Source organism: Numenius arquata, chromosome 10, assembly GCF_964106895.1.
Source record: "Numenius arquata chromosome 10, bNumArq3.hap1.1, whole genome shotgun sequence".
Lineage (NCBI taxonomy): Eukaryota > Metazoa > Chordata > Aves > Charadriiformes > Scolopacidae > Numenius > Numenius arquata.
The window spans coordinates 5,490,314-5,562,402 of NC_133585.1; the positions used below are offsets into that span (position 1 = coordinate 5,490,314).

Here is a 72,089-nt window from a genome sequence, read left to right on the forward strand (position 1 = left end):
GTGTGTGTATATATATATATATATAAAAATATACATGCTCTGGTGGCTTTCTAAAAAAAAAAAAAAAAGGTTGTTTCCTCTTGTTTGTTTTGCCAATTCTCACCCTTCCAGTTCCAAAGAGTGACATGACCTGGCTACTGTTTCTGTTACAATCATGTGCCTTTCTGATACCTGGGTCAAATTACTCCTTTTGAAGTGGGTTGGTTTCCTGTGCATCAAACTAAAAAAAAAAAAATATTCTTAATGCATTACAAAAAAAAAAGATTAAGGCACTGTTTTATACTTACCTTTTCCCTTGGCCTAGAAGTGAACCGCTTGCCATGAAGTTCTGTTGCTAACCAGTGAGGCAAGAAGATGAGGTTTATTTCCACTATTAAAATGAAGTGTGGGGTTCTGCCTAATGGGGCAGTTTGTAGTAACCAGTGCATCTCACTGGAAAAGATGGGTTTGTTGGCTTTTTGGTATCACGGAGCTGCTGATACTGTAAGAGCCTCTGCAGCAATGTGCTGTGAGAGGGAGGTACCAGATCTGAAAATGACTCTTCATCAGCTACATCAGGTAAGGACAGTCCATGTCTGGATCTGACCACAGCAGGTGATTTGTTTGCTGTTACCATAAGCCGTAAGAATTAGTGTAGCAAGAAACGAAGCTTTTGAGGGGAGGGAAGGAATAAATAATGAGGACACACCGCTGCACTTTGCTGCTTTGAGTGAAGGACTATTGCCAGTAAACGAACCCTGATGTTCAGTGAGCCCCTCCCAGCATTCACTCCTGGTACCTTCATTATTTTTTAATGTTTAAATCCATCTCCTCAAAGATGTGCTGGGGTAAAGCATGAAGTAATTGTGTAAGTGACAACCTGTAAAGGCTTAAACACAGGAACCTGTGATGTCTAATGGAGCATCAGCAGCATCTGTCCTGGGATCCTCCCGTGGCAGCTGGTAAAAACAGTAGCTCTGCTGCTGCTCAGTTTGTGAGATGCTTGGTGGAGTGAAGGTTTTAAGGCCATTTTATAATGCTGTCACAACCGTGACTATTTAAACAATATTTTGCTTCCCGTTCAAGGTGAGGTTGCTCGTTACTGTCAGTCTGTGTGTGTGCTGCTGGCCCAGGCACTAGGGACACTGGTCCTGTGTTGCTACAAATAAAACTCACACACCTTTGTTGCCCTCCCAAATATTAGCTCCAAGGCCCGGAGTAGGTTTTTCAGGTTTTTCTTATGCTTCTACCAGCTTCGGGTCCATGACATCACTCCAAATCATCACAAAGAAGAAAAATAAGTAGTACATTTATTGAATCCACTTACTACTACTTCTAGCTTTTATTCAGACACTTGTGCTCAGCTTCGAGAGCCAAGAATTTATCATTCAATGTGAATGATGCTGTACATGAATCCAGTGCAGGAAGTCGGGCTCTTCTCTCTAACAGGAGTGAGAGAGGGGTTTCTAGTCCTTCTGTCCTTTTTTTTTTGGCTGCACAAAATAACCCTTTCCAAGGGCACATGAAATAAAATACTATATTGCATACTATATACATTTACATACAACGGTAAATGCACCATTCATTCAGAAATACACAATACCTAAGGCTCAATGGAAAAGCTTGGTTGAAGCAACTTCTCTCCGGGTAGGAGAAAAGGAGCTCGTGACAGTTGTGGAAGTTTCCATACTCTGATCATATGGATCCTGCCCCACTGTTCTCTGGAGCTACAGCACCCTCCAGGGACCATCTGTGCCCGGGAGGGAGGGACGATGGCCCACACAACTCCAGAAGCCCATGGCTCGGTGACAGAAAACATGTAAAACCACGATGGGGAATTTCTTCCAAGAATAATTATCCAGCAACCGCAGGAGGAGGCAAAGCACCTTCGAGTACTCCCTTGCCTGTGTGCAGAAGTCGTAAACTGAACCGCCCCCCTCTTGGACATGGGAAACCACTTCTGACTCCAAGCCTTCCCTTTGTATCTGAATGATACTTACTTTTAACTGGTTTTTTTTGCTTTTCTCCTTGGATTGTTGGACTGGAGGGGATTAAAACAGGTGCTAGCTCTCAGCACAGGTGGGAGGGGCTCTAGAGCTGTTGGAAAGAGAAAAATGTCGCTTTTTTTTTTTTTTTTAAGATGGTCAGAGATGGGGAAGGGAATTGTCTGCTTTCAGCTGTATCAGCCTTACATTGCAATACCTGAGCTTTGCCTCCCCCCGCTGCCATGCCGCACTAACACCTGCCTCCAAAGTGCTCTAAGGGAACCTACTGCTCCTTGGTCATCTTTTGAGATGTCTACAGTCCCTGCAGAGAAGTAACTTGCTGCGTTGCCACGTATGGCAACCTTTTCCCTAAGATAACTAATCAGTTCTGCGTGTCAGTAGCTGCAGCTTTGCCTTTATCTCCCACTGACCAAAGTCACCGGACTCTGTATCAATCACAGCAACAACGCTGCGGATAAGGAGACACAATCTTAACATCTGTTACACCTGTCCCCAAGAAGGTGCAGTCCCCAAGAGCCACACACAGTGGCACTGTATGTAATGACTGTGGCCACCATACACTGCCTGGGGAGGAAGAAGGTGCTCTTGTACCTTGCTGTTGCCAAATAGACTCCTGGATAAAAGGTGGGGTTCACTGGGCTAGATTCCCCTTTAATTAAGCTGCTGCTCTTTCCTCAGCAGGGGCTCAATACTCACTGCTTGTCTTTCCTTCTGGATGCAGAGGAGGAACACACTAACCCTCCAGAGCCAGGGCCTGTTTCATACACTGAGAAGAGTAATTTAAACATAAAGTGTTAACCGTGCTCTCTCCCCCGCTCAAAGCGGAGCAGGAATTCCAAACCTTCCTGTATGGAAAAGTCAAAGTGTAACACACCATTAATACTCCCGGCGGTGTCAGAGGCAGCAGCCCTTCCTGACGGTGGGGAAAGGCTCCACGTGCACGTCCTCTGCTCCTGCTTGTTTGTCCGGTTGTTTTGGCTCGACAAAAGATGGCATCACGGCACGCGTCGGAGCACCGCACATCCCGATGGCACTGGGGGCAAGGGACTCCCTCTCAGCTCCAGCTGGAGTTCTGCAGTTCCTCACGGAGCCAGGTTGGAAGGGGCTGCCCGAGTCTGTTCATCAGCTTGGATAATTCAATGTTGTGCTCCCGGTAGAAGTCTCTTAGGAACAGCCGTGACTGCGTGGAAAAATATAGACCACATGAGCAGGAAAAAACACATTACCCTCAACACCTAGGACACAGGTGGCAGGAAGATTCAGGTCGGTTTCCTGGGATGTTTCTACAGCTCCTGCTGCCAACAGAGTTGAGACCGTTACTCACCGAGGAATCCATATCAGGGTATTTTCTTCCTTTACTCTTTCCCAGGCATTTAGTCTTTCCTCCATCTAGCAGCTGGCACCAAAATCCTTTTGCTTCATCAAATCTGAAAAGGACACTTGTCTTTAAAAGATACGGCCACGTGCCCAATTAGCAGCAGCAGAAATTAAATAACTCCATAGGTATTTCCCATTTCAGTGCTTTACAAATGGGTTTGGGTTTTATTTATTTATTTGTGGTATTGGTACCATATTTTTTGAGCACTGGACTACTTTGACCAGAAATCCATTACAACCATGACTGCTTCAGCATTATGCAAATTTCAGAGGTAACATGGTGTTACGATATTTGTCTGTTAAGCTTGGGGGAGGGGGGGGGTAATAATCCATGTTTTAGTGCATGTAAATTCTTTTAAATCTCCTCATTATATTTGAGATGCATTAGAGAACCCCCTGACCGTTTAAAGAGTCAAGTGTTTCACTTCTTGCTAGAACACCGGTGTAAGGCAAAGCTGGGAACCACGTCTGGGCCGAGTCTGTCCTGTCCCCTCAATTGGCCAAGGGTGAGCGTGAGGTTTGAGCAAGTACCTCTTCCACACTGAGGCCACCTGAGCAATGCCACGGCTTTTCTGACCCTTTCTCCTGGTTCTCCTCTCTTTGCTGTTCAAGGAAAGGGCAATGGCCATACACCTACACGTGCACCACTCGCTGCCCTCAGCCAGCACAGGCTGGGATAGCAGAGGAGATACGAAACCACAGGTTCCAGCTGCAAAGAACATTTGGGATCTCCAGGGGGCTTGCAGAGCTCCCACTTAAGACTGATGCGGTCACGGTTCATCTTCAGCTGGCACTTAATTGTATTCAGATTAATTGCACTTGCACTGTGGGCAAGATCACAGCAATGGCTGAATAACATCCTTCAACTTGGGATCAGTGAGGCAGTGCCTCAGCCAACACCTCCTCAGACAGCTCTGGGCACCTGGCAAGTCCACGTTTTCTGTAATAAAAGGCTCTTTATCTCAAAACTGTGTGGTGTGTCCCTAATTCTCCATTTAGCTGGAGATACGAGCAACCTGTCACACATTTTTTTATCAGACCTCCTCTACTTTCTGTCAGATACAGGTATAACACGAAGCATAAGGAGCGCTAATAACTCCAGCATCTTTTCTGAAACCACAAAGACCAAATGGAAAACGTCATAATTACTGCTGTGAGGAACTTCATGCTCCTCCATGACAGTGCCAAAAATGGTGCCAGTGTCCTCCCCCAAAGGATTTCCCTACCTGAGGGCCTGGGTGTAGTTGAAGAGCGGCGTGACTCCCAAGAACTTCTGGATGTTGTCCATTACAGAGGCAGGGTTGTGTCTCAGCTCCTGGCCGTCCACGATGAGGAGCTGAAAAGAGAGCAGCGACCTCAGCCTCCGACAGCTTGTGCTCAGTGACACCCCTCAGCTTCCCGGCTCCCCAGACTCCCCGGCCTTTGTGCGTGTGAGCAAGGGCTGCCAAAGCCTTTTTATTCCAGAGAAGCACAGGGGGGATGTGGCCCATTTGTCACCACAGACAGAGAATAGAATCATAGAATTGCCCAGGTTGGAAGGGACCTTTAAGACTATCTAGTCCAACCATCAACCTAACTCATAAAAACCATCACTAAACCATGTCACTAAGCGCTATGTCAACCCGTCTTTTAAATACCTCCAGGGATGGTGCCTCAACCACTTCCCTGGGCAGCCCATTCCAAGGCTTAATAACCTTTTCAGTGCAAAAATTTTTCCTAATATCCAATCTGAACCTCCCCTGGCGCAACTTGAGGCCGTTTCCTCTTGTCCAAAATACCATAAAACAGTAGATTATGACAGGTTTTGCTTAATAAAGTTGCCTTTGGCCAAACCCCCTGTAACTGCGCATTGAGGCCCAGCGGTAGCACCATTTACAGATTGTCTCTGGAAACCTCGTATGCTTTTTAGCTGTCGGCAGCCATTGTGCCGAGTGTCCCTCTGTAACCTATGGTTATTCTCCTGTTACATGTACAATAGACAATAACGAACAACATTTGTGCCAATAAATTACCTATTCCAAAGAAGAGAACAGAAAAACAGTCACATGAACCGAAGCCTGGGGAAGGCAGGATACCCTGACCCACAGTAAGTACAAGGACGGTGTGTCTGGCTCTATCATTCCTCACTGCTGTAACCTCCAGGAATAGTGAGGCAATGAGATACAAGCCCAAGAATGTTTTCCTGTATCTTGTTTAGTCTTGGCAGATTTATCACGTACAGTTTAGACCGCTGCTTTGGCAGAGAATAAGAGATTAAATGGGCATTTTTAGACTCTGCTGGATTACAGACTGTCTGAGGATAACCCCAGCAGGAGAAAGGAACTTGAAAAAAAACACATCCTGACTCACACGGTATTAGACAGTTTATAAATTTCTTGGGAAATTAAGAGACAGTAGTGGTCTATATTGCTGACTTTTTGCAAATTTATATACAAACCACAGAATCCTGATATCTCTGCAGTGAAATTTCCCTTCAGCGGGCAGCTAAAGGCTTCACAACACGGGCACTAACAAGTGGCCGGGAGCCTCTCTTTAAAGCAGGGAAACCACAGCGAGCAGCTGAACGCCCGCTGGGCCTGCCGAGGGTCCCCGGGCTGCAGGCTGGGAGATGAAAGGAAGGGAGCACGAACACTGCTGTTCTTGCTGAGTTTCTCAATATCGTGGAGGCTCTGGGAGATCACAGTACCCTCCTGCACTCACTCGCTTTTACAAATACAACAAAGTGCAAGATGGGAGTAGTCAAGCCTCGTTTCTTATCAGCTCATAATAGGAGGAAGCAAGCGGTGGCTCTTGTTCCAAAAGCCAAGACAAAAGGTGAAATGAAAACAATGGGGGTGGGGTGGGGTGGTGTAAAAATGTGCACGTGGTACAGTTTGTTGTCCTCTCCTCTCCACTAAACCTACACAGGGCTCCACGAGAGCTGTCAAACCTCCTACCTGCCCAGAGGGGTAGTAGGTGAGCCAGCGCTCCAGGTGAGCCGAGTACCAGCCGGGGAGCAGGCACCGGCTCTGCAGGTTGCGCAGCTCCTGAGGGGCCTGGGATTTCGCGGAGATCACTTGGTAGAAGGTGTAATTGAGCGCCACGGGGTCATTGTGAGCACGCTGGTGCTGAAAAACACAAGCTGAATTTAGGAGCAGGGACACAAAATTCCACCTTGTACATCTCTCGGCACAACCACCCACCAGTGTCTTTGTATGTGACTCTGTCCCCACTCTGAGGCAGCCTGTGTCATCTCCCCGGCATCCCTATGGCAGCGGATCCATGGTGTTCTGCCCCAGCCCCCCATCTCACCCCACTGGACCATCTCACCTGCAGGACAGCACAGGGGAGTTACCTGGTACCAGGAATAGGCTCGGTCCGCAGGGTTGATCAGAACTGTAATGATTTTGGCTCGAGGCAGCAGGGCCGCGCCACGTTTTGGAACCACCTCCGTGTCAAAGTAATTAGCGCTCTTCTCAAACATGAAGTCTGTGCTGGCATTGGAAGGTATGGGGAAGAATTCCATGTACCTGCCGAACAGATGGGATGGAGATGATAAAAGGGTAAGAAAGCATTTTGCTGAGTGTTCCCCAAGTCCTTGGGCGGTGGAAGGAACGGGCTGAGGACAGGGTGCTCGTTGCAAGCTCTAGCAGAAAAGAGGTTTTGTCTAAGAGTAAGGCCAGAATCAGGTGCCTGCCCTGCCACTGACCGCTTGTTTAAACCCATCTATATTGTTTGTCTCTTCGTACCTCAGTCCGTAGCTGAGATGCAGGGTCAGGAGTTCTGCTCTGCCTCACAGGGGCTTGTCAAGTTGGTAACGTGGAAACTCAGACATTCGAGTAATGGCAGGGTAGAGGGTAATGGGGGGACAGGGCACTGTAAAGCACTGCGAGACTGATCTCTGCTGAAATTTAAGCTGTACAACTAACTGAGATTCCATGCTAAACATGAAGATTCTCCTCTTGCATGTGATGCTACACTCAAATCAAGTTGGACGACTTTTCCAGGGGACGCAAATCAAAGCCTGTGCTTTCTCGGCCTGTCAGTTACTGCAACTCCTCTGTACTGCCTGACTCGTGAGCTTCGCTCAGGTACCATCTTCCACTATCTTTTCAATGGTCCTCTAAATGATCAGAGAAGTCAGACAACATCTCCCACGACTCACAGGCAAAGAAATCCCACAGCAGAATGCCTTAGTGCCACACAGCCATCCCTCAAAGCCACCCATGAGGGACTGCAGTGCCACGGGCAACCTGAAGTTCATGCTTCGAGCAAGAAACACCTTTAAATTTTCTCTGTCTGGAAACGTAGTGGCATAGTGACAGTAAAATTTCCCTGTCCGGTAGAAATACTTTATCATAATCGCATACTTTTACAAATGGACACTGGAGCCAGTGCAAGGAACACAGTGACGGCTCTAAGTTTAAAGGGCCCAGAACAACAGTAGGGAGGTTGTCCCTCTGTACTACGTGTTTTAACTCAGAAACCACAACGAACTTTTTAATGAGCACAGTGGTGCCTGTTTTGCATGTCAAAGGAAAAGAAACCTCACGACAGCAGCGCATTCACCAATGACTCTGGATTTTTAAAGTTAAATCATGCCCACAAGTCACTAAGGTCAGACACTACCTGTCCTGCTCCTGGGATGAAGCAGCTGGGTTACCAGAGAACATGGACCGAGCAACAGCAGTGAAAACATCTGTTCAGAACTAAAGAAGCTACTAAGGTGGTTGAAGTGGACAGAGACTCAGGAGAAGACAACATGGGTGCACCTTGTCAAAGAACAACACGTGCCAGGATTCTTACCAATCGATTCCTTTATGATAGTTGGGTCCATTAAAAAACTGGATCTCCTCAAAGGTGGATGGACTTGGGAAGTTACTGGTGACAGCTGGATGCATGGTCAAGAAGAAGTGCACAGCTGTTGTGCCTGCAACAGGAACCAATTAATGGGAGCTGGGTCACACAAAACACTCGGCTGAATTAAAGCCTTTACCTACGCTGCGAAAACCAGTCCGTGGATGGGTACGCTTCTGTCATGTGTGGTGAACCTACTCCTTAACTCGTGCAGGTTACCCCCACGCTTCAGCTCATGCAGCTGACTTAAGTCACCTCTGTAGCATGACAGCCATCACCCACATGAGCTACCCCCACGCTTTTTTATCCCTGGTGGCAGAACGCGTACCCGCAAACAGGAGGCGGGCTGGGTACTGCAGAAGGGTATCTTGTGTTTGGGAAGATGTACTAGGGACAATGTTAGTGTCCTTGGATGAGAATCCAGCTAGAGATACCTTGGCCTGCCTCTGCTGTAGATGTTTTCCCTTCACCCAGCCAAATCCTGCTCAGAACACAGCTGTAGGTCTCCAGTAGGCCAGTAAATCAGCTGAGAGAAGGGTTTTATTTACTGTGCCACTGCAAGCAGCTTGGGCCGGGATACGGGAGGGCTCATGCTGCACACACACCAACAGAGCTTCTCGGTGACACTGGCTTGGCTGGGACAAGCTTCCTCCCAAGGCCAGGATCACTGTTTGCTGTGCACAGTTGGTGGCTGCTGTTTCAGCGAAAGCCATGGTTCAAAGACCTGGCGTTGGCTGAAGAGATTTTGCTCTCTTCAGGCTAGAAGGGACTCCCCAGTACAGTCTATACGGCCATGCCACTGCCAACCACAATGCCACAGCGCTAAGAGGTGGTGACAGAGGTCAGACAGAAGAGGACGGCTACCTCCCACTGACAGTGACACGGAGCGTTCGGTGGGTACACAGATCTGCCGCAGTAAAAGCACTAGGGGGCATTCATCGTCACCTCTGCTAAGCCTGTGTTAGTCCTGCTGACAGCTTATGTTTGTGACAGCTAGGAAAGGTCACAGTTGCTCTGAGCTTACATGGAAGAGCCAAAACACTCCTCTGCAGCAGGGCTTTTCCCTCTGCAAATCAGGACCGAGCCAAGCAAAGTGCCAGGGCGCAAACTACCGACAGACTTGCCAGATTTAGGTTAGAACAAATCTGAGATTCTCTGAAATGTCCTCTGCAGCCATTTGGCAGCCTGCACAGAGGGCAGCCACACACATCTACAGCACAGACCCTTCCAGCTCTCCTCCCCGGAGGGATGAGAGGGAAGCTGCAATCTATCTTTAGATAAAGCATTCACGTTACCGGTTTTCTGAGGTCCCACGACGAGGAACTTGGGGAGCCGATCGCACGTTTTCTCTTTGGACCAGATATCCTTGTGCCTCTTATCATCGCAGGGATTCTGCAGCACAAGTGACGGGATTAAGCGTTACCACAGGAGCTAATGGAAAGGGGAGGAAAAGCTGGAAGGCCAGTCCTCTTGGGAAAATGCTATTAGCATATGAAGAACACTTCACAGCCACACCGCTGCTCTGCCAGGCATCAAGAAGAGTTCAGTAAAAACACGGGGGAACGTTTTTAAAAGCTCTAAAGTGACAGGAGAGCTAAAGTCCCTCTGAGAGTGTTAACCACAGGCCTTGCCCTGTGTAGCCGTGATGGGCTGGGCCACCACGATAGTACAGCTCAGCATCTGTGAACTTCTGGCAGACAGACAACTCTATCACCTTCAGTTAATTTCATCTGCTCATTACCATGCAGAGAGCTGCTGCGCTGGGATAAAATGGAATAAGCATGTTTTTATTTAATGAACATGGATTCTGCAGTGTGAAATTACTTTAAGATTAATCACATTAACATGCTTGTAAGCTCCTCCAGCACCAAACAGGGCTCTTCCTTGCACACGTAACATTTCACAGCAGCTTGCTCTAATATAAGTCCTTTAACAATCCAAATGCCTGCAAGCCTGCCCCCAAGTCACTTATGACAGCCACCCCCCGTCCCTAAGCTCACACCATGACTGTGTCCTACAGCTTCTACTCCCCATCCCTTGCAATTTTCCACCTGCAGCCTCAAGCCACAAAGGTTAAACCTAAAAGCTTTATGTGTTACCCCTCTGCGCTCTGGATCGGCAGTCTCACCACGCTTCAGATGTGGGACATGTCTCTTGGAAAACCACTAGGAGCGGTTAAGCTGCCTTCTCACCTGCCACAAGGGGTTCTTCTCCTGTGGAAAGATCTCAAAGTACTTTTTTGCCAGTTGGACAGGGGGCAGCGTTTGCAGGCGAAGGTTGGTCCAGCACTGCACAAACTTCACCAGGCTCTCAAAAGTGTACAGTCCCAGACGGTCATTCCCGTAGTTGGACAAGTGGGTCATGAAGATGCTGATCTGAAAACAGAAAAGACATCGGATACTGGTTAATCAGGTAACAGTACTGTTTCCTCCTAGCTTGATTTTACTGTCAGCAAGAGTCTCTTCATATCTCAGACTGCCCTGGCTGTCTGGGTTGATGAATATGTCTCTGCCAGTGTACAGCACTGCCGTGATGAAAAACTAAAGAAACGTAGCAAAACAGGAGAAACTCAGGAGAGGAGGGACACAGACCCCTGGGGAATGATGGGGTGGGTGCTCCCCAGGGAGAGGGGCAGCGCGCTGCAGGCTCGGGCACAGCGGCACAAGGGACAGTTCTCACAGGAGTTATTTCTAGGCCCACAGCCTGTCAGCTTTCATTCACTTCGGAGTTGACATCTCAAGTGTAAAGGAACAACTGGCAATTCACACTTTAAAATGCAAACAAGTGTACCTGGGGATCCGAACATGGGCTGCAAAGAGGACATTGTCCTGGGAACAGACACCAGCTGAGAAGGTTTTAAGCTTGCAAGAGCCTTCAGCATAGGCAGCCCCTGAAAAATGTCCTGCCAAGCCTGAGCGTGTAAACCTTTGGGCAAAGCGGCACTGAGCACCCATGGGAGCCCCCCCCAGCACTGCAGTGCTCAGGAGCCCGTGTGCTATCTCTGCCTTGCTAAGCCATCTCTTCTGTCAAGCAAACACACTTCCCTCCTGTCTGTTTTCCAGTATTTCAACTTTTGGAAGAGTGCAAAAGACTGCTGTCAGCTTGGCTCTGGTGTGGCTTTGACAGGTCCCATGGAATCAGGCATCCCAGTGCCTGTAACACAACAGCACTTTGCCAGACACAAACCACACCACGGCTAGAAGTTATCAAAACAAAAGCAGAACGCTAAGGCCAACGGAAGAATGACTACGAGGGTGATTTAGCGCTCCCGACCCAGTGTCTGCTAGTGTGGGGGCGGGGAGGAGGCGTCATAGTAGGGGCACCCAGTGCTGCCTGATTCAGAGCTTAATCCTGATGATGCCAGGTAAGGTCAGGAGGCAACAACAGGCCTCCCTGGCAGGGGGCAGGAATGGCTTTCCCATTCACAGTAGGGGAAGAGCAAAAGGGGGAAGCAGGAGACAGATGGTCTTGGGGATGAAGACATTTGCTGGCACTCGGGAGGTCTGAAATCAGTTTTCTGCCCAGTGTCACCACAGACTGGTCTCGGTGTGACAAGATAGATACTGATAGATAGTAGCTCTTTGTGCCTGAGCCATCCCCGAGACACTGTGAAATTAATTTAATCCTGTCCATAAGGTGCTCACACCCCCTGGTCTTTGCATGGGTAACAGAAGACAGTGGCGGGACTCTGGGACACATGGAAAGTAAGCTGAGTTAAGGATTTATCCCCTTCGTCTGCCTGTGAGTTTTTCACTTCTGGTTTCCTACTGAGCCGACGGAGACCCTGCCAGACAGGCTCCGGCCCCTACACTTCAAAGAGCAGGGTGTGCTCGGTGCTGTTGTGTAAAAGGGATGTGCTAAATACAACACAGACCAAAGGACAGAAAGATCTTCTGTGTAACTGCAGGGCCATGCCATGGAGCACATAAGGCGGCAAATGGATGTCTCGTGTTGCATCTTGACCATTTCTGGGAGACAGCAGGAAGGTGGTGTGACAGCAAAGGGTGGCTCAGCCCTTTGACTTGCTAATGAAACATTTAGGAAATGAAACAGAGGAAAAATTTGCTGCATGAAGTGCCTGGTTCACTGGCATAAACCAAGTACTGCAGCAGGGAAGGTGCAGGTCACCACTGGGGGCCCCTTCAAGATCTCCAGAAAAAAACACGAGCCTGCATGTGACCCAGGTTAGCAACTGTGACTACATTTGGAAAAATGGCTCACGCAGGTAATGCCGTCACCTGCAAACAGTCCCAAGCAGCTGGATTTAGAAGAAGACAAGACAAGCCCAAGCGAAGAGCCATTTCCCTGTACCTCTGAGCGTGCAGTCACGTCCTGTAACACACACGCGCTGTTTAACAAGGCCTGGCAGCTTCCTCTGCCTCGTCACAGCCACTGCTGCCAAAACAGCTCTGAGCTCTACTTCTGACATAAGCTACGCTCAAGTCCCATCTCTCCCTCCCTCCCATCCACACCCAGTGACCCTGGGAACTGGCTTGGTAATAACACCTCCCTCTATCTCCCCCTCCCCTTCCACTGTCAGCATGCCGTGGTTTCCCTTCCTTCACGCTGAGGAAAAATGAGAGGAAAGGTCACAGAGAGTCTAGAACGCAGAAATCAGGAGGGTATGAGCATCCTCACAATATGTAACAAGCAGCTGTGGGCGCAGCAGTAACCTGCCTGTGTAGTGTGAGCAAAAGTGTTTGTGAAAAGTGATCAAAAAGATGCCTTTTTACTTCTGGGAAACAGGAACCGGGCACACGGCAGCCTGTCTGCTGAGCATCGACAGCTATTGTCCTTCTTGACATCAGACCTTGTTTGCTAGTCAGAAGATCAAACATCTTCTGTTTGCACTGTGGAGTTAATCATACGCACACACAGGCTTGGAGGCTCCTGAGCGTGTATGCCCACGCCAAGGGAGCTGGAAGCACCAAAAAGGACTGAAAGAGCCTGGTCCAAGTCTGCTACGGATCACTGCTGGGGCTGCGGGGCTGGCCAGCTTTCCATCAGGTCCCTGAGATGGCTCTATCAGTGAGGGGAGGAAATGTGAGGGTCTGAGTCACTGTGCAAACACACCAGCAACGAAGAGGAGCTTAGAGCGCAGTACTCCAGTGCTGACAGAGAGAGAAATCCTCCACTGCCAAAAGGAAGCAAAAGCATAAACATCGGAAGCATCTGAAGGCACCTGAAAGAGTTTTAAAAGTCACCACGAAGAACCAACAGTAGACCTGGCAAATAAACTCATCCTGTACCAGAGTACAATCTTCCCAAACTTTTTGGATCACAGATCACTTACAGCTGTTTCGACCGTCACATGCTTATCAGCAAATTTTAATGGGTAGCTCTAAAAACTATGTTTCTACAAATTCCTTGGCACCGCCTCCTAGACCAGCAACAGTGTCTGGATTACAGTCTGGCAACTGGTTTTCCAAGCTCTTAAGTTTCACGGTGGCTATTTCTGCAGGCATTCTTTAAGATCTGACAATTACGAAGCGGGACAAGGTGGAATTCATCCAACATATGGGAAGAGAAGCCCAGAGAAGCAATGGTCACAGAGAAGAAAACAGTTTCTTTCCATCTGACCTATCACTCCATAGAAGAACAGCCTTCTCCTTACTACAGTCTTTTATTAAACAGGTAGATTGGGTTGTTGTGTGTGAAGATAACAACTCTGTCTCAGGTGACAGGGATAGAAGGCTGCCTTCCAGACGTCAGGATGGAAGGTTGGCTTCCAGACCTGGAATTATGAACTCCTACAGCTTTTTAGTCAGGACTGTTATAGATCCATACCTTCTGCAAATCATACATTAAGCTAGAGCCAGCCCCAGGCTAACCTTCAGAAACACAGGGCCTCTTTGTAAACTACAGCCTTTCTGTGTGATGCACCCAGAGCACATTGCGAGGGTCTTTTCACCACCACAGTTCTACTTCTAGGAGCAGAGAGGTACTAAACACTAGGAAAAGCAAGAGACAAGAAAAAAATAAGCTCATTGAGCAAAAAAGCTTGATTTTCTGATTCACTGAACCTCTACAGCCCCAACCAGAAGTGGCTAAAGCTGCGTATTCAGCCCTGCAATCAAGATGCAAAAGAAGGAGGGAATGAAAGAAAACATGACGGTGAGCAGAGCCACTGATGTTACGTGACAAATCCCACAAACAGGTACTCAGTGACTGGGACCAGTACTCCAGGGTTCCCACCTAGGAAGCTAGTGAGAAACAACCTACTTCCTCTCCAATCTGCTCACATGGCTTCTTGTCCATACTCAGACACTGGGGGAAAAGATGTTTAAAGGAGAAGTAAGAAGGTAGAAATTTGGAAGTCATGAGAAAAGAAGAGATAAAACCATTAAAACTCAGGAGTGGCTGCAGTAGACATTCTAAAATAACTATCTAAACCTGGCAATGCCCATTCAGAGAAAGGGAGGACAACAGGTGCCCGATCAGCTTTAGGAAGCAACAAATTCAGGTGGGGAATTGAGAAAGTTACTGTACAATCAAAATAAGCAGTGTGTCCTCCTGCTGCAGCCAACAAGCAGGAATACGAAGGAGTGTGATCTGCGGCTGGAGAGGCTTACAAAACTTCATCTCCTAATTCTACCCGTTCAGAATTTTTCTAAAAATGACACCTTTTGTTGTGTGTCCCTTGCCACCTTGTACATCTTCCCAGCTTCAATAGGAAGCGAGAAATTTATGTGATTTGCCATTCATGGGAAGGGAGTGCAGGGTGTTGAAGTACTACATTAGCCCGGTGGCGATGGAACTGTCAAGTACGAAAAGGGAAAGAGAAACACCTATGTCAGACCCAGATCTCCCCAAAACGCCTTAGGGTGACAGCTACAGCACAAAAAAAGCACACAGAAATTGTTTCAAGTGTCTGCATATTGAAAGAAAGGGGAAAATGCTCCATAACGACAGCCAGAGAGAGCAACTATTCTGAACAAAGCTCATCAAGGAGCCAGGGGAGAAGCCAAAGGGCAGCAGATGTAGGTGGAGCAGAAGGAGCCAAGGCACATCTCGGTTCTGGTTCTGCAGCAGCCTAGGTGGCACCCATTCTGCGTTAGGCCATGCTCGGTATGTCACCCTGGCTAGTTTCTACCTGTCACCACTTGTCACCACCGAGTACTGATGCTTCCTTGGCGGTGCGTAAAGCAAAACAGCACTAACCAGCAAGTACCTCCCTGCCCTCTTTTCCAAATCTTCTTACCATCACGCTGGAGATACCCATACCGTGATGGTTGGTTACACTGTCTCCCATTGGATCTAGGCCTTTCTCACACCAGGCACATACACGAAAACACCTGAACACTGATTCCCCTTTCAGAGGAGCCTACCGGGTTCAGAAGCACCGTCAGAAAGAGTTCACCACCACGAATGCTCTTGTCCAACTCCTTTGAGCCACCGGGATATTCATTATAGAAGATAGTGTGAGTAAAAAGACCACAGGTCTGTCGAGGCAGAACCTGGCAATATCAAAGAAAAGCAAAGTTAGATAAGAGGCAAATGCAGCAGAACCTACACGTGAACGTGTCAAAGTAGCACTCTGTGGATCAATACACAAAGAGTAAGGGACATAAGCGACACAGGCTCAGAGGAATCTTTTGATATTCCTCCCAAACATTTACTCATCACAGTGCAACTGAGTCAGTGGGATCTCAGTTTAGCCTCGCTGTGCTTGGTTTCGCTCTCCGTTCAGTGCTGACCTCTGAACTGTACTGAGAAACACAAAAACTAGCTTTAGCCAAGTTTTTTCTCTTTGCCTTAATAATTTTGGAAACACGGGTGATATTAAGATTAGTGTCTCTAGTGCAGGTCATTAGGGACTGTCCCTTGGGCAGGAAAGTGGGCTCTGCTTGCCCAGCTGTGCTCACCATGATTCCGTTGTGGATGAACCCACGCCGGTACCGGGCAGGCCGCAGGTGTGGGTATTCCTCTGTGCTCGTTACCTGGATGCTCCAAACAGATTTCCACGCCTCATAGAGTTGCGTGTGGACAGGATAAACCCCAGAATGATGGGGAGCTACGGCATAGCCCAAGTCTGTGGGAATCCCATGCTCCTGGAAACAGAATATGCAGAACGATAATTCAATATTTAACTAATATCCTTAATAAGGATCATATTTAGCAGTAGACTCCAAGTTGGAGCAAGGTAACAGAGTAAAATGAAAACTCTCCAGATTGGGAAACCTGAAATACCGCTTGATCTTCTTGTTTTATGCATCTATAGAAATATAAGGGTGATTTGATATCAACAAGGACATTCAGCATTGGTAACAGCTGCTGTTAAGAATGGTCTTGTAGCTTGCAGGTGTGACAAATCGCATTAATTCACAAGCCTCAGGTCATGCTCCTTGGTAACTACAAACTAATCAATGCTTTTAAATGACACATCTCACCCCCACAATTCCTAGATCTGAGTCACTAAAGGAGGAAAACAAAATTTCCTTAACTGATATATAAAAGGGAAGTAAGATGACGACTGGGATCTGTCTTGTCGCTAGCAATTCAAAGAAAAGCAGACATGAAGCAAGAGACTGTTGAGGGTGAAGATATGGGACCTGGAGCTATACTAAAATGACAGGAAATATCTGAATTTCATGATTTTTAATTCCGCTGTGTGGTTCTGGTAACAATATGAATGATGACAGCTCTGCCCTGGTGGTGTACAATAAACCCAGAGCCCCTAAATGAAGCAACAGCCTTCTCCCTCCCACTGCTAGCCTGTTTTATGTTAAATATGTGTAATTGTGTTCTGTGCTTTGTCTCTCTTTGCAAAAGGCTGCACTGTTATTTAACCAGGAAAAGAAGGAGCCTAAATTGTTTCTATAACGCTGCAACTGTGCCCTGAATTCAAGATCATTCCTAATCTGTGTGTGTCATGGGAACACAAGACAGCAGCCTGCTATTCCCAAGGGGATTACCATCAAAAGAACCAAACTAGAAGTGAAGGGGGCATTTCTTTTCAGAGAAACATGTACGCTACATTCAACTCTGGGCTGTAAGCTTCAAGCAGATGCTGTTCCAGCAATGCAGGATGTTCAAGGCTTCTCCCTCCTCTGCCAAAACCCAGGGAATTTCCCCTGGACTTCCTAGATAAGTAACTTCCTCCAGCATTGTCTGGGGAGGCCAGAAATAGGGCTGTGAGCACACAGAGCGTTTTATACTACCAACCAGGTGACTTCCTTACAAAACCGCAGCGAATAAGGACAGAAAAGGAAATGCTTTCTCGCTGCCAGAGTCTGTAAGTTAATTGGATTTGGATGGCAACGCTACAGGTTCACACCTCAGCAAACAAGAGCCTTGGGATTTGCACCCTGGAACGCAGGGAGCTGCCTGGGGCCACACAGGTGCCAGGAAGCACTTCCCATTGCACAGGCAAGCATCTGAGCGGTGTGTCTTGCCTGAAGACAGCAGAAGCCACTCACCAATTTAAACTTCCAGCACTGCCTTTCTCAAATGCATGTGAGTTACTAGACTAGTATTTGGGTCCAGTGGGGTCTGAACAGCCATTCCAGGGACAGAACGTTTAAGTATTAGTAGTGTAAAGTAAATAAACTGTGATGCCCCTTACCACAGCAAACTGTTTGTTGAGCTTCATCTGCTCAGCCAGCACAGTGACATTGTGGAAAAGATGAGGCTGCATGTGACTCCACATGTGAGGGAACCACCAGAACTCCTTCCTGTGTTTGAGCAGCATGTCATCCCCTTCATCTTCCTCATCTGTACCTACAGAGAGCAGAAAAGGAGATGCAAAAAAGAAAAGGCAGAAAAGGGGCTCAACGTTTCAAAGCAGTGGCTAATTCCCTGCAATGCTGAGTCGTTCCAACAGAAAATCGTGCTCTCTCTAACATGTTACACACACACGAACACGGGGACCATACACAGGTGCTGGGACAAAAGGGTGCCAAGGCTTACCTGTGTGGTAGAATTTCCCTGAGAAGCCCAGGTTGAAGGTGAAATTTGGGACTAAAGTTCTCAGCTTATTCTGGGTGCTCAGTAAAGCCTGTTTGAATGAAAGGAAAAAGAAATGTTCATATTCAGTTGCTCTGTAACGTTTCTCTGCTCTACTGGTGCCCAGTTCGGTCTGAAGAGGTGTCATGGGGAATGGGGCAGCCAAGTGCTCCACATGCAGAGTCTTTACTTGAAGTAGTCCTGCTGTACTAAATGGTGCTTTAAAACCACACTCAGATGATGCTCTCAAATGTGAGGGACCCAGAGTGTCTGTGCTAAGGTAAAGGGACAATAAATCTCACTTCCAAGCAACAGATCCCCTACTCTTTCCACGTCCAACCTCAACGCTCCCTTCCTCTCCCACATTGGCTGGGACTTTGCTATTGAACCTCTGGCCTTTCTCTGAGCCTATGTGTTGGTGAAAAGGAGGACGGGGCAGCACACGGTGCACAGCTGAAAGAAGAGAAGTCAACAATATCGTGAACAGTAACTAAGTAATCCAAAGGGAGGGGGCTTTTATTTAGAGAGGAAAGGTGGATTTGCAGAACTACCCAAGCCAGGAGTCCTGCCACGGCAGGGATCTATCCTTTGTCCTTGTGTCCCTTGAAAGTGCCAAAATCCTTTTGTAGCAACAAAGTTTCCTGTATTCTGTAAAGAAAACCTGGGGGAGCCGAGATTCACAGTCATGACATCTCTCTCCTACAAGTTCTCTCTTGCTCGCTTGTGTCTGCTTTAAATGTCCAAAGTAATTGGTATAGCCAAAGGGAAGGAGCCTTGTGCCACAAACCCCAAGGTCCAGCAGCATATGGAGTAAGACAGCAGACAGCCTTGACAGAAAAAAAAACCCCAGAGGCTCAGTATGTCACTTCCAAGTAAGACACAAACAAATTCCAGTCAAATTTCTTCTGCTGGAAAATAATAAGAGAGAAGCCCTGAGATGCATGCTCTGCTGCCACCTGCGTGCTTCAGGGAAAGTGTCACTGGTGCAGCTCCCTATGGGAGAAGTTCTCAATCAAATGGGGACCTGGCAGGAGGGCTATTTGGGCTGTTTGGCAGGTGACAAAGATGCTCCTTGCCCAGGCAGTTACTTAAGATTTTAATAGCTTTTCTAAGAAAGCAACGGATCAGTGGCTACACCAAGGTGAAGGTGATGACCTTTCCACAGCAGACTTGGGCTAGATGCAAACACACAAACAACCTGGCACACAACACTGGGAAAGTCTACACTTTCCAAACTGTGCAAGGGAGATGGGCAGATCTTTCTGTATCAGCTGCCCTTCCCCAGCCTCAAGAAGCACAAGAGAGCACTAAACCACTGCCTTCACGTCTGACACTCTATAGGCATTGCTCAGGTACACGAAAAGTACATCCACAAACGCAGACTCTCATTCAGTGGAGGGACCAGCCTTGACACCTACCACTTAAAGTGATCCTGATGAACCACCGCCGTCACTAACACTTCAAAACAGTGTTGACCAAACACCATTCATCACATTAATTTAAAAATGATGACTTTTGTAATTTACTTCAATCACCCTTCCACTGCAAATGTGTCTTGGAGCAGAGATATTGAGCGTTTTTATTCCCAAGGCAGGCAGCCCATGACCTCTCATACACGGCAAGGTGGGAAGACTAGACAAATTATTTCTGCAGTGCTGCAGACACTCTCGACGCTCTCTCTGAAGCTTTCAGACTTTTCCCTAGAGACACACTTAATTGCCAGTTCCTCCTCTCTACAGCCACACAACAGTGACATCAAACCAGCCTGCGCCTGGGACAAATTTCAAAGATCCCAGCTCCTCCATGGCCACGTGCCTACCACATCCTTACCCCAGCCCCCACCCAAGAGTAATATTTTGAGAAATATATGGCATGTAACATCTCCAGAATGTACCACAAATGCAGGCAGTGCTTTTAAAAGGTAACATGCCAGGAGCACTGATGGCTGAAACCTCCTTTGCTGCACAAGATCCAGAATAGGCAATGGGAGGTCAAGTTCTTCATACCTGACCCCATGAGACACAGGGATTCGTCCCATGTATCACAGAGCACAGACTAAGAGCTGTGCATCTCTACAGAGAAGCACCTGTCTGCCCAGCCAGATGATAATACCACATCAAATTTGCGACCAACACCTTGAACACATCACCCAGTATCTTAAAAAGGAAAATGTCACTTTCTTTTCTTGTCTCCAGAGCTGTCCCAAGCCTCACCACCTCTCCCTGCTGCCCCGAAAGGCACATCCAGTTCCTCAAGTTCGGGTAGGACGGTGGGGAAGAAAGCAGCTAAGAAGCTTAGCATTCCTCTGCACAGAGGGAGATTTAAAGCCTGTCTGGGGTTACCATGACGACACATCTGTCTGATGATAAATCCCAAAAAGCCTTGCTCCAGCAGGCAGCAATCCTTTGTGTCTGCGGAGGGACCAGGGAGAATCTGTGGGGGCCTGAGACTACGGAGCTCTATGGAGTCCTGCTTTCTTGGCGCATTTTATTGCTAATCGTGTGCCACCCCCTCTGCTGATGCTGGGTCCTTTCCACAGCCACATCCTTAAGGTGGCACCACATAGGTTTGAAAAAATGCCTTTCCCCTGCACAGGATAAAAGAGACTGAGGTGCCAAGTGAAATATTTGGGAGTTTGTTTCAACAACTTATGCATTCACTGTTCCCTAGCACACCGGTTCAAAGAGCTCTGTGGGCTGTAGTGAAGTGAAACAATACAGATGTGGGAACGGGCCGGGAAGATGGCACTTCTTGCTTCTCTGACACCACTGCGTTCTGTTTCTCTGTTATAAAGCAGGATGAATATGATAGTACTAATAACATCTTACAGGTGACTCAAGTGGCATTTCATTTATACCTATAATGTGCTCTGATCTTAAACGAAAGGCAATCGAGAAATGTGGAGTAGGCTATCCATTAAGATACAAAATAGCTAGCCAGGTGCAAACAGCTCCAGATGTGAATATTTAAGAAATTTAGTTGCTCACGTGCTACAGGACAGAAGGCCAGCATTTTAGCTATCCCCCACCTCTTAAAAGGGAAGTTTCTTCCTCTAGAAAACTGCCCCTACAACTCCGCCAAGTATTTCTATTTCATATTTCCTAACTATCTTCCATTCCAAAAATCCTTCCAGGATGTAGCCAAGGCCGCTAGCCAGCCAGAAAGACCCCTTCCCCAGCTAAGCTCCAGACTAGAAGCTCAGCAAGGCTTATCCCAGGAAGGAACAGATGGGGTCTCCAAGAGATTGCCAGCACTGGCTACCGCAACTCATAAGCCACATCAAGGCCAGACCTGCTTCACGCTTGTCACAGTCTATCAGGGAACATCCTCTGCAACTCATGACCTGTATTTTTGGAGGCCTTTAGTACTTAATTGGGGCAGCCACACTGCAGGACCAAGTGACAGACATCTACATTCCAATGCACATTTCCGGACACAATGCAACAAAGGTCTAAACTTCAGCCTGATGTTCATTGCCCATCACTTTAAAAAAAGGCTTTTTTATAATCTCAAATTATGATAAATATTTACTTCTAAGCAAATGTTAGGGGAAAAAAAATTAAAATTGTGCCTTTTGTTGCAACACATTAAAAAAATATCTATATAATCTCACTGATGGATCTGCAAAGATTTACTCAACAGTAACTACAAGCTTTTGATGCCATCCAGTGAAGACAAAAACTCTCTCAATAGGGTTAAAATTCCAGGAGTGAGGAAGAAATCTGGGGAAGCCATAGCACCCTTACTGTACCCTCTTTTAGGCTGCTTCTTTAGGACCTAATCCTAAAATGATGTCCTTGGCATCGCAATAATACAGGGCTAAACCTTCATGCAACTCTGCTTTTTTAGCTATGAAATTTTTAACTTCCAAACACGTTTGCAGAGATTTTAGTTGTTCCATACAAACCCTAAATATTACGTCTCCTATCTCAGGTCCCTCTAAAAAGAGGTAAAAGAAAAGAGGGAACTAAGGTTGAGAGTCAGATGCTGGGAAGAGAGGATAACATGGGTCTAGGGAAACAGTACATGGACAAATGAAGAGAAACAGATTATAAAAAACGAAGGAAGAAAGCAGGGAGCTTGACAGCCTCCTCTAAAATGCTCCTGCAAAGCAGATTAGGAACGTGTTGCAGAAACACCCTCTTCATAGGAACTGCCCCTGTGGACACTGGGTAGCACATTCTCAAGAGGATTTTCTGCAGTTTTCTCACTGCCCAGCAGTAGCACTGGCACAGCTCAAAACAGCACTGTCAAAAGAGAAAGCATTCCTGGTACTGGTATTTCTACCTCCCCGACAATGTTAGAACCAGGGAGTTAGAAACTGCTGAGTATTTTCGTTTCAGGTAAGATCATCCCTTGCAATTTAGAAAGGCAAGAGCTGGCTGCCCGCCACCCTTACTAGATTCTCTCTCTTCCACCCTCACCATTCATAACCCAAAATGAAAAGACTGTCCTTGATTTTCACTTAGCTTGCTCTCAGACCTGCTAGCAATGACTGCTCACTATTTATGCCCTTGTAGAGATTACCAGCAAAAGAGGCAAAAACTCATCAACTTAATCTTCTTTTCTCATACCTAAAGACGACCAGGAAGGATCATAAAAGCCAGATCCCTTCGCATTAGAAACGGCTCGTCTTTGTTGGCCAGTTCCACGGAGGTTTGGTAAATTCAGAGGATTATGATTTTAGAAGAGAGTGAATGGGGAATAATTGAGAAGGGATTCTCTGAGATTTTGTTTTGTTAATTACATGCAGCTCAAATCTGTGGTAAACTTCACAAGGGAAAAATGTTTTCCCTGTGCAACTTCCAACTACTTCACTTCAACTGAGGACTGCAAGCTCCTGGTGCAGCCCTTCAGCAGAAACAGGGACTCAAGGGTTATCATCTTTAAAGTAAAAGCAAGCACAATTCTTTTTTTCTTTTTAAAGAAGAAAGCTATTCAGCCTTCCTTTAAGTATCACAAATAAAAATGTTTCTCCTCTCACACAGGACATCTTCCAGGGGCATGTATTTCATCAAATTATATTCGGCACTGTCTTTTAATAGCAATTTTGTCTGGGAAGCTCTCTGAACGTGGACCTGCATATGGCGAACAGCCTCACTGGGACAGCAGAGTCAATTTTATACCTTCACACAACATCCAATCTTCAAACCGCTACCCTGACTGCTGTAATCTAAGCTTTAAGATAAGGAGCTGTGTGTTGAGATAACGGCCCTGAAACAGAGCTTTCATGTAAAAGGCCAAAGCAAATGCCAGCTGTTCTGTCACTATTACATCCCCTTCTCTCCCCATGGCGAGAGGCTATCAACAAATCCATGTAGTTATTTCTCGCTTTTAAAAAATAAAAATTCATTAACCTCTCGTGGCTCTGCAATCAGAGAGCTTCTTTTAAATGGATAAATCTGGGTTTTATCTGCTTTGCCCGAGATTCTCTGCTTACTGATCACAGATTATTCCTCCATTTCACCCTGTTAAAACCCAAACAAAGCATCTTTTGGAATTATCTTGTCTGGGTTTGTTTTTAACATCACTGGAGCAGCCTTTGTTTCCAAGAGCTTTGGCCACCTATCTCCTGTTTTCTCACATGGGTCTGTAACCTGCAAAAACACAACAGAGGTGAGAATCTCTGCCAGTTTGGACTAGAGGGTGCAGGGCCTGCTTTGGACCAAGGTAAGGTTGTGATCCTTCAAAAAAAAAAAGCTTTCAAAGCGTTTCAGCACCGCAAAACACAGAGATTCTGAAGTGAAGAAAATTTTAGCGTTTTCCTTAAATAAATATTATATACAACTGTTCCATTTTTCTATACCTGTCTGCTTGGAAACACTTTTTCTACACCCGTTTGCTTAGAGAGTTATGGTCAAAGGTGACTCTAAAGAATTATTAAAGAAAGAAGCAAGTAAAATAAATAATGCTATGAAATGAGAGCTGCTTCAGGCATGCAGCTTCAAATAAGTTGAAAAGATAAAGCTAGCTCCAAACAGAATGCAAGGGTTTCCTTTTCCCCAAGCTAAACTTGGGATCAGAAGCAGAACTTAAAATCTCAAAGACCTGAAAAAAATGGAGATGAACTGAGATATGTCTTGCTTGGATGCATAAAACACGTAGAAAGGGTGGTAAGACTCCTAGTGAGGTGGAAGAGTGCTCTTGGGAACATGTAATGGTTCAGTTCAGGTAAGAGGACACACATGTACAACAGTATTTTGTTTTATACCTTTGCCTCAAATGTTCTGGGCCCTTGGATGAAAGGTTAAAGGGTGCTTCACTTTGAAATTGTTTTGGAAACATGCTAAGGCAGCTGCTGTCACAGGCTCATCGTCATCATGGCTGGTACCCCAGGAACTCCATCCAGGACCTAAGGGCAAGTGCTAAAAGGGAATCCAGAGTGAAAGGCCTGGGGCCTCATATCTCTGGAACCACCTCAGCACACCTGGAGGAATAGGCAATGAACCTGCCCCGATGGCTACAAACCAGAACTGATGGGGGAGATACAAAGGCAAGCCCCTGGCTCCATGAGGCAGCATACGTACACATATCACAGGCTTAGGAGAACACTTTATCACATACTTTCAAGGACACAGAGAATTAGAAGGGGCACTTAGTTTCTTACCTTCTTCCTACTTTTTTTCTCCTTTGCCTGTCTTGCTTCCCTCTCCTCCACAAAATATCTCTCTCTGTGCCTTTCACATCTCCTTTCCTAATAAGCCACTCTTATTATTTAAGGAACTGCCAAGGAAAGCAAACCACAAAGATGGCATCTCTCTTTCCCAATTGCGAGGCCGCAGAGATGGTTCTCATGAAGGCTTAATCTGAGCATGTTTCCCTGGTGAATTTTTGGCTAGTCCCTGCCCAAGGATGGGGGTTGTTGGTCGAGGATATGAGGGGTATGTAACGAAGGGGGAGAGAAAAATCTTTCTTTTTCTGATTTCACTGAATTTCACTGAATTTTTTTAGAGTTGGAAGGGACCATAAAGATCATCTAGTCCAACTCCCAATTTGGTTATGTCCTGAAAAGCTAGATGGCTAAAACATAGGCTAGAGCAGTTTACACTGCATGGACTGGCCTACAGTTTTGCAATATAATAGATACAGTTTATATATATATCATAATAAATAATAATATAGAAAAATACAGTTTTTCTATTCTATTCTAACATAACTTGCCTTTTCCTTTTGAAAGGTAGAGTTTACAGCTACAAACAGGTTGACAGAGGAGATGTCCGTATGCTTGTTCCCTGTGTTAAAGAGGAGACAGGACAGACCACCAGAGGCATCCTCCTCTTAAAATCAGAGAGACCAGCTACAGGTCCCAGAATGAAAAATGCTCCATTTAAACCTGCAAAGCTGTTGAGAGCATCAAATATGGTGCCTCAACATCTTTGCAGGCTACTTCTCTGCTTAAAACAAAAACAACTGCAGCAACCAACCCTGTCACTCTAATTAAACGCAACCTTGGCTTTCCTGGCATACCACACACACACACCAGAAATTTGTCTGGGGCCTGTAGTTATTCTTGAGATTTTACCTCTACATCAGACACCTTCATGCGAGTGCCCTCTTTTCCCACAAATATATCATCAATGTCGACGAGGATATAGCGATCAAGTGTGAGACAGAGACGTTTGCCAGTCAAGTAGGCAATGGCATCCACGAAAATGAGTTTGTGCAGCCAAAAATTGAGGTTATTGCCGAAGAGAACCCGCTGGATCCCATCATGCAGACCCAGGTCCTGCACCACCGTGGCATGCAACGCTTTGTGGGTGGCCAGGTGAGGAATGGACTCTGAGGACTTCGTGCTGGCCAACAGCACCGGCTCGTAGGTGCTGTGGTTTGACTGGAACACAGTCCAGTCATCACCGGGCAGGGGACCCTGCTCCACCTCATTAGCTCGGGTGACGTAGAGCAGGGGAGCACTAGGGTTGATGTGATAGTCCCGCAGCCCCAGGTTGGAATGTAGGAAAAGGGGGAAACCCTTGAGCTGTGCACTGAGTAGGCTGTTCTCGTTGGCTTTGAAAAAGCCTATAATCCCTACTCCATACTCTACACAGTATTTGTCCAGCAGCTCTCGGTTCCAAGCATCTAGGTTCACATATTTAAGGATGTTCTCATAGATAATAAGAGCGTAGCGTCCCCTGTCTTTGTCTGTCAGGGTGGGCATGTCCCCTTTGCCAGGGGCGATCTCTGTCCTGTATTTAAACCGGCTAGATTCCAGGATGGCCACTATTTCCTGCCCCAGCTGGGAGTAAATGCTTTCCACAAAGACGAGCACCACAGGATCCGTGCGTGAGGTGTCCACAGACTTCGTGAGCCTCCAGCTGGCTTGCGGGGGGATCAAGATGCGGTGCTGGTTGCTGCAGTCACTGAAGGGCAGGGGTGGCGGCTCCTTGATTTTGGGACTGTTAGTGACGTAGTAAGCCAGGATGCACATGGAGATCAGGCTGAAGGCAATGAGCAGTAGGATCAATCTGTGGAGCTCCAGCTGTCGCACGTGCCGCACTACTTTCCACAACTGAATCATGGTGAGGCGGGCTGCCCACCCCCTCCTCACGCCCTGCACCCACGTTGGGCTTGAAATCTCCAGTGCTGCCCTGGCAGCACCCAGCAGCGGCTCGCAAAAAAGCAAGAGCAGCTGCGGAGAGAGACAAAGCTAATGCAAACAGCTACCAGGCTAGACTCCCAGGGATCTGCCATTTATCTCAAGTAACCATGGCCCTCAATTCCCATTGCTCTTTTGTGTGCTTCCTCCTGCTCCTCTCCTTTCACTCAGGAAAGTCTTTCGGAGGAGGGGGTGTTTCCTGAATCTCGTCTCCAACAGCAAATCAGTCTGTCATCCTGTGCACAAGCAGTTTCAGCTCAGCCTTCCCAGGTGTCCTGTTTCTCATTTAGCTGTTTCGCATTCACATGATGGCACCTTCTCTTTGCATTCTGCAATTTAAAAAAGAAAAAAAAAAGTCAATTCTCAGTACGGATTCATGGTATTTAATGGGTTTGAGATGAAATGGCAGGATCAGCAGGTGCGAGGTGGGCAGCATCACTCTCCTGTCAGCAAGCAGACCTGTTCCCTGGGAAGTGACACACAGCATTCGTGTGGGAGCTTGGCAGGACAATTGCAATGGCCTTTGGAAGAAAGGTCCTGACAGTGCACTTGGGGACTTGGCATTCGCCTTGGGTGACATTCTCACACACCGCAGAAAACAGAGCCAGTGCACCTGGCCTTCCCCACCCCTCTTTATGCCATGAACCCCTTTTATTCTAGCCTGTATTACAAAATTACCAAGAAGAGGAGATGGCCCTCACATTCTCCATCTTGTCCTGTTCCCATACTAAGGATGAGGTGTCCCAAGTCCTTGCCAGTGACTTCCCAGGCCCTCAGGATACAGCTGTCCCAAACCCAGCAGGACGCCTCGAATTCCCACAGCTCCTGATTTCCATGGTTCCCTCCCCTCTCTCTACGAGGCTGTCCCACTTGTCCTGGGAACTCATGTTCTTCTAAGGCTCTCAAAACACAGCCCTGGAGCGGCATCATCCCTCAGGCACCACGGAGCCAAGGGGCACAGGCTGCCCACGCACCGCACACCTAATTGCTGCCAATTGATTCAGTGGCAGTTGGAGAGGAAACATCTCCTGAAACCTTCCTCGCCTTCCCTCAAATGCCACTGAAGAGCACGAAGCCAGTCTAAATCATCAACAGCACGACGTAAATTTGGGTTGGTCTCAAATACATGAAAGTTTCTTGCTACGAAGCTCTCTCACCTCCTGCTTTGTGTTTATGACAGCAGACTATTTCACCATATGTTGTTAGTTTTCCAGGATAAAATGCTCAACAAAGCCAACAAACACCAAGCCATCTAAAAACATAAACACCATAGAAAGTAACTACATTGTTCCTTGGTTTAAAAATAAAATAAAATCACTGTGTCATTTTCTCTCCCTTACCAGAAGTGTGACTTACCTACGGCAACACCACCCAGGTGTGCATTACTTGGGACACAGGCACATTTTGGGGGAGCACCTGCTGCCCTTCCCAGCACAGTGCAAGAACGAATGCCAGATGCTGCTCACCAAGTCAGCGATGCTCAAAATGAGCTCTCTGTAAAACTTAAAAAGAACTTTTTTTTTTTCCTCTCAAAACCTTTCTTCTTCACACCCCCACGCTCCTGCAGACGTGCTCCTCCACATACAGTCCCTCTAACCACCTGCTCGACTGGCACAGCTCACAACACCAGGAGGCACGAGAGCAACAATAACAAGAAGTACTACCCAAACAGTTCATCCTTTCTCCATTCCTCACGTTTTTGAGCCTTTTTGTTACTAGCATCCTGATAAAACAAAGAATATTAGAAAACTAGTTTAAGACAGGCATAAGGTTTTTATATAGTAAAGTCAGGGTTTTAACAACTAGCTCCACCAGACAAAAAACTACTTGTGAGACAGATGCTTATTTTGTAATGTGTATTACTAAACAGAAAAAAATCCTTCTGAGTCAGGGAAAATATCAGTTCACAGATGAGGCCAAAAGTCCCACTCTAAGACTCCCACCAGGCTGTTTTCCAAACTGCTGCTGCAGCTTGAAGAAGACACAACAAAACCCCAAAGAGATTTTATATGAAGAGCTGTAATATTGCTAACTTTGTGACAGCAGATGGAAAAGAGTCAGAGTGCTCTTTACACAAGCCTTATAATGATCATTAAGTATTATCTCAAATAACTTTATAAGCTCAGCAAAGCAGGGTCTGGCTTGTGTGGTGCACAATGAAACCTTAGCCACAATGAGGTCTTCAGAATAGCTGTAGACTGTGAATGTAAAGTATATTACAGAAATAATTTTCCACTGGAGAAACTGAGACATAGCAAATCTTATTGAAGGTCACACTGCAAGGCAGCAGATGAATCAAGATTTAAAAAAAAAAAAAATAATAATTTCTCTTCCCCAGACTCCAAATGGATCGAGTCTCCATTCCCGAATGGCCCTCTATAATGACAGAGCTGGCTTTGGAAATCCAGCTCAGTCAGCGACATTAAGCTGTGTTTTCTTCCACACAGACAACCGATCATCTTTCAGTCCTGCCTCTACATACTGTTAACTTCTTATTGGAAAAAGGACAAGGGAGACAAGGGGAGAAATTACTACGGGAAGATGTAAAAAACAGAATTCAGATAGTTTTTTTCCTTTTTTTGTTACTGAAGTGACAACTGGTTTTGAATGCACAACTCTGTGTTCTGCAGAGATATGGCTCGTAATTCCAGTTCAAGTCAAGTTCAGTCCCAGTGACAGATGTCCCAGTGTATCAGCATAGTACCCAAAACCACGTGCCGCCTTTCGAAAGCAACCAGGAAAATAACTTTTCCACCTCCACAGTGAGCCTCTCCCATCCCACTGCCTCTGCAAGGACAGCCCCGATGTCACCACCCTCGTGCTTGGCGCTGGAGCTCCAAAGTGGCACTGAACTGCAGAGAGGCAGGTGTCAGGGGAGGCAGAATTCAGCAGGGCAGAGAGAGGTTAGACAGAAACACACAATAAATGCTGTATCTTGCTTTATGAGGTGAATTCCCTGCAAGACACAATATATACACAGCTCCATGCATATCAGCTGCTGTGAGAAGTGGTCTTCACTGTACTCCTGTGCAACAAATTCATGCAGAACACTCCACTCACATTCCTAATACTCGATTTTGACTGAGAAGACAGAATGGCAAATCAGTGTCTTCCCAAATAGCTCACATACTTTTGTTTTTTAGTCCCATTGGATAAAATAGAATAATTAGACTATTTTGGACTCAAAGATTCACTATCTTAACATGTATTAGACAAAAAGGTGTTTTTACAGGAGAAAATAATGTAAAGAGGGACTTAGAAGCTCAGGAGCCCATGTGTTGCCTGGAGAAATTTCTAAGCAAGGGTTTCTGGGGTAGAATTCATGATCTAAACCCCACGGTAACAGTAAGAAAACCCAGAGCATGCTGATGTATGCAAAAGCCTGGCAAAGTACTGTACTACTTCTACACCTCTTTACCCGCAAAACACCAATGTGGAAAACACTTCTCTTCCCTGGTTACAACTCACCTCTCCAACTTCACTTTTAGTGGTGAACTGAGTCTCTATTTTGCAAAGAGCTGTAGCTTCAGTTTCCTGGTTATCAGTTTAAGGATGAAAATCACAAGACAACTGGATTATTCTGTAGAATAAGGATGAAACCAGAGTTTAAGCTAGGCTGCCACACCTGCAGTGCCCAGCTGAGGGGCAAGAGGGAGAGGAACCCCCTTTGCTGGGCACTTCTGAATCACAGCAGTGTTTTCATAACAATGACTCCATTCAAGCCTCTAGCGAAGCTCCCAAACAAGCCCCCATTTGTTACATGGGTGAGCTCAAAAAAACAAATTAAAAAAAAAAAAAAAAAAAAAGGCCTGTATCAGATTGCTGCTCAAGAATCTGTCAGCTCCGATCTCTTTAACAAGGCTTCACAGCCAGAGGGCATGCCAGCTGGCACAGTATGCATTTAGCTCTTTGGGGACCACATCAGCTGGTTCAGGTTCAAATGAAAAGAAAAAAAAAAAAAAAAGGCAACAAAACAAATATATCAAGCAAAATTTATATTAAAAGGTGAGAGAGCTCTCAGAAACCACCTATATCCAAAACACAAAGCCCAGAAAGATCTACAGTAGAGAAAGAAAAGAGGGGAAAAAAAAATTCACACTGAAAATTGCTCATTCTTAAAGGAAAAGAAAATACCCGTGTCCTCTTTTAAGATCAAACTCCTCGGAATCTAACACCACCAAAAAAAAAAAAAAAAAAAAGGTTTATAGATAAATTAAGGTTCATTCCAAACTCCTGCCAGGGCTGCCTTAGTGTGAATTGCAGACGGCGGCAGACAGAAGGCACAGCAAGGATGAAGTGTTTCGCCGGTGCAAGGACGCGGGCTCAGCAGGCTCCCATCCTGCCAGAAAAGCATCGCTAGAGCAGAGAACATCAGCTGTAAGGTCAGCTCTCTCACAAATCACCAGCATCACGACAAACGCCTTATAAAACTCCAATGTTCTGTTTCCTGGCGATATACAGTGTTAATGTGAAACATAAACCGTTCTGTGAATTACCAGCTGATAAGCCACATGGCAACTGATGTGACATGAAAGCAAGATAACAATCAGAATTGTGTGGTTTTAACATCTGATTTTGATATTTCCAACACTTGGAAATTATCATGGGGGATCAGTAGAAATGCTCAAGACCAGCACTTATCCAAAACCAGTGACCAGAATATATTTTTGGGGGCTACTGGTACATTCATGCCAGGGCACGTGGAAGATAACGGGCGTCACTGGACACCTTTATCAAAAGCTTCTGTCATACAAGATCCCTCATGGCTGAGCCACAGAAGGTCTTACCACCCTAAAAACCAGTGTCACAAGTACATTTCCCCAGCCCTTTCTATTATTCATAATATAACCCCTCTTTCTGGAATGCACAGCAGCAGCATCTTGCCCTTGTCCACAACAGCTCTAATTCAGAGGTCTTTCTTCCGCGCTTCCTGAGAGACGGTTATTGCCTTGGGCCCCAGAGGGACTGCAGTAATTGAGTTACACAGTAATCAGAGAAGGAATCTGATTGATTTTCCAACCCATTCCACTTTAATGGTGTCATCATGACACAAAATTCCTTGTTAGCCTACTTGATTGCGAGACACCGCAGCCCCTCCCCTGTCTGGGGGTGGTATCTGTATGCTGGGCCTCCAGGTACAGCCCCCCTTCTCTCGTGAAGGTGGGGAACCTGGCAAGGAACGTCAGCAGAGCACGGTGAGCCACACAACAAAATAATTAGAAGAACCTCTGGAGGATGAATGCTGGTTGTATTCCACATATTGGATAAAAAAAACCCAAACCACTGTGGAAATTACAGCCACATTGTAATGCCATTGCCAACCCAGCTCATTTTTGGGGTCGGGGCGTGCGTTTCAGCTAGCACCCACTGCCAGCCAAATCCTGCCGTGAGAGACTGCCCAAGGAATACAAAACTTGGGTCAAAGAGGCAAGAAATAGTAATGGTGCCCGTGCTGCTCCGCTAGACGGGCTTGAAGCCTCCAGCCAGCGCCGTGCTCTGCTTCGGCAAGTCCCCACGCAGGGAGAGACCTCTTTTGGTGCAGACCTGCGCTAAGCCAGAAAGCTGCCAGCTGGCCAGCAGTCTTGAAACGTGTCAGTCTGATATCAGAGGAGAAGACCTATGCGATGAAGTAATAGCTTTTTTTTATCATCATCCCCAGACAGGTATGTAACTTCACACCTCCTGCAAGAGCAACAAACTGCAGTCGACGCTAAACAGATCTGCACAAACTCCTCTCAGCCCAGCCTGGTGGAAACCCAACCGCAGGCTTGAACCTCCCCTTGTGCCAGAGCAAGGCAGGTTTGAAGGCACCATGAAGGCTCCGATCTTGGAGATGCCGGCTCACGCTGCCAGGCCAGCTCCATAGGGGCCTGCACAGGGATCCTGTGACTCCTGCAAGGTTCTTGCTGTTGGGATAAATGATATATCCACTGACAACCTATTTTGCAGCAAATCTTTGTTCTCTTACTGCTTTACAGTACAAAAAAGAAGAAAGAACAGGTTTAGTCCTTCCTGTGCCAATGAGAGGGGCAATGAGAGGGGCAATGAGAGGGGCATGGCCCAGTGCTACCTGCTAGCAATGTAAACCAATCCTTCCCTCTGAAAACGAAAAGGTCCTCCTCCTAAGAGCTTTCCAGGAAATGGGGTTTCCACCTCCCTGCCTTCTCCCCATCATACTACATTCACTGCTTAGTGTCATTACAACTGACCTGACTCATTTTCAAAAGCAAGGGAATTTCAAACTTTTACACTGAGGTATTCCCTCAAGTTGAACGTTGGCACCACAAGCCCCTACACGTTTCACTGTCTCAGCACAGGACAAATTTGGGAAGGGAAAACAGTTGTTGCCTTGTTTATCAGCCTGCCTACAGATCAGATGTGCAGATCAGGAACCTGAAGAATTGTTTAAAAAACAACCAAACAAACAAAATATCAGCCTTCAACAGCTGCTGATGCCACCTACTTAATAAAAGCAGTATGTAGCTTGGCAGCTGCACACCTTCACTGGAATGAGAAGGAAAGACTACAAGGTGTCGTGGCAGTGGAAGCTCTCACACAAGTCAGAGCTTTCCACCAGCCGAGAGGATGGAACTGCTCGGGGGCTGCACAGGTCTCTGTAAGGCAACTGCTCATAGTAGAGAAATGAGGCACTTTCCTCAGAGGTAACCAAAGGGGCACCCCCACTTCTTAACTTCATATGCTACTGAAGCTCTAACACCCAGGTATCAGGCCCACCACAAGAACTACAGAGTTTCATTCTGGACTGGCCCTTCCTTCTGTTTTGTGCCTTTCCTGACACACAGTGGGTCTATGCACGCTCTGACCCTAACCCTTTTCCCAAACCAGGTGACAATATGAGACACCAGCTCCTTTCTGCAGCCACTTGGAGCTTTGGGATGGAGAGCCAGAGTTAGCACCTGCCACAGAAGGGCACCCCAAGTTGCTCTCCAGTCCCACCCAAGTGGGATGTGAGTATCTCACATCACCCCAAATGGTGGGGACACACCATCTTCAGCCTCTTCCTTACACTGGTAATCAATAAGTACATTCTATCATGGCAGAACATTTTCAACTCAACTGTGAAAACAGGAAATAAAGGCAGTTCCTTCCGCATTAGATATGGACAAGGATCTAATTTCCATTCCCACACGCACCCTGCTTATCACAATTCAGATAAACGATCCTGCTACAGAAAGCAAAACGTCTTCTCTGCTGTCTTCTCTTAAGTAACTTAATCAAGTGGGGAAATACAGTCAAACTGTGGCAAAACCAAAACAACTCAGTGTCAGTCAGAGCTGAAATGTCTTAATATAGAAATGTACATTATGAGAGTTAATCTGCAATTGCTATGAAAGCAGCCTAACCATTCTTCCTTTGAGCTATACTTTAAAAATTTCACCTCAATTAGCAAGAATCTGATCTATATTCAATTGCTTCCTCCTGTCAGGTAACACATAGGAGCTAATCCTCTTTTCCAATCTATTTTATCTAGGAACATACGAAAGTAGGGAACAGGCTCATTCTGTTAACACTGAAAGTTCACCCAAACTGACCTCAGGAGAAAGCTGTAAGTATGCTCTACCAAAGCACAAAAACTCTGGAAAAGCCCTTGTGCTTACTTCTTGTTGTGTATTTGCATCAATATTCACAGGGTCAGAATTTGCCGGGCTTCTAAATGAACGCATTCCCTGGCTGTGCACAGCAGCTCCCTCCCGCCTGCCTTCAGGTGAGGTCATCTGTTCAAAACACCTCCATCCAGCATAAAGATAATGGTGAAACTCCCAGCCTTTGTAGTTTCTAATATTCAGCTCTCTATTACCTTGGTGTGATTGAAATAAATAAGCCTCCTAGACTCAGAAAACAAAATACTCACATTTTTGCTGGCTTGGCTACTACAAGACAGCTTTTAACACAGCACAAACTCACTACAGAAGAAGGAGGGGAAAATGATATAAGCAAGCTATAAATCTGGCCTAGCAAAGGCAAAATGAGTGAAAACAAGCACAGGAAGAAGAGTGCAGTGAGTGGAAAAGGGATGACTTGAGGTCTACGAAGATTACACAGGGTGGCTGAGAGTGCTTTGGAAGCCTGGGTTTTGCAGGACAGGAACAAATGCAGAGTCTTCTACTGCCCTCGCTAAGCCTTCATGGCCACCTGTGCAATGAAAATCATCATCTGGTTTTTCACAAGGGTTATGGTAGAAATAGATCTCAAGGTGGGGACTCTGTAAGAAAGACTGTGAGGGCCCTGCATATACCAACGGCCATGACCTCAACTACATTTCAAGTATGCTCTGCCTTGCTGACCTGACTTTGTACCTGCCTGATGACTATGGACTCCTCTGGTGACCACTGGATTCTAGGTTGACCCTGGTGGCTGTCACTGACCGCCTCTACTTGTCTCTTCTGGGTGCTGTTGCTGAGGGTGCTGCCTCTGTCAGAGGAAGAGGAGGGGGGATGCAGACACCACGCACGGTGTGTCGGGGCATCTCCAGCCTGCTGGGGTCCTTCTGGCCTTGATGCATTCTGCAGCAGCTTCACTCTCTAGTTAGTTTTCTATGCATGAAGGCTGTGTAAGTGACAGCAGGATGGAGTCTGCTAGAGAAACAGGGTGATAAAGAGTTGTGGCTATTGTTAGACTTCCCTGTCTTAATGTGGGTGGAATTATTTAATTTTCTCTCAGACCATCTGTGTTTGTAATTGTTACAAAATCAGAGCAACACAGGCAACGCACACTTACTTCCACACCACAGTTTACACTATGCCATGTTCATTACATTTTAAACAAGAATTTCAAGACTGTACCTTCTGTTCCCCTTTGTAGAAACCTTGGTTTTAGACAAGCAACTCAGAAAAATAAAACTTATTTCAAAAGACATAAGTCTCAAATATATTAATTCATTTCAAACTGTATTGTAATCACACATCACTAGTTCTTCACCTTCCGTCCCGTTGAATAGACCAAATTGCTAAAGTGGGTGCTACATTCTTGCATGTTTAATTAGTCAACTGATTATGAGTAGAATTTTTTTCTACTAGGAAGCTACATCTTTAAAATACTCCTTCATGCAGAATAAGTCCAGGACCTCATTAACAGCCTAATTAACAGTACAGACAAACTCAGGAACAAAAGCTGCCATATTTGGAATCAAATCTACCCTCTGATAAAACTCAAGTTTTCTCAGGAAAGCTCAGGAATTTCAATCAAAAGGTACGTCTCCATAAGGGACTGCAGCTGAAGACAAAAAGATCTGGGTACTGAAAACTGCAAGGTCTCCAATTATGGGTTTTGGAGACTAAATCAGAGACTGTTTTCCAAAATTTACAGGTAGTAAAATTCCCAACAAAACACATTCAACTACTGAAAGTCTGATTAATTTTTCATTATTAACATGGAAACTATTTATGTTTTGAAGAAATTGTTTTTTCCATAAAGTAGTTTATTTTAGTCCACTTTTAGTTTCTAATAATGGAAAAAAAGTATGCCCAACCTTCATGTCAAAATTAATGGGGTTACTGTTGTGTGCTATTTTGCAATCTGGTTTAAGTATCTATAGCATTAAACAATTATGAAACTACTTCTGTTTGACACGTAGCAGTATGATATGAGATCAGATATTATCAGAACTGACACTTAAGAAAACAGAAGTATTCAGAACACTTTATTATGAAACTTAGGCTAAAGCAACATTAATGTTTTCAAGGTTTTTTTTCTTAATAAGTCTTCAACTTGGTTCAATTAATTGAATTGAAACCAGAAAATCCCCATAACTTGTTTTTTTATAATCAATGATCAGATTGCCTTGTCTCAGTTGGAATGGAAAGAACAGAACTGCCAGAAAAAGTGAAATTCTCTCCAGGTGGAAATGCGCATCAGCCTGTATGGTGAGGTGTTCAGCAGGAAAGAGAACCCACTTCTCTTGGTCTAGCGCCTGGTAAGAAGGTGATCAGCCTGTAAAATGCACTGCAAAAAAAAACCAATGACTTGATCCACCACTTGCATACAACGACATAACCACTTACCAGCACGTAGTTTTAGTAACACAGTGTGTTTTCCGCTTTCCTGCAATGTTTTTGTGGTTAAGTCTTGTTCCACAAACAAGGACACGGAAATGCTTTATAAACAGTAAGCAGATCCATCTCCATGCACGCTTCTGCGAGCTTGCCCACGCTAGGAAAATAACAGCCACGGCACCACAATTACCACCGCAGTGAAGCTGTGCAATGACAGGAATATTACTGAGCACCACCAGATTTGCCCAGAGCCCTGTGTTTTCTACCACCTTTTCGAGCAAGTTGATAAACACAGCTGAACTTTGCCCATACGGACAGGGTAGCTGATGGCATTTTCTACAATACAGACATTAATTTTCCACAGCCTAGCAATTACCTTGAGATAAAACATGGCTGCACTTTAAGAGCGCACAGAAAATAGGGAACTAAGTGAAAAATCCTGCACTCAAAACGGGAAGGGGAATTTATTACTGCTCATTGTATAAAGAGCTAATGCAAACAATGCTCAACAAAATAGTGGCAAATACACCCCTTTATCCTGCCATACACACTATCTCACATTAAGAAACGTGACCCAGAACAGCAGATATAGGAAAGAAAGCATACAGACAGATAATTAGTCAAGTAAACAACTTGGAAGTGATTGCTGGAAGAAACAGGTTCGCAAGAGCAGAGAGAGGGAGGGAGGATTTGGCAGCAGAGACTGGGAGACTGTTCCAGGAATAGGAGGCAGCACGAAACAAAATGCAAAGCTGAGAGTAGGAGGCAGAGATAAAGGGAGGAGTGCACAGGGAGTCAGGGGGGAGTAGGAGAAAATGACAGCTCACATTGCTTAAGGAGGCAGAAACATAGCGCCTAAAGACAAAATTTGCCTGAGACATTAGGTATAGCTTGCCTACTTTTAAAAAAACATAGGTTCTTTAATAATCAAAAGAAACAGGGTCTAAAAGGCTTAACATCTCATCTTCAAAGCTGAGTTCCAGCAGAAATATCCCAGCACGCTTACAGCTTATGTATTTAATGCTGATGGGAGAGGGCTCGTACAGTCTGCAAGGCTAAAATTCACCACGTCTTGCAATATTCCGGACACACCACAGCATTATTTCATCCCTATCCTGACTAAAATCACTGCTGGCTTGGCTGTGGAAATAAGTACTCTTGCAAGTACTGTCTAACTGCATTCATCCCTTCCCTTTGTCCAGAGAGAAGCATCTGGGAGCAAAAGAAGGCAAGGACTGCATTAGGCAGGAAAGTTGCCTCAACTACATTTTTACAGTGCTTTCTGCCCTTTCAATTGTAAACTTACAATTGTAAATTGTTTCCCATACAGAGACAAAAGCGGTATTAGCTACCCAACAGTGTACATAACCTACATTAAAGAATACCCACAATGAAACATTATAAATGCTGGAATTTCATCATTAACGTTGAAATCTCAAGTACAAATGTGCTAATTGATCTCAGTGAGGTAAGAGATACTTGATAGTTTTCAGATCACTTAACACTAAAATCTTGTGCACAGATGTGATGGGAGAGAAACAACCGCATTTAGAGCATTCAAGTAATTCAAACTCGACTTTGCAGCAACACTATAACTAAATAATTAATGCTTTTTAGTAGCCCCAGATTAGATTAACACTATACTTCCAGATAAGATTTTTTTCTTCTTTTTCTACTCAGCATTGCTCTAAAGGGGAAAGCAAAGGCAGTTCCGATATCCAAATTCTGAATTTTCTTATCTTCTTCACTGTAGCCAAAACACAAGAATTAAATAATTTTTAGCTAGACAGCAACTCTGAAGAGCTATAATTACGTTACTAAAAAATACACCGTGATAAACATCTTTTAAAATTTTAGACATTAATTTTAAAGTTAAATACACAAATTAATTTGAGCTCTAATTATTTGGTCTACTTAACTCTCACATAATTAATTTGGTAGCTGGAATATAAAGATTACAGCTTTTTGGAAGACGTGCTCTGTTTTCTCACACAACAAAGAAATGTAGCCTCTACTTGAATTGTAAAATTCAGTCTTCATTATGAATCTGGGTTAGTGTTTCTGCAATAATTTGAAGCGCTTTGTCCTCACTCTCCCGTGAAGCGCTAAGTGGCTGCAGAACATCTGTGATGGCAAATGTTCACAGAAAGCGCGTTCAAAGGACCTGCTGACATCTTGGTACCTGTAGCAAGAATCCTGCCCCGGTGCTTTTATGCTTATTTTTGCCCGTATTCCCTTTTTTCTGCCTGTATTTTCCCAACCTTTGCTCTGTAAAACGAGAATCATGTTACCCAAAGATGCTGACCACTGATGCCTCAACAGCACTTTGTGAAGGTATCAGAATGAACTGGTATCCTGACATTACCTGGGTAAAACACAAACATTCAAGTAAGGGTGGGATCGCTGCTGCTTGCTGCTCTACTGCAAACCCTCCAGGGAATGAGATTTGAGACAGAAGGTGAAAAATCCTCCAGCAGTTCTCAATTAGCAGAAGGATCGTAACTCAGCTTGGTTTGCACAGGGGTTGCTCCATGGAAGGGGTGAAAATTCTCTTTCCCTTCACTGCATTTGCCAGGCTCTCATATATTTATTTTTCTTCACTGCTGCTATTTGCGTCAAACGGGAACCACGCTCTTTCAGCAAGGGCCACCTCTGAGGTTAAACTACTGGCAATGGCATTTAATTCATTGGGAAGGGGGAAGAGAGTGAATTTATTTTAGCTCAGATTGCTTATATGAAGAATCACCTTGCACTCTGCAAATGCCAGGAATACAAATAAGAGGAGATATTTGAGTCCTCAACTTTTTTAGAGAAAGGTTCACTTTCCTTCACGATCCTGAACGGACTAATGTCAATCAACCAATTAAACGTATGCAGGCTGAACCAATGCCACGAATCCTACCCCCACCTACCACACCACCTCCAAAGAGACACCTTAACTTCTATCCCCTGCTCCTTACAGAAATCCAAAGCAGAACAACTGTCCATGTAGCAGTGGGAGACACTGGAGGTCTGCGTTACGTGCTCTCCCACATTCCCCACCCTCCTGCCCCAGGAAAAACATTTGGCCTTTACACAAGTAGAGATTCTGCACTTGAATTTTCAGTATTAAAATGATTACTTACTCTGAAATGAAGCATTCAATATGGAGTGGCCAGTAAGCACCACAGAAAGGCTGAAAAGCTACAACACACTAAAGCAGAGAGGTGAACTTCTCCATCTGGTCTTTTTCAGTTCCAAAAAGGAGGGTCTCTGCATAAACTCAGCTCATATGTGGGGGTATGAAAAAACAAGGTTATACTTCCTTTGTTGCACCGTACCTAACTTTACAACCTTTTGTTTGGAAGAAGGCATCGCACTGGATTGAAAGCAGCTTTTGAAATGGTAAGCAACAAAACCATACCCCTTTGAGGAATATTTTGCATTAAAGATGGCTTCAAATTTGCAGTGAAAGATTCCAGCGCCAGCCATACTCTGAGAACAATGTGTGCTCTCTCTCTCTCTCCTTCCGCCAGCCCCTGTGCCTGGCTTGCTGGCTCTATAGTGAGTTTGTTATTGCCCTAAGGGAGTATTAGATAATGAAGAGCTCTGAGTTTTCCTTTCGCTTCATGCCTGGGCTCATCTTAATGCGTGTAAGCAGGCTTGGTTTGCAGACTTTCCTTCTCAACCTCTTCCCCCTCTTATTCTCCAGCAACCGGGCAACATTTTTTATAAATGAGCACTACCAATTGCCTCTCTTCAAACAAGCTTATTGAATCCATCACCTTCTTCAGAGTGCTTCAAAAACTAAAATGAGGTTCCCAGCTTTCAAACACACCCGAGTGCTCTTAGTGCCGTAGGTGACTCCATCAGGAAGCGTGAGAAAACAGGCACCCCACAGAGTGGTAACTACTCGAGTACCTGCTCCCGGTCCAGCTCTGCGCTACAGGTGGCCCTTCATCCTGCCAGAAGAAAACTTCAGCAGGGTCCAGGTGTGCGGAATGAGGTACGACAACGGAGACACATCTGTGCAGGCTGAAGCGGTAACACCGGGCTGAACGGGGAGCTCACGCAACCAGACCTTAATTGTGGCTTCAGGCAAATGGCTGCATCCACTCACGAAATGCCTCTGACATGCTGTAACGTTTTAGTGAGCAGAGAAAATGGTTGTTTCACAATGACGGACAGCAGTGGGGTTAACGACTTTTCGTTATATTTCATCTAAGGTGAACTGACTTGATATATCATTTCCGGATGGTTTAAAACAATAGAGAACGTTTTTACTGAAAGATCATTTGTATTTTTTTTTTTAGTAATTTCTTTCAAATCATTGAAGCAGAAAAGCCACAGAAGGAGGCTGGCTGACAATCCCAGCAGAGAGGTAAGATCCAAAATTCCAGGAGTTATCAGCAGGTCACCTTTGACAGCTTACTTCAGCTCTGTGTTGGTTAAGCACTCCTGTCAACATAAACTTTTTCATTATCTATCTGGGATTCTTGAATGGCCTATAGAAAGGCCAGATCCTAACACAATATGGAAAGAATGTCATTGCGATTTTAACTAACTGGCAACACATGACATCACTTACACAGAAACCACCACCCACCCCCATCCTTTATGAGCTGAAGCTGAAGGGCAGAGAAAGGAATTGAAAATTGTGTCTCCTTTTCCATATAGCCATATTGTAGAGGGCAGGTTTTAGACAGCAGGAGCTACATCTGCACAGTTACTTACAACCGCCCGACTACATTCATTACCGTAAGAGGAAAACACTAAGACCCTTAAGAGAAGAGGCCCTGGTCTGTGCTCCAGGCCAAGCTCTTGCTTCCTACATCTGCAGTGTTTGGCCACGTTGCAGAAGCACCCATACTATCAGCATGAGCTTGACCGGTTAATTAAAGAACATTTTCAAAGGTGTAAGTTCTGTTTAATGTGCCCTGATCAGGAGAATGGCAGCTACATCTCAGCTTGAGCATCGAGAAATTTCTTAACGATGGGAAAATCCTCAGTGTTCCAAGTGAATCTTATTTCCCAAGGAACTAAAAAATGGAAACCAAACACATTGTTAACCAAAGGGCCTTCTAGTTTGTGATGAAAGAAAAAAGAATATCTATTAAAATTTGCATTTCTAAGCTTTCAAGTTGCTAAATATTAACTTAGCACAACTAGCTTTGCTCTTGAGATGCAAATGAGAATTTAGATTGCTGTGTGAAAAACCACTAGAAAATGTGGTTGCATTAGTCCTTGGGGAACATGCAAGACAACATCTGATTTTTAAAATTTTCTATCTGGCTCTAATCTTTACAATGATTTCATCGGTTACCAGTATTGCTGATATCTGTTCATCTCCCAGACAGGTACCCAAGACATGCGGTGACTACAAAGGGTGAAGGGAGTACCTAGTTTTAGGGCAGCAGTAGCCAAGGCGAAGGCGTGCAGCTCTAACCAGCTCCCTTGTGCTATTCAAGTGCATTCGTGAGCCACCAGCTCCTCACAGGGCAGATTTCATCCTCCTTCAGCACATTTCACAATCCGCATTTAACCCAGCAGCAAGGTTAGATGCAGAGACATCCTGTAAGGGAGGGAAAGGGAGAGCAGAGAGAGGGAAGAGGAGGAGAAGGAACTAACAAAGAGCTTAATGAGCAAGGAACGTAGCAGGCACATCAGTGTGAGATGCAAGCCCTGCCAACTCCACTTAGTGTGCTGCCTAATACAGTCACTGAAGAGCAGCTCCTCCATCCTCCCTCTCAAAGCACTGTCCTTGCAGATGATGACTGGTTAATGAGCAGTCAAATAACAAGACATGAAAAAAACGGATGTTTTGTTGTAGCAGCTCAGGTAACAATTAGATAAGGCATAGCAAAGGCAAGCACAAAGATTCAAATTCCTACCTTTAAAAGTGAAATCCTCAAGTGAAGTTACTCACTCGAAAGGGGTCTGACAGCAGCCCAAGGAAAGACATGGAGCCAAAGTGAAAGCAAGAAAGCCTGAGAGTTGCTCTTCACAAAAATCCTATATAAAGTGAGCTGGCCTTTGTGGAGAAGGGCAGCTGGGCTGCACAGTTGGTAGATGGCTGAGCCGTTATTAGGATCAGTGGCTGCCTTCCCTTCACTCAGTCTTGCCAAAATCTCTCAGATCATTTTGTGAACCTAAGATCGCTGGAATTTTAAGTGCAGACAAATGGAAAAATGTAAATAATTTCATGCCAAAACAGAGCACATCACTGCTGAGCATAAGCACCATTAACCACTAGCTGGTATATCTTACTGTGGCTACAGGTGGGTGGTGGGCAAAGCACAGTCCCACATAAACAGTCCAAAAGCACAGCCCTCTTCTCCCCAGAAACTATCTTGCCTTGCAGCTCCTCTCTGAAAAGCTTCCACGTCACTCCCTGAAATCCCAGGAACAATGAGAGGAAAGTAAGGAAGACGGTGTGCAGAGGAAGGCAGAGAAGCATGGTCCGGTGCTCAGATTATCACGGCACACGGCAGATTTGAGATGCTCCTTCAGGGTGGGGATACAGCTCCGTTCCTTCCTCCTCTTACACACTGCGCGTCTAATCCTGGCAGGGCGTTGAACTCCATTTGCACGGCAGACAATGGGATCTGGCAGCAGTTCAAAGGCATTTCTAGCAAAGTGAGTGATCCGGCTCACTGCTGGCAGCCGGGGATGCGGAGCGCCCCGCTTTCCTCCCCTTCGCCCCTAAGGCTGCAGGGGCAGGTGCTGCACCAGGGGCAGCCAGTTCTCCTTTCGTTCCAGTGGCAAGAAGGATCAAGGAGGAAACCAAAAAGGTACCGCCAGGGAGAACGGCAGCACCTAAACCCACATGAATAGGGTAGAGGGAGGCGGGGAGCAGGGGAGAAGAGGAGGGAGAGGGAGGGCAAGAGGGTGGGCAAGGGGGGAGAGGGGAGGAAGGCAGCCCACAGACAGCAGCGCCTGGCACCCTGACAGCTTGCTGCCGGAGTTCCTCTTCGGAAGCTGTCACAGGTTTATGGATGCCTCCAGACTGACAAGCTGACAAGATGAGGGAAACTACACTCAGTAAATGTATTCAGCAGCAGTAAATTGCTTCGCTTCCCCTAATGCGGCTCGCAGTTTCACTCAGTGAACTGATCTCATATTTGGGGGCGGGGGGAGCAAACCAACCCAACAGCACACCAGCTAAGTATACTCAGGCACTATTACTGGAATCTGGAGACTGGAATAAATCTGCAGAGGGACACAGAAAAATCACCTTCTTGTGCACCACTAATAAAAAATTAACACGTTCAAAGAACAAACACGTAAATCTGAGATTACGTTCTGTCCCTGTGTGTTTGGTCGCAGTGGCGGTGGGGGAGCTAAACTCTCTTTATACCCCTCAAAGACTGGCACAAGAGGGGCTCTCTACTTTAAAATACACTAGAAAACAGTGATCAAGAGGCAGGCAGGAAAGGAGGCGCTTCTGACCACAGCAGCATCCTCTGCTCTTTGAAGATGCAGTGCCCTAGGTGCGCTCAGAATTGTGTCCTTTCCCAGCCAGGGTTTGGGAGAAGAGGGTTTTCAGCCATGATGACACACTAGCACACATCTCTAGAGGAGTTATTTTCACAGGAGCTGACAGCGCACAGCAAACACTTCTGTAATAAGACAGTGAAAACTTAAATGTGATGGAACGTTACAGGGTATTAGAGAGAGCTCTGAAAGAGGCCTCAATCTCAGTGATTCAGGTGTTATCTCTGTTATAAAGTGAACACAGCACCTCCTTAAAATTTCATCCTGACAATAACAAGCTAAAAACTAAAATCAGTATCGAGGGTCAATTATCTCTTGGGGTTACCTACTACAACTTAACCTGCTTTTGCAGAATGTTTAGCTTCTCACAGCTAAATTGACTGGGTAGCTGCAGTAAGGTCTGTCTCAAAGATATTTTCTATTTACTCATTGCTCTGACAAGACAGAAACGGGCCCTGGAAGCTAAGGTAGAAAAAGGTTTAAATTGTTTATTACGAGAAAATGATTTTCCTTTTGAATTAACAATAAAACTAATTCAGAATGGGAATACTATTATGTATTCCTTCTGTCCTATAACAGCACAATGATTTACTCAGTGTTGTTTAATCCTAGAAGATACATTATAAAACCATAGCAAATTATTTACTCATTTATTTAATATGAAAAAGGAAAAAAGCGCTGAAGTCTTTCAGAAAGAAAAGCACACAGACATTAAGATATTTATTGCTAAGCGGTGAATAAAAGACGAGGTGTTGAGGGATAAGGATTACACACATGAAACTAGTGCTGCTGTCCTAATCAATCAGCAAAAGTTAAATGGATGTCGAGTACCTTTGAAAAATGTGGTTTTCACATCTAAACGAGGAGACAACTCTCTATTCTGCCTCGTTTAAAAAAAACCTTCTCACATAGATGTCATGCTACAATGCAGCACTGCAAGTTTGCAAGCCTCTTTGTGAACTGCAGATGGATGATGCTGACAAAATTTTCATTTATACATAACCTAAAACCATTTAAATTTTTAGCTTCTATCTCCTGTCTGTGCCAGCAAACAAACCCTTCCCATTCAAGCTGCAGTATGCAAAAAGCAGATGTTGGGAATCTCTTGATACTCCACTAATCACAAAGATGACAGAAAATCCTGACTCCACACAACAAAGGACTGATTTTTAGGTAACCAAGATTTTTGTGATGAGTTTTCACCATACACTTAATACATTTTTCTCCAATCTCCAGTGTTGTATAGAGATTCAGGTTTATTAGACACTTGCTGCTAGTCTTTTCAAATTCATTCACTTAGAAAATGTTAGAGAGAAGAATTACTGCTGCTCCATGTATGCGAAGACAATTAACTTTTGCTCACTGCCTAGAGTCACAACTTCAGTCTGATCTCTCTCAAAGGCTACATTTTCCTCTTCTCCATCCTTCCTACCCAAACCTCCTGCAATTTCCCACTCCCCCCCAACTCCCAGAACTATTCCACACCGTTCCCCAGATCAATGGCAAGCAGAGAAAAATTTAGCTCAATTGCTGTTAAGCATCACTTGGAGGCAAGTACATCAAGCATGTCCTCATGCTAGCAGGTAGTTATAGTGAAGTTTCAGAGACGTTTCCCTAAACAGTCAGTCCTAACTACCCTGGTGTGACGCAAACTGTAGTTCTGCTCAGTATCACTTCATGGCGACAGTCTCCAAAGAGCCCCGGAAATAAAGGGGGAAACGTTGGCTGCTGCTATGAGTTAAGAGAGACAGCCTCTACTGCTGCATGTTTTAAGTACAGCCTCCCCTTCCCAGACAGCTTGCCCTGTTGCGAAGATTGGGATAACCGTGTAGGTCTCTCTATCACATCCCCTGTGATAGCTATGATATACAGTAAGGCCCTTCTGACACCATTACGTGATCTTTGTGTTCACTGCTCAATGTATTTTAATCACTGTAGTGAGAGCAGAGGCACAGCCGCAGAATTATACACCATCAGAGCAGAGGTTTTCCACCAGGATCAGCAGACTATTTCTGAGGGCTCCAAGGAAAGGTTACCAAGAAAAGCAAGTCAATTATCAGTAGCTTTAATTCACTGTAAAGGTGTCAGTATCTTTATTAGAAAATTTGTGAATTAAAACAGATTTAAAAAGGAACTTTTGTTAGGGTAATGCCCAGGAAAATGAAAGCAAACTCAAAATGTCTAGTCATGATTCAGATAAAAGTCTCAGTCTTCTGTCACCGGCTGAAATCACGTGCTGCTGCAGCATTTCTGGACCAGCCTGTATCTTTCCTTTGCTTCTAACAGTCATAATCTGGAAAATCCATCTGAAAACCAGAACCAACTATTCAGAGAAAGAGAAGGGCCTTTTAAAGTCTCTATACCTAAAGTAAGAATGATGGTTTTTACAAAAATATTAACATTATTTGCAGTATTTCCTCCTTGCCAGGGTCACACTGTGTAATGGCATAATTTCCAGGATGTTGGTTAGACTCAAACCTCTTGCTGTGCTTTTTATCAGTAGCTTAAAAGGCTATATGGTATCCAGGTATGTTTGCAATAAGTGGCCTTAGTTTGTAAATAACCCAAATACCCCAATCTTAAAAAGTTTAATAAAAAAGGAACAAAATCCCACTGTCGAAGCAAATCTGCAAACAGACCTGTATTGAAATCCTGGCTTCATACCCCAAAGGACACGCAATAATCCTCTCTGATGGCTCTCATTTATTGGGCTGTACTACGAGGTGTTTACTTGGACCTTTACGATGACTTTAAATGGCTAGGCAAAACACATTTTTCACGCCCTTCCATTTCAGAAGGATATAAGCTTTTCTGTTACACATTTTTCAAAATATCTCAGGTTTAGGATGCTATTTACAGTGAGTGCTCTTGAGAAATAGGACGGGGCCTAAATGGTTCTGGAACTGCCAAGACATAGCAAGATACATGTTTGTTTAAGTTTACATTCTTTGAAAAATTTGCTTGATCAAGCCTTATTTGTAAGCCACCAAAGCACGATAGTGTTGATAGTGCTATCCCTGAATAAATCTTAACCTCCAGACAGAAACAAATAGCAAATCTAGCATGGTTTACAGTAATGTACCACACAGGAATTTCTCACCCAGTTCTTCAGTCTCACACACACACACACACCAGTCTCCCCTGTGCACAGATCTTGTCCCCCAGGGCTCTGCCCACCATTTCACTGATTTACTTTACCGCATTTTACAGGTAGAGACAACACGCAGGATATGCTGTAGCCAGCCCCATAAATCTTGAAACTCTCACCGGAGCCAGTGAAGACCAAACATGTTTGTGTGTAAATTTAACTGGAAAGATACTAGCAAAGATAGATCACTATCGAAGTACTTTAATACTGCACTAAGTACCAAAAAAAAAAATTAGATTCCTTTTGAGTTCCTCCCTCCTTCCTCACCCAAATACTAAGAAAGAATCTAGATTACCTTAGTTCTTCTCAAAAAGATACTTGGACACAAAGCGGATTTTCTGGGAACAATTGAGGGAGGAGGAAAAACTTATTCTCTTTAGGAGCCACAGAAGGGGTAGGAGAAGATTTAAGGATGCATTTAGCCCGGCCAATACCTGCCTGTTAACAGAGGAACAGCTTCCTGTCCTGAATTTCCCCTTTAGCTAAGGTTAACAGAGATCCACTCCGCAGCACAAGGAAAACTAGTTAAACCCAACAACAGCTTACTGGCCTAACAAGCCACGTGAGCAACGCCAGAACTGAGGCAGGGCTGTGGGCTGAGAAAGGAGATGGGACCCTGCAGACTTGTGTAGCAATGTAGCTCATTTTATTTGCACAAATTTTGGTAAATTTCTAGCTGGCTTGAATGTTTATGTTATCACTGGTGAAATCTACCCCATCTGAAATTCAACTGAAGACAACTCTGTCATATTATCCTTTTTTTTGGCCTGCCACTGAAACAGAAAACAAGAATTGATCTTGAAAAGGTCTAGTTGTAGTTGACTTTGGGATTGGGGGGGGGGGGGGGGGGGGGGAGAACAAAAAAAAAAAAAAAACACAACAGTAAAAGGTTTGTATTCCTAAAAACGTACCTCTGCCTCTTGCATCAGGAGACAAGTGAGCCATCATCCACCCATCCACCCTGTCTGGAATGAACTGCCTATCTGAAGGATGACGAGAATTTCTGGGGTCAGAATAAGCATGTGAGAGAAAACCCTTTTCTTCCTCTTCAGTGAAACAAAGGGGCTCTGTTACAGGTACCAGTTATATCATTAAAACTTGTGAGAGATGATGGCGTACAGAGCGAGCAACCTTTCATCTGCCTGTGGGACAGTGCCCCATCAGTGAGGCCACCACCATGCTGGGGTCACCCTGGCCTCCTGGCTCACCTCAGCTCCTGGCCCTTGCTGTGCCCTGACAAGAGGCTGGTGCATAGTGGTTGCAGGAACAGATTTAAAAATCAATGGAAACGATATTAATCTCTTGTAACCGGTGACTGGACGGGTCCTTTCTGGGAAGCCCTCCAAGTTGTCCATAATCACAACCTAAGTTGATTTCCAAGCCTTTAAGCATGGCCTTAGGACAGATCTTGGCAGTTTGGTGAGGGCCTTAGCTTTAACAACAGCTTTAATGCCAGATGCAGAAAATACAATCTGAGAGACTAATAGAGTTTTGTAATATATAAGCACATGAATCATTTTGTGGAAGAAGGCGAAAGAAAGGAAGAACATGTTTTTGCATTTATAGGAGAAAACTTAATGTGTTACTTTTCCTCTTCCATGCTAAAGTAGAAAAAAGGCTCTTGATGTATTGAAGACAGCATTCCCCAACCATAAGATTGCATTCATTTAAAATGCATGGTGAGAAGGGTGAAAAAGGGTCAGAGTTAAGCCATTCAATTGACAAATAGATGTTACACTCAGAAGAGAGGAAGGTGCCTCTGCCAGAGCACCCTAAGTCGTGCCCTTCTGCTTTGTAATTAATTTTTTGTCTCTGTTCAGCTGTGCTCACATTTCTTATCTTACAGACGATCTCTAAAGCCCACTTGGGGATGAAGTAAGCTTATATGGAGGAAAGGATAATGAGGTTAGTAGGTGTTGCTATGCAGGTTTCCAGCCTTACATAGTCTTTACACTTAGTAGTGCCTCCTATTTGAGACAGTTATTTCATTTTTGTATTCATCTTTAATACTCAACAGGCTCATCTTCAGCAACAGCCAATCCTTAAAAATGATGTAAACAGTAACTGGCAAAAATCCACCACTAACTTGCCAGTTCTCTTGAACTTCAGTCCAATAAGCTAATTAAAATGTTTAAGACCAAGTCCTGTCCAAGCACCAGAATTCATCTCTGTTGCATAAATGCGGCATGATGCCATGAAGACACACTATCTAAGTAAACCAGCATACTTCTGGAGGTGTTTCAATGAAAGGACCTCACTGATAGAATTAGATCAATTCCACAAGTTTCAGAGGAACTGGTTACTGTAACCTGTCCCAGACAAGGAGATGAAGAACTGGTGACTGAAAAGAAAACTTGGTAGACAAGTCCTTATTAGGACCAACTGACAGAACAAAATAGACACAGGAACCAGAAAAAGATAAGATAAAATATAATGTAAGATAAAAGGAGTTATTTGTCCCTCTACTTCTGCTACAACTGAATAGGGCTAAGATATCTCACAGGAAAATAAAGGCTTTTTGGAAAATAAAAGTTTTATTGAAAAGTAAGCTGCAGGCATTTTGTGGCTGTCTTACTTTTTTGGGAATTTAACTGTGGGATATTATAGGCACAGGCATCTCCTTGCAGGAAACATTAAAACATTACTAACCAGTAAGTATTGCTAAGGATGAACTAACCATGGGTTAGCACAAGGAAAGTTCAAAGCCCACTTTTAAATTAGTAACAATAACTTACACTTTTCAATAATTCTACTTTCCTGTACAGTGGAATGGGTTCTGCATAGCCTACCTGGCTATATATTCTACTACGTGGTCACCTCTCTACCTGCTATCATTTCTACATTTTTTGCCATCTGGCCCCATTTCCTAGCCTTTGTGTCAATGAAATTGAAGCTGCAGTGGCAATGTGCTCTGGCTGTATCTGAAATCAAACATTCTTCTCCCTTTGCTGTTCTAGCCATGATGTCACATATACATTGACATTAGTAAAATATATGAAGCATTCCATTAATATTTTCAATCCCTCACTTATTATAAATATTTATCAATTTCTCATGTGAATATTACACCAATTGTCTCTGGAATTACACATCTATTCAAGCTGGACGGAATGCTGATGTCGTCATTACACTCATTCTGCTCCATCACAAATTTTTGTTTAATTTATTCCGTTTCTACTCTTGAGTTTGCAGAAGTGGCCCTGGCTTCTATTACAACTCTACTCCTCACAACAATGTATTGCAAGTACAAAAACCTTTACCATGTGGTTCAAGTTATTTTTGCTACTTAATTAGTCTCTGCAAAATTGACAGCAAGAAGTTTACAGGAGATGAGATTTACTATTTGAATCACCCTGGAAGTATGAGCTATGAAAAGAAGGGCACACCAGCTATACAGGTCTTACCCCTTTTCCAAACCTCCAAAATCCTTTTATTTGGCCAATGCCTGAGCACCCTTGTCTATGTGTCTCCAGAAAGCTCAGGGTTAGAGTTGAGAGAAAGAGAAAGCATAGAGCTGCGCTGTAAGTGGGGCTGGGGAAGGGCTGCCAAAAGTGGGAGCTGCATGGAGACCGGCCCTGGGAGAAATCTTCCTTTTGGACAACAGTATCAAACTTGTCTATGGCTTCCCAGGAAAATTAGTGTTAAAGTTCGGCTTCCGTTCGGCAGAGAAAATTTAGAGCTGTAGCACATGTAGGGCTCAAAGAGTCTGAAGTCCTCATTTTAGCATGTCCACCTTTCCTCACCACCTGGGTTTCTGTACACTGAACTCCACATTAAGTACTAGCTCACAAAATTTGCCTTTTGTAAACCCAGTCTACCGGCACAAGGAATGCGCCATTCCATTCCCCCTTTTTCCCTCTCATTTTATACACAGATGAAGCCCTTACAGTCCGCTCATATAAAGCAATCTGAGACCTCTGTGTAACAGAGAACAATCTTCAAGGCATGAAAAAGTATTTCAGCCAGCCTTGTCCAGCACACACACAAAACCAAAGCATCTCTGTTCTTTCCAAGCAAAAAATGTAGGAACCTTTCAATAGAGGCAAGGCTCGACCACATCATCCCTCTTCTACTGCACTGACTGTAAGAACTTCCACTCTCAAGACGGGATTGGCCTTTTTACAAGTGTAGCAGCACCTGAAATCCATAAATGTCACAGGAGCTTGAATCTCTGCAAGTTTTGCATTAGGCACCTCAACAGGACGGTGCTTTTTTGCTACATTAGAGTGCAGTATTCAAACACATGCCCTAAATAAACTCCACAAGAATTACCTTCCCTCACTATTCATCCAGACAGAACTAAGGGGAAAAAAGTAGGACTCCTTTCTTTCAGCACAGAATTTAGACCAACCCAATATTTCTATTTTTAATTACATTTATGATATTTCCTGTGGGTATAAGTCATGAATGCAATTCCAGTATGCTGGGAACAACGTAAATATAGTCATTTCCCAAAGGGATCTTACAGCTGTTATGCATGGGTCAGAGATTCTGTGAAATGCAAAATCTGAAACTTTAAAAGCTTTTTTAGCCCATATCCTTCCCATTCCTTTTCAAAGGCAGAGTTAATGGATACTGAACAACACTGCCCCAAATTTTGCCCGCAAGGTATGGAAGCAGTAACTCCATTTAAATAAAGCAATATTTAGCAATAAGCAACTACCCAGAGTCCTATCTCACTCAGGAACTGCATCATAAATTCCCTTCTGATCCAAATTAATTCATCCGCCACTTCATGCTGACAACTGTGCAACTGAAGACAAGACACATGGAATTGTTTCCTCTGAAAATCATTCTGAAGCGGGGAAGGAGAAGTGCAACTTCACAGTGCAGCATACAAGTCTAGCCTCCTCCTCCTACCCGATTCCTCGCCTCTTATTTTGACATGAGACCACTCAAAGGGACTTAAGTAAGCTCTTCCCCTTACCAAATCTGGAGACGACAGCCCATAAAAATGCAAAAGATCCTGCACTTACCTCTAATCACGGTCTGGCGAAGGAAAAATACTCATCAGCTGCTTCTATTAGAACAACGTTCTGTTTCAAAATAAATTAAAAAAAGAAACAAGACTTTAAACAGCGCTTCTCTCTCTCTCTTCCCTAATGTTAGCCTCCATCAGTGTTCGTAAACATTTACTTAGCAGGAGCACCTTCGCTCTCCAGAACCAAAGGTAATGATTACATTACATTAACCACGGCATGAGGACAGAGCGAGGCCAGGACAACAGCCCTGTTGGCACCGACCAGAGGATGACGTGGGGTTGCACTGCAGCAGGCTCGGTTGTGCAAGAGTGAGAAAGAGTGGGGAGAGATGAGAAATGACAAGTTCAGGGAAAAAAAAAAAAAAAACAAAAAACAAAAAACACCCCAACCAACAAACCAAGAACCTGGATTTAAAGGTAAACTACAAAGGGAAAAAAAAAAGTTCACAGAACAAGCAAATGCCATGTGAGCTGAAAGAACTGGGCACACCAGCATAGTCCTAATGGGATTTCTCACATCTGTTCATTAATATCATTGCTTTGTTGGCTGTTTCAAAGGCAAACTCTAAGACAGTACCTTCTTTAGTCTTGGCCACAGCTAAATCAGTTCAGTAAAGCTTCAGTGGTGTGACAAAGTCTGTGTAGTCTATTGCCAAAGCCTTTAAAAGAGTCAGGACCAGTAGGTACACCGTGAAACAAAAACAAACCACCCAAGGATGGAGTTACACCCTTCCTCCACCCGTCTACCTGGCTAGCGATCACACAGATGAAAAGTGCTTTGTGAAGCTAAGTGAAGCTCAGGAAAACTTCGTGTGTGCACACACACACACACAGACACACTCAGAGAGCATCTCAGCAGAGTCACCAAAACCCCGAGGGAGGGCACGGGTTAGAACAGGGTCGGGGCTAAAAGGGTAATTTTACTATACCTGTCGGACAGCCTCTAAAGGCTGCTCTTCCACATCAGCTGTGTCCGAGAGACACGAGTACTCTCCTGTAGCTTTCCAGCTCGCTCAGACCTTGATTCAGCAAAAACTCTGACCTTTGAGTTTCCAATAAACTTTAATACCTCTACAGTCAACTAGTAAACAAATAAGAACCACACTTGCGCTGCCTGTAAATATAACCAAGTGTACCCAGCTCCCTGCCTTCCTCACAAATTTACAACTAGAGCAAAATTTTCTCTTTTCCTCTTTCCTGGTTAGATAAAGGTTAGTTTAGAAAAACAGGACCTACCCTTCCTCAGCCTCCCTCGGTACACAGCTTTCCTCTTTTATTTTGATCTGTAATTCTTATGTTTCTTTGCAGTTTGAGAAGGCAGAATGAGAAGCCCTGCACACCCGGCCTCCACAGATCCCAACACACCAGGGAAAACATCAGAACAGTCAGATGTAACAGCAAACCAACTCAACTACAAAAGGGGTGAATGTTTAATGTCACTGTAAAATGAACAGACAACTAAAGAAATGGTTTTCACAGAACTGTGGCAATCCAGTGGAACTCACCGAGAAAAACAATCAAATGAGGAGGTTAATTAATAATAGAATGTATACAATGTCAATAGATAAGACTCACATGTCCACTACCCCATGGTAGTCATTAAGACCCATGCAAGCAGATAAAAAACACCCAACTAATGGCATTTAATATAAGTTTCCCATGGGGGGGGCTGTCCCCTGAGGTTTCACTGCAAAATATCTTGCACTTTCTGATGCAAACTATTACCAAAGTGGCGACCTGGACCAAGATGGAGTATCACTCTGCTCTAGTTGGTTTTACTTTCCAGAATACAGCAGACTTGAAAAAAACCAAAAGGATCAACAGATCACAAATGCAGTGGAGACACTAAAGAGGAACATGAGTTACAAGTAATCTTCTCTCCAGCTTTTAAAAATGCAACTTGCTCACACTTACAGAAGCTCAGAAACAGTTCTATCAATGAGGTAAAGAGACTCCTGCTCTTTGCAGTCCCACAGTTTTCCACTAAGGCACATCACAATAGAAGTAGAAACACAACAGCGCAGGATAAGAAGGAAGAATTTAACACCCGTTGAAGGGGGTAACAGGGAGTTTAAACCGAATGCAGTAATTGATGAGCAGTGATGAAACAGAAAGAACAGAGTGATATTATCAAGCAGATAGATTTTTCCATCTGTAAAATATGACTGGAATCGGCCAAATCCGATTTCACTGCAAGATTTATTTTAAAGAACCTTAAACTAAAGGAGTAGTTTAAAGCAACACTAAAGTGATGACACTGATGTCATTTCCACAGAGAGCCAACTGAGGCGGCAAAAACCTTGCCTAACAATTTCCCATTTCCCTTTTCTATACATACTTATCTGCCTACATTGTCTGTGAGAAGCAAACAGATTTGTACATTTGGAAAGCCCTCAGCTCAAAGCACACGTTACCACTATTATTACCAGCTGCTAAACACCAGCTCCCAAACGCTTAACAGAGAACGCAACACCACATTTCACCTCTAGGCATCAGAGCATTTACTAATGGAAATGAACCTCTGCCTAGCACACAATTAAGCTATTTTGGAATGACTTCATTAACTCTAGGAGCACCCTATCTTTTCCCATGTTTGTATCTAGTTTCAAATTCACCAGCCATCGCAGAAGAGTGGGAAAGCTCAGGAGCTCGTGTGCTGGCCGTGCAGGCTCCTGCAGGAGCTCCCATCAGTCAGGGTGTGTGCTGTGTGGAGACTCAATCAGCAATGACATTTGTATTCCTGACACTTTTATTTCTTTAAAAAAACAGCCACACTGGAAGTTTCACTTCACTTTTTACTCTGGAGAGAAGGCCAAACCTGAGTGTAACAGATGCTGTATGGAATGCCCAGGACACATACTAGACCATGTGTGTGGTCCCCTTCACCATTATGAGATAAAACATCTTTAAGGAAAATGAGAAGGGTCCTTAGTTTTTCTAAGCAAAAAACCCTTAATATTTACACTAATGAAATGCAACAGGATCCACTTAGCCAGAAGAACAGTATTCACATGGGAGCTCAACCAAGTAGAACTGTTTTCCAATGAAGATCTTATCCGCAGTCTAGGCAAACAATCCAAGTCACACCAGACAGACAACAGTTCTACTATGTATGTCTCTAGTAATTACACCACAGAAACATGGAAGTCCTTACTTTAAAAATGATAATAACAACTTTAAAAGCTCAAATCAGAAGCACAGTGAAAATATATAATGATAAAGCATACACTGGGAAAACATAGAAGGTAGCTTGATATGATCAAAATATGAAAAGATTTACAGGGACATGAACAGAGAGTAGAAAGCCCTGCTTATTAAATGGTGGTGGTTTTAGTTAATTTCTGTAAAAGAATAAAACAGAGAATAAAAAACACAGGCATCCGAGGTTTTGCATTTCTTTCTGGATAACAAATACTTTATAGCATCACTGAAAGAGTTGTGTAGTTTTACAGTTCAAAGCTGCACAAAGACAACACAGAGCAAAGCAAGGGGTGACTTTTAGTGGGTCTGGGGAGGAAGGATGGATGGATGGATGGACTGCAGCAATCAAACAGGAAAAAAGGGGAAAATGTACATAGAGAAGGGGGAGAGAAAAGGCATAGAGCTATGTGAGAAAAGAGTGAAACCAAGAACAATTACCAGAAAAAGTCACTGTCGGTAACTGCAAATGCTCAAGAAAGCAGCACCATGGAGAAAACTGCATTTCCTGCCAGAATCTCCAAGGAAGTGAAACAAATGGAAACTAGGCAGCAAGGAAATAGTTAATCAAGGATATCTGCCATCAAAACAGATTACCTTAACATGTATAGCTCCTTTATGGCTCATTCCTGTGCACCCCTCAGAACTGGTTTGAGAAGGGTCCGAGACCCAGTGAAGTGACTCTTAAGTGAATTCGGTATTTCCGATAAGAGAAAGCAGTCTCATTTTCAAAATTCTAGAAGTGATCCCTTAAATTCCTCGCCTCCCTCTTGTATGATGGGTTGCCTTCAACATAACTCACCAGAGAAGCTTTCATAACAGAAGAAAAAGGCAGAGCCACCTGAGGAAGGAGAAGCATCAGTTTGATAACGTAAAGCAAATGGCTTAGAATGGTTTATCATTCAGCCCATGCCCTACTTCAGATCTTCCATGTCCTTACGTGGCATCACCTTGTCTGCACAAAACAAAAGAAAGGATTTCTCCCTATATATAACCCTGTCGATGGCACGGAGGGCATGTGGCCCAGACCCCGTGTGCCACCAGCGTGACTAGGCTTGCCTGCAACCGCGCTACTCTGAAACGCCCGTGACCCTGGCTGCTCCAGCAGTACAATTTTCAGAAAGGCCGTTGCAAGCAGCGAAGTGTTAAAACCGTAATGCTATCTGTCTTTGCCTCTGTCCTTTTCTCTCCTGCTATCAGCCAGCTGTACCTCTCCCAACAAGCCAAAAAGCAAACCAACTGCAATCAAGGCCAATGGGGAAAAAGACATCAGTAATAACCTTCTTCCCAATGCTGCAGCCTAGTAGCTAAATTTATGCCAACTTTGCGAGAAGAGAAAAAATATCTGTCAAAATGAGGGCACAACTACAACTAAAATATTCGGAAAAGATCTCTCCTCTTTTGTTTTCTGCTCTCATCACGTGGGTAGGAAGGAAACAGCTTTCTCAGCTGATGAACTTCCATTGCCACAATTCTCTCCTTTTCCCCCTCTTTGTTTCTGATTGTTTCTCAATGAGCAAAGAATAGTCTTGAATAAGGAAAAATTATAATTTATGTATTGTACAGATATATCTCAAAAGACTGTCAGTTTCCATCCTGCCACAGAGCCACCCCCTCCTGACAGCAACGCTGTAATTAAGCTGGTAGCATTAAGCATTCCCTGAATTACTGGGTTGAAGTAGCAGAGCAGTGTATTTAAACCTTTCACCCCATTCAGATCATTTAAACAATTCTGCTCGTGGATTGTTTAGGCTACTCCTCCCCAAAGCACTGAAAATTAAGAGCACCCAAAAGAACTAAACATACCTAATTTGGTACTAGTCTTTCCCCAGTCCTAATAAACCATGGCTCACACAGACAAAGCAATGCCTTATCTCCCCTAAACCAGTCATAAAGCCACCGTTATCTTAAGAAAAATAGCATTAAAAAAAAAAAGCAAACAAATAACCAGATTAATGAAAGGCAATGATGTGTTAGGTTTCCAGACAGACAGCCTAAAAACACCTAGAAGCCCAAATCCCACAGGAACAAACTTAATGTCAACAGAAAGCTACGGAAAGGCTTTGTGCCTCAATGGTAACTCCCAATTTACAGAGAAGTTGACAGCTACCATGGAGAATTTTGAGAGGAAGAGGGTCATTTATTTCTCTCATTTTATTTCTCCGTTAAATAAAGCAAATTAAGTCAGAAGCCGGCTGACTTTAAGTCCATGTAATTTCTTCTCTACATTTTTCATTTATCACTGTCAATATTTGATCTGGACGGTGTTGCCTTTTCAGGCTCTGTATCCTTACATTTATCTCTGTCTTTTATCATAAAGCGAAGTGCTCTACATTGCTGAGGAGATTCCTCCAATATCTAAGATGATGTGGGGGAAAAAACAAAGTATAAACAGCTCCTCACTTAACCCCTACAATATTATGAGTCACCAATTCCAACTTATGATTCACCCCCACCAAGGAACTAATTAAAATTAAAATTAACATTGTTCATTTTTTATACAGGGGAAAACTAATAAAGCCAATGATCTATACGTAAATAAAAGGTATAAAACACATGTTTGATATGACTGTAAAGACAAACTGCAATAAAGAAAATGGAGTTTTGCCCATAATTCAGTTCTAATGTGCTGTTTAAACAGCTTTCCTTGTATGCACTTTGAGGGTTATAGCAATAACTTCCAAGATGCCCAATAAGTGGCCACAGCACAGCTGGCTGTACAGAACAGATACATAATGAGAAGAGATACTCCATCCAATATACCAAATAAAAATTACATATACAGGCTTCTTCCTGGATGTAAAACCACAAAGCTGAATGAAATCGAAAGCTGGAAGAATAAATATAATATCTTGAAGCCAAACTGTGAAAGGATAAGACTTGTTAGCAGATTGGCTGTATCCACACCTGTTTAATTAGGTGCACTTTGCCTTTTTCAGTAGGTGAGAGGAAGGAAATTTGCATACATGGAAACAGAGAAAACAGGTAAAAATAATTCACGCTTTCAGTGGGGTGAGGGGAAAGAAATCATCAAAACTTCTTACTCGGTTACCTCTTCCATGCTTAGCCGATGTTCAGTCCCAAATTCAGCTTAGCCAATGCTCAGAAATAGCCATGTTATCTTCAGGATCTTTCCCACACTCTAAGGTACGATAGATTTCTCTCTCTCTCTCCCCACAGTTTTCTCAAGCTCTGCTCCTCACTGCTGCTGCTCTCCAAAACGCCTCTACACCCGGTCGCTGATGGGGAAGGCTGCAGGTGCAGTCGGCTGGTGAGGAAGGCACAAATGTTGAACAGACTGTTTCCTCCTCCCTGGGGGCTCCCAGTCACCACCGAGGTTGGCTATATAAATGCTCAAATCGTCACCAAACCTTCCCACAAAAGGAAACAGATACCTGATCCATCCACTACCATATGAGCTTGTTTGGAAGAGTATTTAAATGCACTATTTTAGCTCTGCCTACCATCCCTCTGCCTTTATATTTTCTGGGTTGCAGAGGTAAAACAACCTGGCACACAAATCCATTTTAAAAGAATATAAATGATGCAGCTGCTTGATCCTATTGTTCACTGTGCCTGGAAAAAAAAAATCTTTGCATGAACCAGTAATTCTCTTTCTCCTTATTTTCCATGAGACAACGCTACAGATTGTGGCTACTGAGAGAGAAGTGCCAGAACAATGTGAGGAGAGGAGTATCAATTCTTTCAATGCTACAGGTGCAAGGACTTGGCCGTATCCTTTCACTTGGTCTTTTGAAGTCAACAATCTGCCTGTGGTTGAATTGTCAGGAAGAATGGCATCTGAAAAAAGGTACACATGATCAACCAACCTGAGTTCAAGGAACACCATAAATGCTTTCAGATTAGCAGTCCAAAAAGCCTGCTGATTCTGTAGGACACTGGGCTACCATCAGGGAGAAGTGTCGGTACTTAGAGATTGACTCATGGAAGCGCGACTAAAGCAGCTCAGTGCGGCATTGTTTGAGAGTCATTGACCCAGAAAGGCACTAAAGCAAAGCTGTACATAACGATCCAAATGCAGGCACTCAGCCCCCTGCTCCTCCGCTGGAAGGAAAACACCGCACGGAGCTCCACAATCTCATACTTCATGTCAACAGCTAAAGGAGCTTTTGTGCTTGCGATGAGATAAAAATTTCTACTTCTCTTTTTCATTACTTTTCGTACCTCACATTAAAAGCTCTCTTCTGCCTCCCTTCTTTCTCTCCCCGTGTCTTATTCTACCCCTTCACAGCGATTCTGAGTCAATCAATGACTAAATTCCCTGTGCTTCCATGCAAACATCTAACTTCCCTGGCTTCACTGGAACATCAGTGAAGGTCCCCCTCCCACTCCTCTCTCATCCCAAGAGACTGAAGCATACACAGCTTCGCCTGAGCATCACCGAGGAATAAGGCCATGCTTGTGTTTTTAAGAGAGGCATCCAGCCAGCCGGAGGTTTCTTTATGGCTTTACTAAGTGCAAAGCCTTTTAGACTTGTAGACTGAGCCAAAACCCTGAGAGCCAAAACCCTGACCTACCATGCCCTTGTGGGACCAATAATATTCTTCCACTACTTGAGAGAGAAAATACATGAACTGTCAGTTTAAAAAGCATGCGACATGGCAATTAAATATTATCACTGTAGGATACTACCAAATAGTGTTTCAGTAGATGAAACACAGCAGGGTCTGGTGTGCAGGACAAATTTTTTTTAAGACTTTCAATCAATTGCTCCATTTTAAGGCAGGTAGAAAAAAATTACGCAAAAGTAGAAGCTTCAGTTTGAGTTCTAGACCACATTTACATGTCAGCGTGAGAATCTGATCTAATGCTTGTCACAACCATCAGAAGTATTTCCACTGAATTCAACAAGTGCAGGGTCAGGATTTAAATTTATGTGGTGCCAGTGTTTGTACATACATTTATGTATATAAACACCATGCTGTACACTATTATAATTACTTTTTTGGCATGGAACTGTGTGAGCATTACACATGAATCACAGCAAAGGGTTGGGTTTTTTAAATAATAATAAAAAACTTCTTCCTCCTTTGGGACGCAACCATAACCCATTCTTATCTCTGTAATAACATAGATGTTCATCTCACTAATCTTCTCCCCTTCTCAATACAAAAAGAGAATTTGCAAAGTGGATGACTAACCAAACCCCTTTCAGTTAAGGCTCACTCTGCTTAGGTGTTTTGACACTCCTAAGCTATATTTTTCTACTCATTTTTTGAAAATGCCTGTTCCTTTTGTTTCAACAGATTTGGAATAGACAAAGTCAGAGACAATGCCCCATCTGAGTTACCTCATAAATCAGCAAGAACGTCAGGGGAAACTGCCTTTTTTTTTATCCTAGCAGTGCAAACAAAAATTGCCCTTGTCAAGCCTTATTTACCAGACCATCTTGCTGGTGAACTGCATGACGCCCTTGCACCGTGTCCTGAACACATCCACGCTCTCCTGGACCTAGGCAGTTGCAGATTATAGGGCTTTTCATGGGAAACAATTTTTACTTATTCCTTCCCTTCAGCTTAACTACCAGTCCAACCTGAAAAGTATAAAACCAGACAAAAGGGAAATAATTTCCCAAAAACCAACACTCAAACCACTTTGTACTTCTAACCACCGTTTTCTCCAGGCAAAGGCTCTGCCATCTCACCCTCACCCAGACCCAAGTCTGACTCAACTGTCAAAAGAAAAACCAGAGCTGTTTAAATACAATAGCATTTAAGTCTTGCGTCAACAGAGTAACAGCAAAGCTCCCTGAAACAGTATAGGGTTTATTTTATTTACAGGACGGTGAAACTTAGGAACAGAGCACAAGCTTGGACATTTACCGTGTCAGCAGCAGAATCAGGGGTGTGAGGTCGCAGGAACAGAGTTCACAGGCTCCTTAACCACTGCCCTTTTGCCTCTGGAGCAATATTTTCTGCCTGTCCAGAGCACCCCCCCCCAATTTTTTTACCTCACATGGAGCACAGGCCAGACGGTGCGCTCTCTGAGGCTGCTGCCATAGCCAGGGTTGTGTCTTCCAGGTGTCATTCCCTGTCACCACAAATATTAAATATCCCATATTCAGTACAGGGCACCTTCAAGTGTTTACCAAAGGGAAAAGGCAGTCATTTGATGCAGAAACAACTTCCCACTAAGATTCACTGTTCTTTCCTTTTTTCCCTAGCACCTTCTTGTCAATGCCAGCTCACCCTCATTTATTTTCCCTACCAAAGGACATCCCACACTGCATCACAAAGTTAAGGAAAACATTTTTTCAGCAACAAGACGACTGATACTTTCTTACCAAGCAGACCAAGAATAGTTTTTTCTAACAAAATCAGATTTTCCAGGTTATCAGAGCTATCTTTTCCCTGTTTCAATGGCAGCTGGATGACAGTTTTCTGTCCCTTTTGCTGTCTTTCTTGTCTATCTCAGCTGGACTCAAGCTAATAAGCTTCTCATTAATGAAATGACTATGCCAAGGTACTGGCAGATGGTCCTATGTTCCAAGCACATCTTCCCATTCCCTCCCTCCCAAAAGTCCTAATCTATACACAGTGTAATCGTCACAAAAACATATGCTCCCTGACAGAAAGCTTCCCTTCCATTATCTCTGTACTCTAGGGGATTGCCCCCAAAACCTCAGCGACACAAAGCAACTCCCTTTCTACTCGAGTCTCCACGTCCTTTATGCCTGAAAACACATTCACCAGGTCCTGGCCAAAGTACCTGTTACAAGGTTTAAAATCCATGCTAATCTCTCCATAGTACCATCCGTATCCTAGTCCATTAGTAAGCAAAATGCACACACACATACATACGCATATTTAAAAAAATATAAAGTAATATATACCTCATATTTCTTATGTGTTGTACTTCGCCACTGTTTTATTTACAGGTCCCTCTAACAGTACAAGAGCCTTTCTCTGAGATGAAAAACCATACAGTATAATTTATTACGTTGGTTACCAGTAAATCTCTTGTGCAACACTTCCATTTAAATGCTGAGTGAGTCAGTCACTAATTGGGTATCTCATATATCTTAAAATAATCTGTTTGTTTCATCTGCTGGCTCCCTCTCCCCCATCAATTTAATCAGATTATTGTGATTGATGAATTCATTAATATGGTCGTCGTATCCTGACAGCAGAGCAACTTCTACAGAGGAAGTTTCAGGAAGGAAGAGCAAGTATCGCCCTTTTGCTCACAGTCACGAGCAGAGGAATAAATGAACGCTATCAGCTTCCCAGCTGTGGGAAGGGCTGCACAAAGGGTATTTCTAGACACTTAGGATCACTTTGGCTTTGCTAGAGGTACAACAGGCACAAACAGGCCACCATAATGCAAAGGGTTGTTTTAGCTCTCCACATTGACTCTGAACCTTCTGAAAAATCGTTTCTTTCCAGAGGAAGAGAAAATTTTACTGTCAGCGCCTCTCTGCATTTAATCCCAACAGTCCTGAACAGCTTTTCCCTACTGCAGATAGGGAAAAGACATCAACAGAAAGTAGAAAAGCTTCCCTTTAATCTTTGCCGCCTCCTTTTCAAGTTGAAAGTCTTCAAAGTAAGACCTTTTTCTAATACTGCGTAGCACCTTCAATCACTCCCGATTGTCATAGGGAATAACTTAAGCTTAGTAACTCCAAAACTATCTACCTTACAAAAGGTGAAAGAGTTAAAAAGCACGTTCATTTCTAGACTGAAACAAAACCCAACAGGTTAAACACAAGCAGTGGTGGACAAGAACAGAGAGTGAGAAATATTATTTAGCCAGCAGTAAATATAACATAATTATGCTTCTGTAGCTTTTGTCATCCAAAAGTAAAGAAGCCAAAGTGCTTTGACAGCGCACCTACCGATCCTCCTAAACAGTAAAGGAAAGGAAAATAAAAGGAACTTGGCACTTACCAGGAGAAACAGTAACTACAGAAAAGCACACAACAGCACTGCTCAAGCACCCAGGAGCTGTGACGGCCTGAGGAGGGTGATATAAATGACCTCCACCTGTGCTTACTAGCTGGCTGAAACCATATTCGCAAGTGAGACAACTCGGACTTGAGCTGTAACTTTATATCCTTCTAAAAACGTCATAAATCAGATGAAAAACATACTACTAAAAAATATGGTAAGGCACCAAATTCCTAGGGAGAAAAGCTAGTCTCCACCTCTTGCTGTCTGCCAGAGCAACATCCAAGAGGACACTGAGCATCTGAGGATCAAAAAGGCTCCCGGTGAGCGTCTGTCAAGCGAAGAATTTGGATGAGGATTAATTTGGGAGGACGGCCAGCCTGGTAAACAGCAGCAAGCAAACAGGAAAGGCTACTTGTTAGAGGCAGAAATGCACAATAGGCTTCCAGAAACTAAACACACCATATGTAATTAAAGCAATTTATTACAGTTATGTGGCTTTGCACATTTGCAAATGCATTTCCCCCTTTTTAGTCTCAGAGTGATGTGCTTATTCATGCAAACTGAAAGGAAATATGTAAACAGTTTTGAAAATACAAGAAGAAAGTGTGAGAATGGAACATTTGATATGGCATTATCTTGCAAATGCCTCCAGATTCCTCTCTGGTCACTGTGTGGGCAGCACATTCCCAGGACGGAGCAGGGGGTGGGTGGGAGAAAGGGGACTGTAAAGCTATTCATGAACTGCATTTTGTCTTTTCCCGCTGAGTTCATTAGTGACCTGCTGGAGCAGCGGGGAGCAAGGGGCCTCACTCCACTCTGCTCCGGCCACAACAGCAGGCACAAGGAGCTCCCAATGCACGAGGAAGTGGCCATGCCAAGGGATCACAGCCCTTCTCCCCGACTCCCTGACCAAGGGATCACAGCCCTTCTCCCTGACTCCCTGACCAAGGGATCACAGCCCTTCTCCCCGACTCCCTGCCCACACAGGGCCTTTGCACTGCCCAGCTCCGGCTGACGGAGACGGCTTCACCATCTCTCATGTGGATATACCATCCACAACCACTCAAGAGGAAAGCTGATCCATCACAATGAAGTTTTCACAAACTGGGCAGCTCTTTCCCCAGCCTCCACGTAAATAAGAACACAAGTTACATCCTCTCTGTGGCCTAGACTTTTCCTGATCCCATGGAAGCTCAGAGAGGAAGCAACAGCTCCCTCAGACAGATGAACTGAAGAGGACAGCGGAGAACCTGCGCTCGCAACGATCACAGAATCATAGAATTGTCTAGGTGGGAAGGGACCTTTAAGATCATCTAGTCCAACCATCAACCTAACTCTGATTAAAAAAAAAACAAACCAAAAACCAAACAAAACCATCACTAAACCATGTCACTAAGCACTATGTCAACCCGTCTTTTAAATACCTCCAGGGATGGTGCCTCAACCACTTCCCTGGGTAGCCCATTCCAAGGCTTAATAACCTTTTCAGTGTAAGGCTTTCAGTGTAAAATTTTTTCCTAATACCCAATCTGAACCTCCCCTGGTGCAACTTGAGGCCATTTCCTCTTGTCCTGTCGCCTCTGACTTGGGAGAAGAGACCGACCCCCAACTCTCTACACCCTCCTTGCAGGGAGTTGTAGAGAGCGATGTTGACAGACAAGGCCTAGGGGCACCCAGCGCCATCAAAATAGTCTCCACATATTGCATCACACCCCTATCTGCTGTAAACGCAGGAACCATCCTACATCTCCTACCATCTCCAACCATCCCCTTGCTACGCTAATTCCCCATCACACAGCACATTATTTTTCGACAACTGAAGACACTGGTAGAAGTGGAAATGCTGTTTGCTAGGAAAGGAGTCTGCCCAGGATTTTCCTCTCGACCATCCTCTGCCGGCAGATCCTCCTCCCCGCCACCCCCCCCCCCCGTAGCACAGGGCAGCTCTATAACCAAGGCAATGTGAGAAAGCAAGGCCTGTCTGGAGCTCTGAAGATAGGGGTAGATTTTGAAGCTGTGGTATGGAAATGATGTGCAGTTGCTGACAAGTGGATGATAAGCCCTGAGTATATAACTGGTGTAGGCTGGCTACAGATACAGCAGCAATAGTGCCCACAAGGCAGAGGGTAAAGGAAAAGGGTGGGGGAAAGCACAGCTGGAACATCTGGATAACTGGTTTATCTGTGCAGCCCGTCGCTATTCCAGGTACCCCTCACAGCAGAGGGATGTGGAAATGACAACGCTGTGATACAGACCTGGCCCCTTTCAAACTGTTCTCCCCGTGGGAGGCATCGAGACACATTCATACACGGTAGCCTATGAGAGCGTTTGGGGTCTTCTGAGTTCAGGGTTAATTTCCGTCCCGTTTTTAGACCAGTAACATCTGGGGCTCAAGAGACTGATGTAGGATGAAGAATGGTACAAAAGAGAGAGAAAATTACTCTGCCATATGAGAAGAGAACGACATAACAAGCAAAACCGAAACGCAGTAGAATGACAGAAGTCACTAGGCTGTGATCACAGTGGGCTATAAAGCAGAGCACATCACTTTAATGAGGTAGGAAAAGATTTGTCATATGCAGAGGATTACACAGAGTCTAATAAAAACATTCTCTATTAAGAGAAAAACATAATCCAATTCGTATGGAAACAACTTTCATATTATACAAGTCATGGTACAAAATGCAGAACACAAATTCAGGAAAAATGGCACGTAACACTGACGTAAAGCAAGCTGTCAATAAAACCTGATAAAATCATAACACTGGCCAACAGCAAATATATCTATTTGAACTAATCAAACGTAACAGTAAGAAAAGATTTTAAAGATTTGAAGTAGCAAACGCTGTACTCTAAAGAAGCAGAAACAGTGGTGTAGTGAGCTTTTGATTAATAAACCTGGCTTCTGTAGCTTGCAAATGAGTTGAAATGAAGGATTTTTTCTCTTGTGCTGCATTCATAGAGCATCCAAACCAGCTGGCACCTGATCTGTTATGAGGGCTCTATGCACTTTGGCAATACAAACAAATTTTAATCCAAACAATAATTTCATACATACATATTCCCCTCAGAAGAATCAAATTAAGAAGAAACATGATGAAGCATTATGTTTAAGGCTAATAAAAGCAAAGTACTAAACTGTGAAAATTATAACCATTCTTTTTTTTTTTTAAACAGGATCATAAATAAATTACTAACTCAAAAAACAGCAAAAAGCTAGACACCTTCATGAAGGCACACTGTGTGCTCAATAAGTAGTGACGGGAAAAAATGCAATAAAAATGCAAATAAAGTTATATTAAGATGTATATGGAATTAAAAGGTGAGCAGTACAAGAACTAACATGTGCTTTCCACTGTGAAACGCTGTTCAGTTCTCACCACTTTACCCTAAAACAACAGAAAAACATTGAAGTAATGGATTGAAATAGCTAATTGAAAAAAAAAAAAAAGAAAAACATCTGTAGCCTTTCGGTTTTCTTTTCTTTTTCTCCTTTTTTTTTTGTAAATCTGGCTGGAGGTTTAAGCAGCACATGAAAAAATCCAAAACAGTCAAGAGGAGAGACTGGAAAGATTAACTATTAATTTGGTTTCCTAACAAAAGAAAAAGGGAATACACAGTGAAACTCAGAGGCACAAATTTGGGTAATTTGAGATTATATAGTTTCACATCATACGCAATTATGCAGTAGTTCTTACTGTGGCATTACCACTGATGTTATGAAAATTATGAAAAATTAATATTTATAATAAGCACATTTGAATTAATAACAATAAACATCAATCACAAAGCACAGAAACACTCCTGTTTCAAGGCACAACACAATAAACATCTAGGAAAAGTGTAATATAATCATCTTCTGCAGAATTTTTTCCTTAAACAGTGAGAGCTACTGTTGATAAGGGAAGGACTTTGAATCCTGATGGACAGATGTTCTGATCCACTATGGGCAATAGAGATGACATACCAGTAGCAGTTTCTTCTGCAGGAAAAACATGTTGTAAATTCTATCACTGTAGCTACAGTGATAAAAAGTCTTCTGAAGTGTGCCACACAAATGCAGAACAAAGAAGAGCTTAGAGTTTACAGTTAAGAAAAGAGACAACAGAAAGATCTACAGGGAAAGCTGCAACAGAAGATAAGACAACAGTAATCAACAATCCTGGTCTAACTTTTTTTTTAAATCAAGATTTTTTGGTAGGTATTTTGAACATTTCTAGAGACCTCCCTAAATGTGAGGGGCAGAATGGGAGGATGATACTTTGACAATTTATGAAGTACAGGCTGGAAGATGTTATCATTAACATGAGATAAAAGAAGCTATATACTGCCATAAAATAGAAGACATATTACTTATTTTTTTTACAAGACCTTATGCTTGCTGCTATATAAGCAGATCCTTTCACTTTAGGATCCCTTTTCATTCCAAGAATCCTTATCAGTGACAGAGATAGTGGTCACCACCATGTCACCACTGCCTCCCATTGTTGGTCCTGTGCCAAGGACATGGAGACAGAAAAGAGAATTTTTGCTCTGTGCCATGTGGTGTTTACCAGTACTGTGGGTGGCTGATGTCAGGAAGGAACAGCTTTAAAAAACAAAAAAACCCCACCCTAAAATACTACCACCAAGAAAAGAAACACTCTAAACCCTATATTCTTAAGTTTTCACCTTTAAAACTGTTTCAGCTTCAAAAGGAGACAGTGATCCTGCAGGTAGTTTGTTTAACCTCTTCTTGCTACTTTCTCATCAGAAATTACTCTGTTGGTACAACGTCTTCTGGTCTCAAGGTGCGGTCAAGGGCCGGCTGCTCCAAAAAAGAGAGAGCGGGAGACCCCAGGGCACTTATTGGGCGCAGTCCCACCATATCTGACCATGGTGGGCAGAGCTGTGTGCTGGTGACAAGGTCCATTCACAGTCCCAAGCAAGGAGAGTGATGAAAGCTCTCCAAGGACCACACAGGGGTCTAGGTAGGAGCAAAAGGAGATAGAGCCAAGGACAAGACAAGACAGAAGACATGCTATCCACAACATGGGTTCATGGTCCATCCAGGAAACGAGGCTGGAGACAGAAGACAGGCACACCTACCATGCCACTGAGGCCAGGACTGAAGGCCCAGACCTGAGCTTGAGGGGAGCCACTGAACCCCTGAGGAAACAGTGCAGAAGTAAAGGTCCTCAGTGAAGCTTCTAAGGGCACTGGTGCTTGCAGGGTTGACTCTTAGCTGGTGTCTGCAACCTGAGTGCAAAGAAGGGCTGTGCACATCTGAAGGACAGACAGACGACGTTCCAAAGATGTGGTATCAAGTGTGGTTTATATTCACACATTCCACTGTCCCCACAGGAATATACACAAAATTACAGATCTCTGAATGCATTTTTCTCCCATGGGAATATACACAAAATTACAGATACTCAAGAGCAGTTTTCCTATTAGTTATGTAAACATATTCCTGTCAAACAGTGGGGCGGGAAAAATACTTTTTTCCCACTTCAGCTCTGCTGGAGTTCTCTCCTGTAATTGCTCTTTCAACCCACACTGGCCTCTTTATACCAGCACAATCTCCACTCAACTATATCTTAAAAGGTCTGAAGCAGCATTGTGCCTCCAGCAATCACCAACCCAAGTGTTCTAAAAAGCTCTTGACAATCCAGGCAGTACAACTCCATGCCCTTCTTCAAGGCTCTGCTATTGTCTCTCAAAGCTTCTTCAAACAAAGACCAGGGAAGGGGAGCCTCACCTGCCAGAGAAGACAGTCCTGGAAGTTAGAAGGAAGGAGAAGAGTGAAGAGGTGTGACATGAGCAGGGAAGAGCAAACCTAAACAGAAGATAAAAATCTTCTGGACCAATTCCTTCCACGTAAGCAGCACCAGGGCTTGTCTACACCGATACTCTGCTGTAAAATTTCCTCTCCTTCACCGGTGCCAGTGCCCGCGGGGGTTGCAGCATGAAGTGCTGCTCTGTACCAGTTTCCCAGGCACAGCCATCATGCCTGTACGCCTGATTAGAATGGGAGGTACCCCAGATACCCTGGGATTTCCTTGCTTTAAAACACTTGAAAAGCATGGTGCAAAATTTAAAACCATAAATACATGCTTCTCTGCATGGTGGAGAAAACGTCTGGGCCCAAGAGTTTAATTTCATACGTTCAATTAGGCCATGAAGAAAAGTATTATCGATGCAGAAAAATAACAGCCTTCTGTGATTTGTTGGATTTTGCCACAATGAAACTGCCATAATTATTGCATTTTCAATTAAAAATCATGCTCCTAAGTTTTCTCTTTTTTTGTCAAACAGCTTAAAAATGTAAAAGCACACAAAGTTGTTATCAGTGCTTGCCAACAGTTACAACACACTGACCTCTACCTTAACTCAACATGGCTCTAACTTCAAAGCCTGCTTAAAACTATTTAAATACCAACATTATTAAGCATAGCAGGCGTGCTGAATACTCAAATGGAGCCAGCACGCTTTAAGTGAAACCCAGTCTCTGCATTTCCTCCCCCTTATTTCCCAGGCTCAGCTTACCTGTCCTCCAGAGCAGGACTTTCCTGTCACGCTTCTTCTGACAGAGAGGAGGGGTGTTTCCCTGCTCTCTCGTCCTTGGGCTACTGCTTTTTAATTTCCCAATCTCTTCCCCTTTTTACCAACTGCAATGGAGGCTTAGCACACAGCCTCTTTGTTTCAAGTCACAGCCTTACCCCAGCGGCTCTGCACTACAGAGATTTCCAGAGATAAGTAGCATACGAGGAATCTGCAAGCATTATCTACAGAAGGACAAAACAATACAGGAATTTTTGCCGTGGTTCACCAAATCGACCAAGAACAGAGCTACTGTAAAAGGCTCTGTCTCATAAGATGACAGGCGAGTGGTGGAAAAGCCTGGACTGTTAAAGCCCTTCAACAGAGACTTTCTGGCACTTCCAAGATCTTTTTCACTGCATTTGTTAGCGATCATACATCCTGACTGACTGGGAAGCAAAAACACCACATTAAGCAAATTATCTGCCATCAGCAATGGTTATAAGGAAATGCCGCAGTTGAACCAATGTCAAAAAGAGTTTAACTGCTTAACTATCTCATGCTTAGCATACTTTAAGGCAAAACTTCAACACAGTTTCTCAATCATCACTCAAAGGCTGCCATTAGTAACATTTGGATCTCAAGAGCATTCAGTAGTATGTATTGCTGGTATCTGCCAGCAAAAGAAATGTTTAGTAGCCGAAAAATGTCCAACGGGTAAAATTGCAACAGCTCATTTAAGATGCAGCTATGAGGCTGCACAATCAAGAACGCAATCCCAGAGGAACAATCTCCACAAGTCTTCACAAGAAAGACTTTATTTTTATTTTTTTATTTAAACTTTTGCCCTTTCTGTCTCTTAAGGGTCCTGGGTGCTGTTAGGATACCCAGACAAGCACTAATCACCCTGTTTTACATATCACTTTCCTCCTGGTCCTTATTGCTATGTCCCAAACACTTTTAGTCTCTCCTGAAAACCAGAGCATGGAGCAGTAAACTGTTCACTGAGACCCTTTATTCCAGACTGCTGGACTCCAAAGCCCAGTCTTTTAATCAAATTACTCTTAAGGCTTATGTCAAATAGCAAATGCATCAAATTCTTGGCTCCAACAAAAATCAAACAACTCCTCCAACCTAGAAGACATATACCTTCCAGGGTAAAATTTCTGAAGTTGTCTTTTACCTAAAAGCCATAGACCTTGCACTTCTAAGTAATAATTTGCTTTTAAAAACAGTACCCTTGAACATGATTTTCTGTAAGTGGTAAAGGAAAAGGAAGAATCTGGATAAAAAGAGTCTGTGAGCACATGGGAAAATCTGTGTCCTGTGCTCACAAGCTAACCAGTACTTGGCCCAAGTACTGCATTTTTCCACCACAAGTTACCTTCCCTGCCTCCAAAGTAATATATTTTAATCCAATCTACAAAAGGCACATACAGTAAGCCGAAGTTTAGACATCCTTAAGCTTATTCACCAGTGTCTTTCTCCTCTCCCTTCCCAAAGTAACTCTTAGCCTCTGAGTGAGGTCATTCTCCACTAGTTTGTAATGATCCGTCTTACATTCTGGATGCTCACTCTGAAATCTCGGAGGGCCTGGGGAATAGATAGGGGGTAAAAGCTGGATATAAGAGACCACTCCAGCACAAATATCCCAGATCAATTACCAATATAGATCCATTGCATTAAAAGGCTTCTGTTTCTGAACCCTTCCTAAAAGCCCCCTCGAGCACATAGTCCTACTGTACGTAATGATGGGATAAATTAAAAATGATGGAAGGGAAAGGAAGAAAGGAAGAATCTTAAACATATGGAGTTTATCTAAGCAAAGGCAATGATGTTCAAAGAAACAATCACAAACACAGTGAAAGCTACAGACTCAAGCTGGAATTCAGGTACAGATTTTTGGTACCTGACCTACAAATCATTGAGAAGTGAAACTACTACAGTCAGTTTTACCATACCGAAGCCTTCTACAGCAAAGCTTCCCACAGCATCACTGGAAAGCCTTGAGTACTAGCTCATCCTGCAGCTGTAAGACATATCTTCTTTTGAAACTTGGAAGACACGTTTTGATGAGGAAGGATAAGGCAGGAAGGGATCTCAGGACT

General features: G+C 44.1%; 1 protein-coding gene across 1 annotated transcript; it reads right to left on the reverse strand.

Moving 5' to 3' along the window:
• Positions 1–1,476: 1,476 nt before the first annotated feature.
• On the reverse strand, positions 1,477–26,658 carry NDST2 (N-deacetylase and N-sulfotransferase 2). The gene is made up of 13 exons (XM_074154479.1): positions 25,666–26,658; positions 18,108–18,195; positions 17,764–17,918; positions 16,064–16,249; positions 15,527–15,655; positions 10,391–10,573; positions 9,494–9,590; positions 8,148–8,271; positions 6,697–6,871; positions 6,299–6,469; positions 4,589–4,698; positions 3,310–3,412; positions 1,477–3,165 (listed from the first exon to the last, which is right to left on the reverse strand). Exons 1-13 carry the CDS (start codon positions 26,656–26,658, stop codon positions 3,040–3,042), a joined length of 2,640 nt encoding a protein of 879 aa, XP_074010580.1. The 3' UTR covers positions 1,477–3,039.
• Between the last annotated feature and the right edge of the window lie 45,431 nt (positions 26,659–72,089).

Coding starts and splice junctions, on each gene's coding strand:
- NDST2 (XM_074154479.1), bottom strand. CDS start 26,658: ATGATTCAGTTGTGGAAAGTAGTGCGGCACGTGCGACAGCTGGAGCTC. Junction 9,591..10,390: donor AGAAGAACCCCTTGTGGCAG/GTGAGAAGGCAG, acceptor CTTGTGCTGCAG/AATCCCTGCGATGATAAGAG. Junction 3,166..3,309: donor ACCCTGATATGGATTCCTCG/GTGAGTAACGGT, acceptor TTTTCCACGCAG/TCACGGCTGTTCCTAAGAGA.